Source organism: Mytilus trossulus, chromosome 3 (assembly GCF_036588685.1).
Source record: "Mytilus trossulus isolate FHL-02 chromosome 3, PNRI_Mtr1.1.1.hap1, whole genome shotgun sequence".
Classification (NCBI taxonomy): Eukaryota; Metazoa; Mollusca; class Bivalvia; order Mytilida; family Mytilidae; genus Mytilus; species Mytilus trossulus.
In genome coordinates, this window is record NC_086375.1 from 82,668,300 (window position 1) to 82,740,388 (window position 72,089).

At 31.8% G+C, this 72,089-nt stretch overlaps 3 protein-coding genes across 4 annotated transcripts; 1 reads left to right on the forward strand and 2 right to left on the reverse strand.

Annotated features, from left to right (window-relative positions):
• Window positions 1-7,420: 7,420 nt before the first annotated feature.
• Window positions 7,421-13,370, reverse strand: LOC134712633 (glycoprotein 3-alpha-L-fucosyltransferase A-like). Of its 2 annotated transcripts, none has more exons than XM_063574369.1 (2): window positions 12,187-13,370; window positions 7,421-8,474 (listed from the first exon to the last, which is right to left on the reverse strand). In XM_063574369.1, the coding sequence occupies exons 1-2, from the start codon at window positions 13,146-13,148 to the stop codon at window positions 8,150-8,152; spliced, it is 1,287 nt and encodes a 428-aa protein (XP_063430439.1). In that variant the 5' UTR covers window positions 13,149-13,370; the 3' UTR covers window positions 7,421-8,149. The 2 variants fall into 2 exon arrangements, with proteins under 2 accessions (XP_063430439.1, XP_063430440.1); XM_063574370.1 differs by lacking the exon at window positions 12,187-13,370 and adding an exon at window positions 9,965-10,971.
• Window positions 13,371-20,074: 6,704 nt separating this feature from the next.
• On the forward strand, window positions 20,075-47,612 carry LOC134712634 (transcription initiation factor TFIID subunit 9-like). The gene is made up of 6 exons (XM_063574371.1): window positions 20,075-20,216; window positions 38,433-38,569; window positions 39,680-39,820; window positions 45,560-45,644; window positions 46,202-46,327; window positions 47,156-47,612. Exons 1-6 carry the CDS (start codon window positions 20,096-20,098, stop codon window positions 47,314-47,316), a joined length of 771 nt encoding a protein of 256 aa, XP_063430441.1. The 5' UTR covers window positions 20,075-20,095; the 3' UTR covers window positions 47,317-47,612.
• Window positions 47,613-53,738: 6,126 nt separating this feature from the next.
• On the reverse strand, window positions 53,739-57,594 carry LOC134711082 (uncharacterized). Its single transcript, XM_063571514.1, has 3 exons — window positions 57,478-57,594; window positions 54,706-55,151; window positions 53,739-53,787 (listed from the first exon to the last, which is right to left on the reverse strand). Exons 1-3 carry the CDS (start codon window positions 57,592-57,594, stop codon window positions 53,739-53,741), a joined length of 612 nt encoding a protein of 203 aa, XP_063427584.1.
• Window positions 57,595-72,089: the final 14,495 nt, after the last annotated feature.

The window sequence follows — 72,089 nt, forward strand, 5'->3', positions numbered from 1 at the left end:
GTCACAGTAGCAGCAACCAGTTTGCGTGTACCAAAGTCACACAGAACATATACATGCTTATCTGCCAAATCAGCAATCGTCTATTACTACAGCAGTGGAACATGTTCCTGCCCATCTGTCACAACGACAGTGGAAGATATACGTGATCATCTATTACTACGTCATTGGAACATATACGTGATCGTCTGTCACAACAACAGTGGAACATATATGTGGTCGTCTGTTAATTCGAAAGTGGAACACATACGTGATCATCTGTCAAAACGACAGTGGAACATATACGTGGTCGTCTGTCACAACGACAGTGGAACATATATATGGTCGTCTGTAACTACGATAGTGACACACATACGTGAGCATCTGTTAGAACGACAGTGGAACATATACGTGATCATCTGTCACATCAACAGAAGAACATATACGTGATCATCTGTCACAACATCAGTGGAACATATACGTGATCATCTGTCATAAAAACAGAAGAAAATATACGTGATCATCTGTCACAACAACAGTGGAACATATACGTGATCATCTGTCACAATGTCAGTGGAACATATAAGTGATCATCTGTCATACCAACAGTGGGACATTTACGTGATCATCTGTCAAAACGTGAACAATTGCGTTATCATCCGTCACAACAAAACTGGAACATTTACGTAGTCGTCTGTCTCTACGGCAATTGAATATATACGTGATCTTATGTCACAACAACACTGGAACATATAAGTGATCATCTATCACAACAACAGTGGATAATATACGTGATCATCTGTCACAACAACACTTGAACATATACGTAATCATTTGTCACAACGACACTGGAACATATATTTAATCATTTGTCACAACAGTGGAACATTAATGTGATCATCTGTTAAAACGTGAACATATGCGTGATCATCCGTCACAACAAAACTGGAACATTTGCGTGGTCGTCTGTCCCTACGGCAATTGAGTATATACGTGATCGTATGTTACAACATCACAACAACAGTGGAACGTATACGTTATCATCTATCACAAAGACGAGGAACATATACATGGTCGTCTGTCACAACTTGATCATCTGTCAAAACGTGAACAAATGCGTGATCATCCGTCATAACAATACTAGAACATTAATGTGGTGGTCATCTGTCACAACATCAGTGGAACATGTACGTGATCATCTGTCAAAACAACAGTGGAACATATACGTGATAATCTGTCAAAACAACAGTGGAACATATACGTGGTCGTCTGTCACAACAACAGTGGAACATATACTTGATCATCTATTACAAAAACAGTGAAACAAATACGTGGTCATATGTCATAAAGATAGTGGAACATATACGTAATCATCTGTCACAACGACAGTGGAACATATACATATTTGTCTGTCCATGCGGTAGTCGAATATATACTTGATCATCTGTCACAACAACAGTAGAAAATATAAGTGATCATCTGTTACAACAACACTGGAACACAAACGTAATCATCTGTCACAAATACAGTGGAACATATACGTGATCATCTGTAACAACAACAGTGGAACACAAACGTTATCATCTGTCACAAATACAGTGGAACATATACGTGATAATCTGTAACAACAACAGTGGAACACAAACGTTATCATCTGTCACAAATACAGTGGAACATATACGTGATCATCTGTAACAACAACAGTGGAACACAAACGTAGTCATATGTCACAAAGACAGTGGAACGTATACGTGATAATCTGTCACAACGACAGTGGGGATATATACGTGATCGTCTGTCACAACAACAGTGGAACATGTACGTGATCGTCTGTCACAACAACAGTGGAACATATACGTGATCATCTGTCAAAACAACAGTGGAACATATACGTGGTCGTCTGTCACAACAACAGTGGAACATATACTTGATCATCTATTACAAAAACAGTGAAACAAATACGTGGTCATATGTCACAAAGATAGTGGAACATATACGTGATCATCTGTCACAACGACAGTGGAACATATACATATTTGTCTGTCCATGCGGTAGTAGAATATATACTTGATCATCTGTCACAACAACAGTAGAAAATATACGTGATCATCTGTTACAACAACACTGGAACACAAACGTAATCATCTGTCACAAATACAGTGGAACGTATACGTGATAATCTGTCACAACGACAGTGGGGATATATACGTGATCGTCTGTCACAACAATAGTGGAACATGTACGTGATCGTCTGTCACAACAACAGTGGAACATATACGTGACAATTTGTCTCAACAACAGTGGAACATATGCATGATTGATTGTTGCAACATAGAAAAAAGAAGCAAGAAATAAAAATTAACTCATCAGATAGACAGAAAGCAAAAAAAAAAACCACAGAGTGGACGTGGCAGGGTTCTTGTTCATCCCCAAAACAAAACTATCCTTAAGTACAGATCTGATAGTATTAGTTTTTAAAATGACCAATAACAACTTATAAGAAAAATGATTCACCGAAGACTTAAATATCTATCAATACACATCCAATACTAGATTTAGTGATTAATTCAATGAAAAGAATGACATTGTGCAATACCAAGATAAAGGTATCAGTAAATTGTAGAGACATAATGTCATTTCTCTTGTCGTTTAATTCTGAACTGAGACTCCTATAACAATATAAATGTAAGTCATGATACGAAGCAGACCTTAATGTATGTGTGTGATCTTTAATTTCATGTTAAATGGATAAGAGTCGATCAAATTAAGTCACCAAAGTAAAAATTTAACGAGAAACATCATCTTTATCCGCACACAGTCTTCTTCTTTCGTTTATAATACAAGACTTTGAAAAGATCACCATGGTTGGTTCTCATATGCAAGTATAATTTTCTGTTAAGACAATCACTTCCACAAAACATAATAAATATTCTATGAACAAAAAATACCGGTCGAGTTTCAGACATTTTTGTGTGTATCGATCTGTTGATATTTCCGTTTGTTGATGCATCCATCCCCCATTCGTAGAAATGGTATTAAGAATGTGTGAATGTTAACACTGTGTAGGAACTAATGACCCTCACAAATATTTGACCATTAAATGACATTTATCGAAAAAACAATGTAAATGTCAAATCATAAATCATTATATAACTAGGAAAAGTTACATATGACCAGGATGTTTACTCGAATGTTTTGATTTATTAAGTCGACTATTTTAATTGTCTAAATTGTATTGGAAAGGGTTTGATGTTGTATGATTGCCAATAAGACAAGTCTCTGCAAGAGACCAAATGATGTTAGTGATTATAGATCATTATAGTTGTCTGACCATCGATTCAAAATCATTATTTGGGTCATTTTTTAAAAAAATGGTCGAATTTTTAATTTTCAAAATTGATTTCAGTTTACAGTTATTAATGTCTGGTCATTTTGGTCTTTTGTGGACAGTTGTCTTATTGGCAATCATACCACATCTTCTTTTTTTTATATTCAAGTTACTAATTGAAACAACTCTCTTCATAATTAAATTAAAACAAAACATTCGTATATATAATCATTTAAAATGTGTTACCCTGACACTGTTTGCAAAAATCAGACGTCACATAGAAAGAACACATCTTTTTGCAGATCATTCGAAAAGAAGGAATAAGTTCGCCAGCATAATGTTATTTGATTTTGCCATGTGTTATGGAATTTCCTTATTGATTTTCCTCTGAGTTCAGTATTTTTGTGATTTTACTTTTTAAAAAAACATTAGATAACCAGATTCCACCATCAAATCTCGTGTATTACGATATTTCAGTATCCACTCTCGACAGTTAAACTTTAAATATTCAAAACGCTCGGGCAAGCCTCGCGTTTTAAATTTGAAAATTTAACTGTCTCGAGTGGATAAATATCGTATATGTATCCTAAACAGGTGTCATATGTGGCACAGGATCTGCTTACCCTTCCCGAGTACCTAGTAAGATCACCCCAAGCATTTTGTGGGGTCTGTGTTTCTTAGTCTTTAGTTTTTTATGTTGTGTTCTGTGTACTATTGTTTTTTCTATTGTTTTTTCTGTTTATTTCGACATACGAGTTTGAATGTCCCTCGTGTATATCTTTCGACCCTTTTTTGTACTGGTTTATCTTTCTACATGCCTATTTTCGAACTTTATTGAAAGTAGTTGTACGAAAGTGATAAATTTCGGAAAACATGTAGCGCTAAGATAAACCTGTGATTTCTGAAAATCAATGCAAGCGTAATTCCTTTGCCTTTTGTGTGTTTTTGATCTATTGTCATGGATGATATAGATATCCCATATCCTTTGTATAATAAATTGGAAAATTACAAGTTAAATATTACATTCAGATTGTGTTACTCCCCTTTGGTCATATTATTCTTAAAAAGATCTTTGTCTCTATCTTCTCACTTAATGCAGGAGAAGAGTACGTGTAAATTTATGAACCCTTGTTGTGTGTGACTTGAAAAGTGTCCCTTTCTTAAGTATGGATCTTATAATTATAGGTAAATAAGGGATTGTATTTGAGTGAATAAATTCGCTCAAAACTTCAAAGTAAAACATGACTAGTAGACTAATTGCAAATTATTTGGTATATACATATAAATATAGAAAATTGAATATTTATATTCAGTACAAACAATGTATTTGAAATTTATGAAGAAAGGAATAAGTCCTTATCACCCAAAATTTTCAGCAAGTCTTTCATTTCAAACCATTTTTTTAAAAGTGCTATCCCAAAATAGGTAGGGATAGTCTGAAGAATTTTTGTGTATAATTACAAAATTATGTTTCAAACTGTTTACATAGGTATAAAAGTATTTGAGTATAACTTTTTTGATATGATTTTATGTTGGAAATTAAAAACTATGTTATTTGTCCAGCATTTCTTGATGAAAATTCCGATGATCAAAATAGTGGAGTGCGACATGCGAGCGTGTCTGCTTGAAGGTTCTGTCCAATAACTTATAATCCATTCAACCAACAATTCTCTTTATATTTTCCTGAATGTTGTGACAAGTGTTAAAATGGAGGTAAATTTCGGTATTGACGATTTTTTCTTTTTCTGTTTAGGAGTTATTTTGTTACTTTTGGATCCCTCCGAGTAACTTTCTATTGTGTACATTTATACACGTTTTCCAATGTAATACATATAGCTGTTCATAATCACTTCGTTTTATGTCATCTTTTTATTGTTTCATAGAAACTCGCAACATAAGTTGTCTTTCTGTTTCAGTTTATAGATATTTTGTAGAACAGTTAGAGGTCGAACTAGGGAAGGCATCTATATAACTTGTTACGCCGGGTGCTTTTATCCATTACTTAAATTGAGAATGGAAATGGAGAATGTGTCAAAGAGACAACAACCTGATCATAGAAAAAAAACAACAGCAGAAGGTCATAAACAGGTCTTCCATGTAGCGAGAAATTCCCGCAACCGGAGGCGTCCTTCAGCTGGCCCCTAAACAAATATATACTAGTTCAATGATAATGAACGCCATACTAATTTCCAAATTGTACACAAGAAACTAAAATTAAAATAATACAAGACTAACAAAGACCAGAGGCTCCTGACTTGGGACAGGCACAAAAATGCGGGGGGTTTAACATGTTTGTGAAATCTCAACCCTCCCCTATACCTCTAGCCAATGTAGAAAAGTAAACGCATAACAATACGCACATTAAAATTCAGTTCAAGAGAAGTCCGAGTCTGATGTCAGAAGATGTAACCAAAGAAAATAAACAAAATGACAATAATACATAAATAACAACAGACTACTAGCAGTTAGCTGACATGCCAGCTCCAGACTTCAATTAAACTGACTGAAAGATTATGACTTCATCATATGAACATCAGGCACAATCCTTCTCGTTAGGGGTTTAGTATCACACCATCAAAACATATATGAGAAGAACATAACCCGTGTCATGCCAACAACTGTTTTTTAAATAAATATGTTTAGTTCCGATGCAAAGACCCTATAAGTGAATCAATATAAACGCCAACATATGCAATCTTTAATGACCTGACAACAGTATCTTAACTATATCCCTTCTTATTAAGTCTATTCAAAGGTCTTGTTAGTTTCTGAGGTGAATACTGACACTTTGTGCTTTACAAAGAATATTTCCATAAAAAAATGGATGTGAAATACCTGAACGTAGTATAAGAAGTCTGCATGTTGAGCCTTATTTACGAATGATGTCCTTATACCGATGTTAAAACTTAGTAAATGTTTTGACTAGTTTGTGATATCAAAAACCTTGGTGTAATGATTTTTCAGTAATACACAAATTTCTCTCTTTAAAATCTAAAACATTGTTACATACACGAGCGAATCGTACAAGTTGAGATAAATAAACACCGTAAGATGGTGACAAGGGAACGTCACCATCTAAATATGGATAATTAACGATGGGAAATGAAAAATTATCTCTTTTATCATAGATTTTAGTATTCAGCTTTCCGTTAGTGATATGTATATCAAGATCGAGGAAAGGGCAGTGGTCATTGTTAGTATTAGCTTTATTTAAAGTAAGTTCAACAGGATAAATTTCTTTAAGGTGGTATGGGTGTCTTTCGCCATCTTGGATTGTAAAAAACAGAGAATCTAAGGTCCATATTTTCTATCAAGTTAGCAAAATTTGATGCAGTAATGCAGATTTTTAATGTGAATTTTCATTTAAAAGAACCAATTTACAAGAAAATAACTTATAAATATTAATATTTTTACAAGTGTAGATTATTATTATTTTTTTTTAATATTTTCAAATTGGCAATTAAAGGGGAGGTAACTCTAAAACAGTGCATTTTCTGAAGGACTCTACATGAAATTTTCCTATTTTGTCTTTTAGCCGAAAAAAACGTACGGTGACCCTATCTTTTCTTTTGATATTCTCAAAACATTGTCTGAAAGCAATCTTTTCCTAATTTGTTTTACAATTCTATCATTTTGTTTAGTTTCTATTCACAAAATGTTGTTTTTTCCTGTATAATCCATACAAAATTTGTCATTTTGTCACAACCTATAGCTTGAGAAAATGCACGGTGACCTATCATTTTTATAATGTTTTTGAACATGTATCAATAGATACTACATTTTGACAAAGTATGAACAAATTCTATCATTTTTATTTTAGACTCCCATACCACCTTAATATACATACCGAAGTCGTCATTATTGAGAGCCAAAATATCATCCAAATATCTAAAAGTATTATTAAATTTGTTTATCAGATGTTGTTTCGATGGGTCTCTGCTTATTTTTGTCATAAATTGTAACTCATGGCAATACAAAAACAGGTCCGCAATAAGTGGTGTACAGTTAGTCCCCATTTGAATTCCGATAATTTGACGATATACGGAATCCCCAAAGTGAACAAAAATGTTATCTAGTAAAAATTCAAGGGCATATATAGTATCAAAGCATGTCCAATTAACATAGAATTTTTGTTTATTGCTACTAAAAAATGTCCTAAAGGAGTTTGAACATATATATTCACATTCTGACTTTTTAAATGCCCATTTAATTAGGTGTGTGATTTTTTCTTTATGAGAATGTGAGGCAATGTGGTATACAGGGTAGAAAAATCAAACCTTTGAACAGATTCAAAATCACCAATATAAGCATGCAATTTATCAAGTACTTCCAACGAATTCTTGACACTCCAAAAATAATTAATTCCACTATTTTCGAAGTCCTTATTTGAACATATTTTGTAGAGTAATTGGGGGTTGATTTAGAAAAGGCAACACTAATCACACGATAACTGTGATTTTTACCATTTACTATGAGATTTCGATAAATTCATGCATTCAATGTAGTTTTTAGTTTGTTCTTACTATTTCGTTTAAAATTAATTAGAAAGCCTTGTTGAACGAATGACATTCCAAGCCACGCAGGCGGAGTTGCCGTGATGGGATCTGCAAACAAACATGGGTTCAAAATCTCGATAAGAGAAGTACATTTTAAAATCCCGTGTGTGCATGTATATAGTATTGTTGGACCAAATTACATATGACATATATATGTGTGGTGTCTTCATAAGTAAATCTACGGATACATACAGCTCTTTTTTGCACAACAGCAATATTCATACCATTATGCTATTGCTGTAAGATTTTGACAGGAAGACATTAGAATTGAAATAGTTTATTATAAGAATTATGTAATCCACTTTTGATCTGCACGTATACAAGTTCGTTCTGAGCGCCACCATCTGTCCAGTTCACTTACTATTAAATTAGGTTTATTGGGGTCATTTAACATTGCACATAGTCTACACCAAAACTTTGTATCTATAAACGATCCGGTTCCCTTCCATTTGAAATACTGATTATATAATTGGTCGTTTTTGTCTAATGTATGTAAATATTCTGCTAAATGTTTTGGAGATTGGAAATCTTCCACATGTATGTATGAATGATGAGGAGCTGATCTTTTGTAATCATCTGGATGTGCTCCCATTACAACAGGCAAAACATTATTTCTAAAAAAGAAAGAATAGATTAAAGACCTCTTTACTATGAAACTGATATGGTCATTATGTAATCCAAATATTTTACATGCAGTATTATTACAAATGGAAATGAAAATTGATTTAAACTTGGTGATAAGACAGAACTTACATACATGTACATAGAAATGGTATTAATAAGTAAAGACCAAAGGACAGCTATTCTTAAATCAGGAATTGATATGAAGGCTCTGATAATTATTTTGTATTTCAGTTTAATCATTTTGCAGTAACTGTCTTTTTTTGTCAGTTTATTCCTGCAGAATTCAATATAAAAATAAGAAGGTGTGGTATCATTGTCAATTCTCAAACAGAGACCCAATGACGTAGAAATTAACAACGATAGGTCATCGAACAGCAATTGGCAAAACCCACACCGCACTTCAAGCTGCAAAAGGCCCGGAAATGACAAATGTTAACAATTAAAACGAGAAAACTAAAGGTCATGTACATGTAAACATGACTATTTTATAAAACTTTCAAATAAGTTGTGGATACCTTATTCTGACATTGTTAGAAAAAAAATCTGTAAATGATCATGTTTGTACACCACATCACTGAAATCATAGAACTCAATACTCATGAAAAAAAACCCACTGCATACACGTACGTTCTACTTAGTTTATTTCACTGCTTGTGTTTGTCTTGAAGCTTTAGTGTTCTTGCATGGAGTTTATTTTGTTTGATTTTTAGTATTGTATGTGTCATCCTAAACTTGTTTGTTTGTTTTTAAAAAATAAGGTTTATGTGTATACATATATACATGTATGTATATTTGTACAATTTACTCCTTTGTAACCGGATTTATACGGAACCTCTTTCATGTAAAATAATAAAATAATATTTATATAATGCCTTGAGTGTCGTACATCAATTGCACATAATGCATTTATACTGTAGCAAATATCAGTTACAGTGCATTTGATATACGAGTATGTGCAAATATAGGCATTAATCTTAATGTATTGTTACATCCTGCAGGGAAATATCATTTATAACTTGTTAATTTGTACAGAAATGCATATTTATTTCTCGTTATATTTAAATGCATGCTTTAGACAACTAGATGCATACATTTGTTACATTTGAAAAGTTAAAGTAGAATATATTTTTAAATGATTTTGTGATGGAGGTGTTACGTCACCGAGATAGCAACCCGGCGAAGACATTAACCAAATGACATATAGAGTGCAATATATAGTCCTCCCCCATACACAGGACTGATGTCTGAACAGTACATGAAAACTGATTGTGCATGGTTAGTGTAAACAATGATATGCATTTGAACATTTATATCACATAGGTAATCCGGTAATAATAGGACACGTTATAATCTACATGTAACTGATAAATATATTCATTAGACTAATACATGTATATGGTTATCTATTATCTTTCATAATACCTGGAGATTTCCCTTCATGTTATCTATTGTGATAAAACAAAGTTAATATAAAACTTACAAGAGGGCATTTCTGTAGAATTTTTCTGTAATATAATCCCTACAATTGGCATTCTCAAATGCTAAATAAAATTTATAGTCCTTTTTTAGTATATCAAAGCATTCTTGTTCTATTTCTCTACCACAGGTATAATTCCCACAAGCACCATAAATATCTACTACAATGTGTTTAGACAATTCATTAACGTATTGAATTCTCTGGTTGGTAGTGTCACAGTTTGATACAAATATAGCTACTTTTTTAGTTTTCCCATAAGCATAATTCCTGGATATTAACAGGGAATCATCAGTTACACTCCATTTCTCGTAAGGAGCGACAATTGTAGAATCATGTCTGTATGTAGCCGTCCAGTTAAAAACCTGACCAATCATAAAATAATCCGGGGATACAACTGGACTTTCTAAATTGTAATAAATCCAAATTTGCTCTGGGTGTCGCTGCACTTCGTCCTGCATGGTCTGAACGTCTGTGTTAAAGATCTGCTGGTACACAATACGAGCATCGTATCTGACTCCAGATTTTCTCATTGATGTCACAAAACAGTTCTTTACCTTACATTCACTTTTTTCGAATATCACTTGACCTTCGTCAATACCGAAACTTCCTATGTCGGGTATTAAAATATATTTTGTTCCAATAATTTCTCCTTTTGGTACAAAATTCATTTGTTCAACTATCCTGTCACCTTTGTCTGTATTGTAAATATCAGGTAGTTTAACTTTTGTTGACAAATGAGATTTAATAGTCGATTTGACCGGTTGTTCAAAGGTCCCTTTCACGTTGCATTGCATACCAACATCCTGTTCATTCCGAACCAAAATGTTACTTGGAGAAAAGTTGATCACAACAGTTATTGCTAAAAATATGAGAACTATCAACAAAAAGTCTCTATATAGCCTTTCCATTCCGATTCCTACACACACAGGTGCGCTGATAAAAATTAGTACACAGATAAAATGTATAGGTACTCGTTCGAGGTTGACGGAAATTTAAATTGATAAAAAGTTGTCTAAATATAGTTTTGTCAATAAATAGTTCACCTTATGCACAACGAATAAAACGATAAAACATCAGAAAACCATTTATATCAATCAATGGAAAAAGAGGAGTATTAGTTAAATCTGTTTATACTAAAAGTAGACGAGATATAGATTAAAGGAAACAATGTTTTAATAGCTGTTACCATATTCACTTGCACAATCGTTGATGGTGTGTGATTCCCAGTTTTATGGATTATATGTGATCAGCTGATTAATTCGACTATCAGGAGTTGTTTCAAATATATAGGCTGTGTACTCTGACATAACAAATTGGTAAATCGTGTTGCCTTACAGCCCTATAAGTTTCTGTTTTGTTTAAGGGTACAATTTAATAGTATCCCCAATAACTCAAAATTACGAGTCGCAATGTAGAGTACCATGCACGTGCAATTGTATGTCATAAGTTTTCCCCCAAATGCATGAAACTAATAAGCAAGATAAATGTAAGTCATCATAATTAAAACTAGTATTGTATAATTCTTGTTAAAAAATATATTAAAAGATATTTCTCAACATTCCTCGAAAAATGATTTATTTAGATTCAGGTAAATAACGAAAGTCTTACATATAGGCTACATGTACTGATGATTAAAATTATTACTAATCTCCTAAATAATGTCGAATGCAGTTAAATTTTATGGCAAAACTTCATGAAACCTGTTAGGGGTGTTGTCTCCGACCTTTTCTGATTTATTTAGCGCCAGTATTATAACAACAGATGTGGATTATTTTATCCGTAGGGTTTTAACCCTGCATTGTGCAGCTTTGCTTACACATTTATTATTTTATGGTTCGCGCGACAACGACATGCATCATTTAAGGAATGTCATAGATACTTATACCAGTAAACACTATATAGTATTAAGGCTTCTGTTAAAGTGACCAACAGTCAAACAGTCATGGCCTTCTTTAGAACAACATTTCCAGAAATCATGTACCTAATAAATTCGAACATATTCACAAAAACACAAATACAAATGCACTAAACAATATGCACTCCAATATTATTTCAAATGCTCCAGAAGGGTAAGCAGATCCTCCTGCTCTACTAAAACCCGTCATTGATTAAGATGCAACCCTGTAAATATAAGGCCATTTAGGCATTGTTTTATATCTTTTTATGTTTTTCTTAACTATTATGAATAAAAAAAAAAGTAATGTCATTGAATACCATTTACTTACCGAAGTGCATTCGTGTAAAATTTCTCAGTAATGTAGTCCCTGCAATTGCTATTTTCAAATGCCAAGTAAAATTTATAATTCTTTCTTAAAATGTGCATGCAATGTTCATTGTCTTTTTTAGAGCAACTTAGATAACCACATTCGCCATAAATATCAACGTGGATGTATTTCGCCAACTCCTCGGCATATACCAATCTGTCGTTTGAAGTATGACAATTAGAAACAAACATTGCTACTTTCTTTGTTTTGTTTTCTGCATAATTGATTCTACTGAGGTCAGAAGTGATATGGTCCTTGAAAGACGTCCACTTTGCATAAGGTGTTACTATTGTAGAATCCGTTCTGTAGGTAGCAGTCCAGTTAAACATATTATCTAAAGTTTGGAAATTATTTGCTGCCATGGGACTTTCTAATGTATGAATTATCCAGATTTCAGATGACGTCCTATTGATTGCCCTGATTGCTTGCAAATCAAGAAAACTCACACCATCAGAAAATAAGCGAGCATTAACAGCACTGTGGTGGTTTCTTGGCAGTATATTACAGTTATGTACATCACACTGACGAAATGTTTCTGTTCCTGTACTTATACCCCAGAACGAAGGACCCCATTCTAACCAAATATGTTTTGTCGGGGACAGCCCTTCCTGACGTTTTCCATGCGATAGTTGCTGCAGTACTCTGTCTCCGTTCCCTATATTCCATATACTCCGAGTATCTCTTATACCAGTCTGTTTATGTTGTTCTCCATTCCCTTCAGTGTGCACATTGGTCATATTTAGATTGACAGGAAGCTGTTCCGTTATGTTTATCTGGTTCAACTCATCATATGAACAATTAGTCCAGTCTTTTAATGTATTATATCCTAAAAAGTTATGATTTTTACAACCGTAAACAGTTGTTCCAATTAAACACAAAATCAGTATTATTATATCCATTATAAACTTTACGTACAAAAACATACTGCTATCGTATTGTCCTTTTTTTTTCTCTCTGTCGGTTTCCAATACTGTTAGGAGAAGAAATGTTGCACAGTTTATAATGCATAACTGATAGTAAATCCACAGTGACTATATGCACATTTGGACATATTTCTTACGTTGTATTTTCATTTATCTAAGAATAGTTAACCTTATATCACAAAGCTTCCTCAGATGTTGGTTGTATTCCGATATTTTATGAGATATCCTAATGGTTAGTATAGTGAAATAACAAAACAAGCTTTAGAGTATTCTATATGTAAATAAATGCTAATTTGACATCATAAAGAGTTTTTTTCGTTAAATGATTTATTCATGGTTTGATTTTGACAAATTTAATTTAAATTTACAAGCAACATACTTGTGCATTCATGCATGACTTATTTTTTAAGACGCTTTCATCTCCATGAGTTTTCAATACATATTAAAATATTTTGTGTAAGCTTTCCATGGAGTTAATGTATTTAAAGTATAAGCCTACATGATTCATGAACGATATATATGCAGACTGCAAAGGTCAAACTATATAATCCCTATCATTATTATCTGATTTACTGGGTCAATTCCTGACTTAAATTGCATCTTTGTTATAAAATTTGTATATACATGCTTTCCATTTTTTGGGTTTTTTTTTTTAATATTTAAACAAACAATTCAGTTTAAAACAGACATTAATTAAGGGCTGTAGATTATATTTATTCGTAAGGATTGTATCCTACTTTGTGGACAAAGTGTTATCTGGCTTATATACTACTTTACGAACGATGTCATCACGAACAAATGTTCAAACAGGCACTTGTGAACTTTTTTCTGTGAAAAGTACCTGTGAGTGTTTACCATCACTTTCATCAATATTTTGCTTGAAAGTCTGAAGGGCACAACATTGTATTGTGCCTGAATTGTACGAGAAAGGGGCGAATTTTCAAGATTGGTGCAATCGTAGACCCTGATTGAAACTGATAATTATAGCGTAAAAATAAATAAGTAATTGTCAAATTTAAATAGAATGATATTCATCTTAACATAAGAAACCATGTTCAGTTATACATGGTTTGTATGAAGTGCTTTTAATTATATTCCTAGTATGCAAAAGAAAAATGAATTCCATGAAACAATTAGTTTGGTTTTAATTTATTGATAACATTACAAAAGGTCTACAAAATCAATACATGTACCAATAAAAACAATATTTAAAGTGTTGAATTGTGAACCGTTACCGTTAGAATAAGTTTATTTATCAGTAAGTTTAGAATGATCGTATCTAAATTTCCGGCGTCGTAAAACAACATCTCCGTAAAAATTACGATGTGCTATTAGGTGGTACCTAACACTACAGGGAGATAACTCTGTAAAATCAGCTAAACGTTTTAATTACGTTGTGTTGTTAAGGGAATATTAAGCTTCTCAATGATCAAAATTAGCGTTTGTCAAACTGCTATATAAGCAGTGTAATTTTTGTGATAAAATGCTTGGTTCAAATTTTTTTAAAAGTTTTATATGTTTGTCAAAGGGTCAAAGTAAATACTTTGTCAAAATTTTATGAAAATTAAACGAGCCAAATTCATTTTAGTGAAAGTGTTGGGTACCACCTTAAATGAAAGAAATTGCATTTTTTTGTGATTTAGGAGTAATAGAGGATGAATTTCATTCCATCCTTCAATGAAGTAGATAATTCACAACAGATTAGGGCATAGTGAATTATAAACACCGTTAGATGGTGCAAAAAAAAAAAACGTCATCTAAAAAGGAAAATTAACAATTGGGAAAGAAAAATTCGTCATTTTCGACGTAAAATGTAGTGTAGAGTTTCTTGTGTAAAATTATTATATTTAAATCTAAGAATGGACAGTTATTACCGTTTATTTTTTTATTTATTTAGAGTAAGTTCCTTTTGTTCAATTTCGGCAGTGTTAATAGAATTTCTACTAATCTTAATTATTCAACAACAAAATTTCATCAAGATAATGATAAGTGTTTTGAATTTATGAATTAAATGGAAATGCCCATTGGAATACCTACAAAATGTCGATACATTTTCTTGCCGTGTAGTTTATGTAACTAATACATAGTAGATTCCCTCAAACGTTCAGTAGACTGGGTCTCAAAAGAGGGGCGAAAGATATATACCAGAAAGACATTCAAACTCACAAATTGAAAATAAACTGAGCTGTGATGTGGTTATAATATAACTGTTAACTTTATAACTCTTTGTGGGGCGCATTGACCTGAATGCAGAAGAATTTATCATTTTATTCTTTAAAACTTGTGTGTAGTATTGACGTTAAACCACCACCACATTGTTTGTTGCTTTATCAGACACACAACCCGCTTTGCAAGTATTTGAAGTGTGTTTCTTTTTCTAGGAATATGCGTATCCATACGCTTAAAAAATTATTCATTTCTAAAATGTAAAATCACAATAATACTGAACTCCGAGGTTTAATAGTTTAAGACTACCATTTTTTTTAGAATACAGATAGGACATCGAAGACGGTATACTATTCATTCGTTGTTTAATTCATTTGATTGGTACGTATGCCATGAGAGCTACATGACTGTGTTGATAACGTTGTGCTCTTCAACAATATTCGTGATATCAGTAGAAGAAGTTTAAGATAATGTTCCTTTGTCCCAAGTTATATTGTAAAATATACCAAGGATATATGCTGTCTGTAGAAGTTTGATTCAAGACAGTTCAACATTCGTTTGTGAAATAAAACTTCATGGATTTGGGCAGTAGTTTATTACATTTATGCTTATTTTAAAATAAACCGTATACATGTACATATGTGTGATGAGAAGTAAGTTTCAGATGTGCCTGACATTTTATTTAATTTTATTTTATTCAGTGTGTGCCGGTGTGTCAACCAGTACACGACAAGTTAAAAATACTGTGCACAAAAACTATAGTGTATATATAAGAACGAAAATAAATAACGTTTTGTGATGTTTGCAGCAACTGCACAGGGTTAAAAGTTATTATCCAAAGTTACGTTAGGACTTGAACCAATCATGGCAGCTTCAGGTAGTTGGTTCCAATCAGCAATATTTTTATAAACTATACGATATATCTTATAAAGCTTATACGATATACAATATAAGATACCGTATATATGTAGGGCTCAAATCTATGGTGGGTTCCAAATCTATGGCAGATTCCTAATTTATGGCAAATGTGACGTCATGCCATTCCAAATCTATGGCAGATTTTTTACAATCCTAATCTATGGCAAGTTTTGTAATTTCCTAATCTTGGCGGATTTTTAGTGTGTCCAAGTCTATGCCGGGAAAATGAATTGCAAATGGAAAATAATGCAGTAAACATGCGACTATCAACTTGCATTATTTAAACAAGAGAACATGTACGACAAAGGAAGCATGTCTATAAACATTTGTGAAATAAACAGTAAAAAAAACGTAAATGATGAATTCATAACATAAATACAGACTTCAAGATTTAAATGATCATGATGTGCCTCGTACAAATGAACATTTTCTAATCTGTGCATTCATTTAACCAACTAGTAATTAACGTTAAGTCCATTAACAAATAAGTACGGGGCGCCGAATGGGACTCTTGTGATTTTGTACTCAAAATTCAATTTTGTACGGACAAAAGTGACTTTTGTTCAACAAAAATGAGTTCAGTTTAACAAAATTTGTATCATACTACAAATTTGAAATTTTGTCATACAAAATTATCTATCAGCGGACAAAAGTCACTTTTGTCATGACAAAATTCATTTTTGTTACACAGACTTGACTTTTGTTACCTAATTTGAAAATTGAGCGACAAAAGTCAATTTTGTATTTAAATTAGTTTAGTTCGGTTTCTGTGAACTAATTTGCATACAAAATCGACTTTTGTTACACAAAATTGACTTTTGTTACACAAAAATTACTTTTGTTACACAAAATTGACTTTTGTTACACAAAATTGACTTTTGTCTAACAAAATTGACAAAATTGACTTTTGTCTCAACAAAATTGACAAAATTGACTTTTGTCTCAACAAAATTGACAAAATTGAATTTTGTCTCAACAAAATTGACAAAATTGAATTTTGTCTCAACAAAATTAACAAAATTGAATTTTGTCTCAACAAAATTAACAAAATTGAATTTTCTCTCAACAAAATTGATTTTTGTCTCACGAAAGTCAATTTTGTCTCACGAAAGTCAATTTTGTCTCATAAAAGTCAATTTTGTTGTTACAAAATTGAATTTTGTCATCACAAAAATGAATTTTGTCGTCACAAATTGACTTTTGTCTCAACAAAATTGACAAAATTGACTTTTGTCTCAACAAAATTGACAAAATTGACTTTGTCTCAACAAAATTAACAAAATTGACTTTTGTCTCAACAAAATTGACAAAATTGACTTTTGTCTCAACAAAATTAACAAAATTGACTTTTGTCTCAACAAAAATGACAAAATTGAATTTTGTCTCAACAAAAATGACAAAATTGAATTTTGTCTCACAAAAGTCAATTTTGTCTCACAAAAGTCAATTTTGTCTCACAAAAATCAATTTTGTCTCACAAAAGTTAATTTTGTTTCACAAAAGTCAATTTTGTCTCACAAAATTGAATCTTACCGTACACAATTGACTTTTGTGATTTAATTTCCATATCAGGTAACAAAAGTCAATTTTGTATGCAAATATGTTTGCATACCTTTAAGACAAAATTGACTTTTGTCATGACAAATATGAATTTTGTCTACAAAAATGAATTTTGTCATGACAAAAATGAATTTTGTCATGACAAAAATTAATTTTGTCTACACAAATGAATTTTGTCATCACAAAATTGAAGTTCTCACAAAACAAGTCTGTAGCACATAGTTTTGTAAGACAAAAATGATTTTGTTATGACAGAATTGAATTTTGTACAAAACCACAAGAGTCCCATTCGGCGCCCCGTAGCGTAAATGATGAATTCATAACATAAATACAGACTTCAAGATTTAAATGATCATGATGTGCCTCGTACAAATGAACATTTTCTAATCTGTGGATTCATTTAACCAACTAGTAATTAACGTTAAGTCCATTAACAAATAAGAAGGTGGATTTTTTTTTAAATTAAAAAAAGGGGGATAAATAAAAATGAACAGTTTGAATATTCAAATAATATGTTATTCGTCGTTACGGCATCTTTTTTTATTTTATGACGATCTAAATAAAATTGGTATCCGTTAAGTTCATGTTTCATTTTATAAGCTTTGCCAACCGTAAACAGTAAAATGTTTACTATAATAACTCCTTTTCTGAAATATCCGTTACTGAAAAAAGCAGTGTCCTTGTTCATCGCGGACTTCGACCGTCCGGTACAGCACATTGTGTCCCTTTTCTGGATAATGGGTCATATTTTTATGTCAACAATCGTCAAATTGTTGTCATCTAGAATGATGTTCAAATCTATGGGTTCCGCCATCGTTTGCAGCGGCGACGATGTAATATGGCGTTATTGAATTGGGACGTTATATATGTTAGATCTGCCATAGATTTGGAGAAAACAAAATCTGCCATAGATTTGAGTTGTTTGGTGTTTGTAACGTCACATTTGCCATAGATTAGGAATCTGCCATAGATTTGGAACCCGCCATATATTTGAGTCCTACATATATATACTATACAAGATATGACTATAAAAAATACTATAAGATGGGCTAATAAATTATTTAAGATATTTCATAAAATCAGTATAATTAAAATATCTTATATATTATATGAGATGTCTTGACATTCTTAGCTGAATTGGAAATGTACCCTATTGGTGTACAGGCCCTTAAGTCTTCTATAGGATTTTGGTTACATATTTTAAAGTCAAGTGAAAATGAGTCTTTATTATATAATGTTTATAAAGCTAACAAGCAGTTAAATGATGGATTTGCTTCAAAAGTTAAAATGCTACTTTCAAAATTAAATTTCGTTCATGTTTGGGAAAATCAATGTACCTTCTCTAAAAAACGATTACCATTAGCCGTCGTGAAGAAGCTCAATGAAAATTACATTATATTTTGGAGAAATTGTCTCTTTAATGATGATAATTCAATAAATGGAAATAAACTAAGAACCTACAGAAAATTTAAAGTTAAGTATGAACTAGAAAAGTACCTTTTATTGAATTTAGATAAAAATGTTACAAAAAATTATGCTAGAATAAGAATAAGTAATAGTATGTTGGCTGTTGAACGTGGTAGATACAACAAAACAGCTCTAGAAAATAGAATATGTCCTTTATGCCATAAAGAGTTGGAAGATGAATTTCATTTCATCATTACATGTTCAGAAATTAATAAAACTAGGATCAAAATGTTTAATGAAATTTCTAATATTGTCCCCTGTTTTAATTCCATGAGTGAAGAAAACAAATTTGATTTTATATTTTCCTGCGAAGAATGTGATATTTTACTTATCATTGTTAACTACATAAGTGAAATGTATAATGAGAGAAACAATTATAATGTCATTATATGAACTGTGTAATGCATATTATAACATATTTTTGATACATAAGCATAATATTTTAATTCATAACTTTAAAGAGGAGGCATGCTGTCAAAAATAGTATTATAATTAATACTATTAATCTATGTTTTTGTTTTTCTTTCAATGCTACATGTTTGTAGTGTAACTGTTTATTGACTATCGTTTTGTAATTTTAATATGCCTGTTTGTTTGTTTTTGTTGTGTATTTTAGTAACAATCCTATTGTTTGGATTTCAAACTAATAACATTCTTATTCTTATTCTTATTCTGACATTCTTATATATAGTAAACAGTTTGCCATATTAGAGTCTTGTAAGTAAAAGCCAAGTTAGTAGGCCTAGCAATAAAAAAAAATTGAAAACGGGAAATTAGGATGTAATGCGGAAATAAATCCGCAACCGATTTTTTTATTTCGTATACACTCTATCAAAATGGCCGCTCCAGCGAAAAGTTTGCCGAGAGATGCTCAAATTATGACTGCAATTTTGAAAGATCTAGGTGTTACTGAACATGAGCCACGAGTCATAAATCAAATGCTTGAATTTGTTTACAGTAATTATTGACCCAACTTTACTTTGCTTGATTATTGTCACTAATTTAAATAATAACACCTTACAAAATTATGTTTGTTGTTGTTCTACACTTTCAATTTCAACTTTTTACCACAGAACACCACAGAATACCACAGAACACTAAAAATATACCACAGAACACTTATAATATGCCACAGAACTCCTAAATAGTAACAATTCAGACATTGTAGTTGTTGTTATTGCTAATTAAGTCTATAATGTGACTTTATTATTCAAATTAATTAAAAATTTCAATCTAGTGTCGACTCATTGTCATTACGACCCCAATCGACTTGGCCTTTAATTGGGATCTTCTTCTTCTTCTTCTTCTTGGGAAGTCCACCCTATTTGCAGGGTCACCGCATTAAAAATATCCTCGTTTTAGGTTAATTTTTTTAAAATGCGTAGTTATTTATAAAATAAATAAAATTGTTAGGATTTAATATGTACTTAGTTTTAGTAAAACAAAATAATAAGGATAAAAGGTAAAAACTTGTATTTACACTGTACATAGCATACTGTCACAAGATTAAAACACTTTTTAGATTTAAAATTTAAAAAATGGATAAAACCTAAAGTTAATAAGATTATAGGAGTCCACTTATTAAAAGATAAATATATGTTTACGGTTCATCTATGGCAGTGATGATAAAGAGTTTATCAAACGAGGTTCCTCATTATATGTTTATATAAAATCTAAAAAAAACATTAATTCATGTTGTAAATTTATTTCAACATGTATTATAATTTTGATATTTTGAGTGTTCTGTGGTATATTTTAAGTGTTCTGTGGTATTATGTGGTGTTCTGTACATGTGGTATTCTGTGGTAAAAAGACACTCCGGGCTTCAAACGGTCATTTTCCACTACCATAATAGGAGTAAGGATCAAATGGATTAAAATTTTACTGTGATTTGTCACAGGTCTTAAAAAGTTATTGCTACCATTATTTTGGAAAAAAATTACGTGATTTGCCAAATAAACGTATTTACACTTTTGGTATTTAGCTGTATTTTGCCTCCGAATGACCTTATATCACCTCCGAATAACCTTTTGACGTCAAGCAACAATCACTTTTTAGTTGTGACGTCATATGTTTTGAATTATGAAGTCAAAGTTTACGGGAACCTGTGTGATGCTCTGTAATGGCGGACAAATTTGCATACAAGTGTAAATACGTCTATTCATTTGATTTTTTTTTTTTTTGAAACGAAAGTGCACATTTCATTGTCATGCACCAAAAATTACTGTTAAGCGTTCAATATTACAAAATTTTTATAAACATTTTTATAAACAGCAAAATGATTATTGTTGATACATTGTACCATGGCTGAGGCTTTTCAAATTTATCTCCCTTGCTGAACTATGTTGGAAAATCAAGTTATCTCTTTAGTCTTTAGTAAGTGTCCCAAATGACACTGTAAACACTTGTGTACATGTACGTTTCCTCTTTTGTAGTTTCTTCACATATGTAATGTTCACTCATGTACTTAATTGAAATGGTGGCTGCTGCTTAAAAATTTTGACTTAATTTTGATTTAGAATTATAGTGTTTTTTGCTATATCAGTCAAGGGTCTAACTTAAATAAGTTATTAGAAAAAAATAACATGCATGTTGTTATTGTGAGCTGAAATATAAAGAAAAATGTAATAACATATGTATGTTACATGTTTCAAAGGGAAAATATACAACCTTTATTTTGCAAATATATAACAGCTTATGGGTGGAATCAGAAAAAATGAAGCAAAAGTGTGACATGGGGGTTCCAATTTCAAACTTAATATTTTGTATTTCTTTTTGTCTTGCCCTATTACCAATACTTTAAATTTTATAATTCCAAAGTTTCAGGCCGAACGAAACAGACACATTGAATAATCTTATATCTTAATAGCATACATCTCAAAAATATTTAACAGAAACCATACTACTTAAAAACAAGTTTGGTAATAAAACAGTCAAGAAAACATTGCTCAGACAAAATGTCAGACCTTTTCCAAATGAAAGTCAATATAAAAAGGAAAATTTTAAAACCAAAATTTCCATCTTTTCTGCTAAATCATATAATAACAATCAAATTGAATAGCTTAATTTGAAAAAAATAATAGTAACTAGAGATTGAAGTTTTTGCCAATAAAAAGAATCTTAATATATTTCAGTTACAATAGTAAACTTTGAAAGCCCTGAAATTTTGTGATCATTTGCAAAAAACAAAATGTCATTTCATTGTACCGTTTTAATGTAATTGTATGTAGAAAAAGCCTTCTATTTTCAGTATTTTGTCACACTCCTGACATATTTTATAAAGATTGAAAAATGCTTTAAACTTTCACAAAAAATCACTAAACACATTGCTATATCATTGATTTCAATTTCTGATATCTTTACCCATAGAACAGGACTTTCTTTTTAGGACCATTTAAAAAAAACACAAAGAGAGGCACCCCAAAATGTCAGGAGTGTGACAACTGTCTTTAAACATCTACCAAAGAATACAAAGGACTTAAATGTTTTATTTTTTTTATTTTTCAGAAGTGGCTATTTCAAAGAGAAGAAAAAAAATCATTACCACTGTGATATGTTTATATCATAGATGTGGGAGTGCATTATATATGTCAGGAGTGTGACGCTTTTTTAAGGCATTTTCTGTCAATTCATAATTTCACAAGAACAAGTTCCACAAGTTTCTTTGTGTAAGAAATGTTAAAACCAAGTAATATTCCTATCATTTATCTCTTAAATGTGTTATGTATCATGATTGTTTTGGCACAATAAGTTTTAATTAGTCATTTTTCTATTTTTTGTGCACTGAGTCATTGAGTTATGCAAATTTATCAAAGGAAATAAGTGTGTACAACTATAATATCATATAGGAATGTGAGGAAATGAATTTTGTACAAAATTGAACAATTATTTTGATTTAAAATGGTATATTTAAAGATGTTTCAAGGATTAACCATTCAGATGTAATTCGTCACACTCCTGACATGAATTTAACAATTTAAGAAAAATATGAAAATTAGCTTTATTTTTAGGACAGATAATTGAAAGACAGCTAGTAAAATGAAGAAACTTTTGGTAAACCTTCCACTCCTTAAAACATCTACCAGATTTGCTGAAATAAGCAGGGCAAAATTTTCTAGAAGAAATGATTCAAAGAAAGAGACTTCGAATGAGAGAACTCGCAAATACTGGCTGAATCTGAAATTAAAAATTGATCAGCGGAAGTTGGACCATCATAAAATAAAAACCTATAAAACCAAGCTAACAAAAAAAAGCTTAAAGAAAGAAGAACTTCAAATTCCAAATTTTATAAACAATACAAAGAAAAACAAAGGCAGTGGCAGAGAAACAGTAGAAAAAAAGGAAGAAAGATAAAAAAGAAGTTGGGTTGAATAAGGACTTAGAATCGAACAAAACCAGCTCAAAAATTAAAATGAGAACAGATCTGTGACTGTGTCAGATTCCAGATCTACAGTGAGAAAACCTGCACAATAAACAAGAAAACAATTGCCACAAAACAAAAATGCTTATAAATGATCCCTTCTAGAAGGCCCTTCTGGGTGTAGCATTTTTTATGATGTGTTTCAAAGAACTCGTCCAAGCATTTGGGTTTTGTGGCAGTTGTTTTCTTGTGTGTTGTGCAGGTTTTCTCACTGTAGATCTGGAATCTGACACAGTTACAGATCTGTTCTCATTTGAATTTTTGAGCTGTTTTTGTTCGATTCTAAGTCCTTATTCAACCCAACTTCTTTTTTATCTTTCTTCCTTTTTTTCTACTGTTTTTCTGCTACTGCCTTTGTTTTTCTTTATATTGTTTATCAAATTTGGAATTCAAAGTTCTTCTTTCTTTAAGCCTTTTTTTGTTAGCATGGTTTTGTAGTTTTTTATTTTGTTTTAGATTGTCCAACCTCTGATAATTTTTTAATTTTATATTCAGCCAATATTTGCGGGTTTTCTCTTGCCAAGTCTCTTTCTTTGAATCATTTCTTCCAGATAATTTTTCCTGGCTTATGTCAGCAAGTCTAGTGGATGTTTTAAGGAATGGAAGATTTACCAAAAGTTTCTAAATTACTAGCTGTCTTTCAACTATCTGTCCTAAAAATAAAGCTAATTTTCATATTTTTCTTAAATTGTTAAATTCATGTCAGGAGTGTGACAAATTACATCTGAATGGTTAATCCTTGAAACATCTTTAAATATACCATTTAAATTCAAAATGATTGTTCTATTTTGTACAAAATTCATTTCCTCACTTTCCTATATGATTTTATAGTTGTACACACTTATTTCCTTTGATAAATTTGCATTACTGTGCACAAAAAATAGAAAAATGACTAATTAAAACTTATTGTGTCAAAACAATCATGATAAATAACACATTTAAGAGGTAAATGATAGGAATATAACTTTGTTTTAACATTTCTAACACAAAGAAACCTGTTGAATTTGTCCTTGTGAAATTATGAATTGAAAGAAAATGCCTTAAAAAAAGCGTCACACTCCTGACATATATAATGCACTCCCACATCTATAATATAAACATATCACAGTTGTGATAAATTTTTTTCTTCTCTTTGGAATAGCCACTACTGACAAATAAAGAAGAAGAACATATTTAAGTCCTATGTATTCTTTGGTACATGTTTAAAGACAGTTGTCACACTCCTGACATTTTTGGGTGCTTGTATAGAAGTTAATCCAATATGTGAATTATGCACCTCAGGATGTCTGTATAGCCTTTTATGGATAGCTTATACATGTATACAATAAATACTTACCAGTTTTACACACAAATACTCCTTCAAAATACAACCATAACACTTTAATTTAGAAATTATCAAATTTTGCCAATATTAATTTTTGGTACATACCTTTTCATAATGTATATTTATTTACATAATATTTGTGCAATGATAACACCAATCTATAATCTACAAAACCTAGTATTGAAGAATGATTATAAACCATCTTCATATACATGCATTCATCATAATAATTTTTACTCAGCATGTAAATTATTAAAAAAAAAATCCTGTCACACAAAAAGCGTCACACTCCTGACAAATTTGACATGTTTTTAAAGGCAGTGCTTTAAGGCCTGACTTTTAAGTCATGAGGTTCATCTTTTCATACGCAATCCATGCTGGGGGTCTTTTGGCCAGAAATAGATCCGGAAATGTTCGAATTTCTCCTCTTCTTTTTATGGTATGATATGGTTTTTGTTTCTTTCATTTACATTGGGGACTAAAGAAACGATCAGTGTGTATTGTTCGTTTTATAGAACTTGTTATAAGTGTGTATTTTGCATTATAAGCAGTCAACCTGACTACAAACTATCATTATTTGTATATTCCGTGTGGAAAGAGGTCGGGTCAATTTCAAGTGTTATCTGACATCTAAAGATTCTTTAATTAGTTCAGACGTTGACATAACAATGAAAAGTCGACTGAACATGATTAATATTGCATCTTCTATAATTCAAAGCGGAATTCGGTTTATGAACGAGAAACCGTAAAGCGTTTTCAATTTCGGTATTAGTTATGTATGTTATCTACGTATTATCCTGGTTCCCGGTACTACGTTCCGGGTATTAGCTATTTGATATATTTGATGTGTAACATTACAATCGGGTACCAGCCAATCTACGTGTGTATGTGTACATGATTTACCGTCAAAATGACCGACTTAAAAAATAGTCCATAAACGTTCCGTATAATGATATGCAAATTCATAATTAATCGTAACTTTTTTTTTATCTTTGTATAATTAATATAACAAAATGGATTCCACAAAATTGAAAATAGCATTATTTTACGAGGATTTCTCATATTTTTTCTTCCGGGCGCAGTAATACGTATGTTTTGAAGAAGCTCGAAGAATTTGACAAAGTGAATTGAGAAGGAAACGGATAGATATACGTTCTTGCTATCAGGTAAAACAATTTAAATGTACAGAACAAACACATTTACTTCACACAAATAGTACAGGCTTAAGCTTTTTATTGTCTAGCTTATACACGACTGTAGTCAAGTGTTTAAACGACGGCGGTGACCTACAAGGTACGGGTCATACTGGGTCAAGTCTAAATATGTAAACATATCCACGTGCTATTAGGTAGAACGCATCGTAATGCAATATCTACAATTTTTCCTCCTTTATACATCGTTTAACCAGATATATTTCTCCTTTTTACATCGTTTAACCAGATGTATTTCTCTTTCAAATACACTTAAACACGGGTTGTATGTACGTATCTTTTCTAGTGTTTTCTTGTTATTAAAGTTCATTTGTTGATGTTTAGAAATTTTTGAACGACTGAACACAGGAGTGAATGAATGCAACAATTATATATACTGAAGACTTGGGCTGTACAATGATAGTGTACGTATATCATACTGATAATCATTCTAGCAGTAATTATGTTAATTTAGGATGTAATTTCTAATGACAGGAATTCATGAGCTATGCCTCAGGCTTTCTGAAAAAATATCAATGACAATGTAAACAGGAACAAAACATTGACACGAATGATGCTCTCTTCTATGTTATATAGTTATTTAGGTATATATGTTGCACAAGTTTCAATTAAACTTAAGTTATAAAACTTTTTTTCAGGGCACAAACCCACTTTAAAGAGACTTGTCTACTGCCATACCCATCCTATTTTCATGCACCATTTGCAAGCAAGAGACTGAATGGTTTGCAAAATTAAAAATCAGGACGGTGTCCAATTAAAACAAAAGAACTAAACTGGATGAATATTGTAGGAGAAATCTAGACATGCTAGAGGAAAGTTTTGATTTGTGAAATTGGTTTTCCTGAAAAGTCATTCATCCTAGCCTGCAGAGAGGAACTATAACTGTCCACCACCAACTGATGAGCCAATGTTGAGCTTCACATATGGAATTACTCAAATACCATCAATGTCTATGTTTTCAGCACAAATTTCACAATTTATGACACAGCTGTGCTTTTTTTTATACCGTTAAAGAGTTGTATACTAAATTTTATTTTTTTATCAATAAATATATATTATATTAATTGTGTCATCTAAGAACAAAGTCTTGTATTTTGCCAAAAGATGCATACTAGTGAATGAAAGTGGTGCAGTTCATTTTGCTTTGGTATATAGAATTTAATTACAATTGTTCATGTTATTGGAATGCATATAAAAATAAGGAGATGTGGTACAATGTATATGATATTTAGTGAGTTTATCAAGCAAAAGTGAATAAGAAATGTCAAGGAGAAAAACTCATACCGTAAAGAGAATTTCATATTTACAAGTAAGTTTTGTTTTTGCGTTGAATAATTTTCTTCTATTGTTTTAATTGCAAATATGGGAAGTGGTTTAAATGCTAATGAGACAGCTGTTATGGCCACAGAGCCTTAATTGAAAACTTCTTTTTCATTCATACCGGTAGATTTTGCCTGGAGTAAGAAACATATCTACCAACTTTTCAAAATGCACATGGGGGTTTTACGTGAAAGATGGTTCATATAGTCATACAAAACCTTCAAGGGGGCCTTCAAATGGAAGCAGGACAAGTCGCCCCACTGGCTAATCGGCCCACTTTTTAAAAAAACACCACAAACTGATTTATCAAATCACCCACATGTGAAATTGGTTAAATCATGTTTAATATTACTCCTGCCAACTCGCCCCACATGTGAAATTGGTTAAATCATTTTAAATCAGGGTTCTCACTAAGGATTTTTGAAGGCGAGTCCAGGGACTCGTCATTTTTGGCCACGGTGAGTCATGGTAACTGTGTTCAGTTTATACAAAATATTTCAATATTGATGTATTTGTGGACTCACCAGTTTTGAAAATGGTGAGTCCAGACAGATTTTGTTGAGTCCAGGACTCATGGACTCGCCTTAGCGAGAACCCTGTTTAATATTACTCCTGCCAACTCGCCCTACTTATAAAAAAACGGTAATTTTTAGATTAATAATAATTAAAAATAAAAACTCGCACCACTTTAATGAAAACTAATCTACACAGAATACAAACAAACTGAAAATTAATTTAATTACTATTATTGATATATACTGAAGAATAAATGTAAGTTTTGAAGCTTAGTTATTTGCATAACAATTGAAAAGAAACCTGTTAATTGTATCATAATGCAATATAAGGAATTGAACTTATATTCAATGGGATAACATCTTTTTCCATACGTGGGGCGAGTTGGCATTACTAAATTCATCCTGGTTTAATAATATATTTATCTAGATTTCACCGATTTCCATTAGATGGGACCAGTTGGCAAGAGTTATATTAACAGAATTTAACTTATATACAATGGGATAACATCTTTTTACATAAGTGGGGCGAGTTGGCATTACTAAATTCTTCCTGGTTAATAATATATTTATCTAGATATTATCGTTTTCTATTAGGTGGGGCGAGTTGGCAGGAGTAATATTAACGGGATTTAACACAGTTCACAAGTGGGGCGATTTGGTAATCCAGGTTGGGGCAGGTTTTTTTTTAAAGTGGGGCGAGTTAGTGAAAAAGTTGGGCTACATTTGTATTTGCTAATGGGGCGATTGTCATGGATTCCCTTCAAATATATTCTAATGTGGTTTTTGGCTTCTTCTTGCATTAACAAGCTTATAGCCATTGTTGAATTAATTGTTTTCTTTAAATAGTCGACAAAATTGCTCTTACAAAATTTCCATTTGGGAGCCTCGAGCTCGATGAGGGAAATACTCTGCAAATACTGACAGTTGGCAGGTATGGTCATCAAAAAAGTTGACATGTTACTATGTACATTTGCCATTATGTTACTTGATGTTCTTGCTATACACACAGTACAGAGACTAGTCAATCTTTGTGAACTATTTTTTTATGGGAGTCATAGAATATGCGTATACAATCAATAATTAAAAATAGTCTATTTATATTGAAAAGGAAAAGTTCTAATATATGTCTAAAGAAGAGGGACGAAAGACACCAAAGGGACAGTCAAACTCATGAATTTAAAGCAAACTGACAAGGCCATGGCTAAAAATGCATTTCATGGCGAGGCACAGAAAATATACTGTAAACAGTAGACTATAGATACATGTATAGGTGAACTAAGGTAAAAAAGAACTCTAAATCTTAAATTCTACAAACCACCTCTGTTCTATGGAAGATAATGATATAACTGGACTAGAAATACACACAACCTGTAATTAACTGCCTTTACAGCGCTTTCGCGCTTTGATTTTAATAAAACTTTTGGCTGGTACAAGATATCTAAATGAAATTTGGCTGCAAGTTAGCTGGTATTGAACTTGTTGGTTTGACATTTAATTTACTTTCCTAAATATAATGGGGGAAACAATATGCCCCAATATGTTAAAATCTTCATTTTTTCTGATTCCACCCTTATAGCTTACCAATCATGCATAGTACACCTATGTTATTACAGAAAATACATTCCTGCAATAACCAATGGGTGTTATTGCAGCTTCTCTATATTTCTTTAAAGGCTTTGCTCTGACTTGCATATAAATGTATTTCAATTCATTGTAAGAAATGATGATCAGAGCTTGTAATGAGGCACTGTGCAAGATTCCAAGTGTCTCATTTACTCTGATATAGTAAATTACATGCTTGTAATAACATAAGCCTTGTTATTACAGCTTAGTTTGCCCTTAAAAGCCTTGTCTCATTAATTTACCATGGTTAATCAGAATTGTATTAATGGAATTAGAAAATTAGTTATCAAGGTAATTTATTAAACTACTGCGCAAAAGTTTTTAAGAATTCCCAAGTGCCCATTAAAGATAAAACATTTTTGATATATTTCACTGATAACCAACATATGTTATTACAGATTAAGGAAAAAAGAGAAGACAACTCATGAAAGTGTCTGTAATAACAACATGCATGTTATTTTTCCCTGATAACTTATTTTAGTTAGACCCTTGACTGTATATAGTGTTTTTGAATCTACCAGACTCTGTTAAATAATTTTCCAGATGGCACAATATCTCATTTCAATTGTCTCTATTAATGTCTTCTTCATCGATTCCTAGTAAGGTGTCTAAATCCATACGTATATTTCCTGTTATAAAGTAAAAAGATGTTCTCATCCTCTCTCTAGCCTCCTCATAGTTAGAACAATGTAAAAGGTAGTGTTCTACAGTTTCTGGCTCTCCACAGGAACAATTTTTGTCTGTTGATGGTATGATTTTGGATTTATAATCATTTCGATCACAATAACCTGTTCTCAAACTAGTAATAATTGAAAACGACCATTTGGATGGTAAATCTTTTGGTATTTTTTGACAAACTTTTTGATGATAGTTATAATAATTTCTGCCACGTTGACTTGATCCCATTGATTTTGCCATTTTCTTAAAACACTTTCTCTTGCTGCACGTTTTATATCCTGCCTGGTTACTTCTGATGGTTCTTCTATTTTTTCAGCTTCTTTAGCTCCTTTTTTGGCCAGTGAATCAGCAATGTCATTTCCTTGGATATCAGCATGACCAGGTGTCCTTTCAAAATTTAATGGAATTCCATTCATTTTTAATATTTTCATGTTTTTCTTAATTTCTCTTATGACTTTGATGTAATTTTTTGATTTCCAGTTTAAAGTTAAAATTCCAATTGAGGTCTGACTATCTGAAAAAAGTGTAATTGAGTCTGTGTTTTGTCTGTTTTCTGATATTAAAAAGTGGTCAACAACAAGTTTAATGGCAATCAGTTCTCCCAGTAGTATTGATCCTTTCTTGGATACAGCTTTACTAATTTCAATTTGTGGTTGATTATTTGATGGAAAAATGACAGCACCTGCTCCTACAGGGCCAGGACTACCAAGACAGGACCCATCAGTAAATGCTATACATGAATTTGCTGGAAGATGACTTAGTTTTTCCATTATTATGTGTTTTCCAACATTTTTTTGGTCTGTTGATCTTGATTTGGAATTTCCAAGGTTTTTCCAATAATCTGGAGGAGATTTATATCTTTGTAACCCATTAAACTGAAATTCTGCTTCTATACCATTTACATCAACACCTGTACATACCTTCATGTCTTCTGCCTGAAGAATCATTTTTCCCACTGGAGATACATATTTTTCAGGGATGTCAATTGTTTTCCAATCATCCAGGATTTGTTTTATTGGAATGGAGATATCATACGAGTTAATTTTTGCAAGTGTACCAGTTGCAATTTCTTCTCTACGCAGATGTATTGGTAGGATTCCAGAAACTACTTCCAAAGTCTCTACACTTGATGTTGGGGTAACATTAAGGCATATAGCTAATCCCTTTCTTTGAATTTTGTTCAGTTTGTCTGTTATATTGGTTTCACAGGTCTGCCAAACACTACTTGCATATTCTAAGGTGGAAAGGACAATACTTTGGTAAATTTGAAGTAGAGTTTTTGTAGAAACTTACTACATACATTGCATCAATGAAAATTTAAATTAAGAAGACAATACAGTTAATAGAAAGTAAATGAATAATGTTATGAAATATATATCTTTTAAAGACTAATTTACATTCATACATTTACATGTACATCTTGTTAATACCAAAAATACCTATTTTATATATAATAATGCCATTTTGAAAGGTTTTAAATTTGTTATAACCAGAATGAAGTGCCTGTTCCTAAATTTTCAAAATTTTTGAGATTGTTCATCAGATAAATCTCAAAGAGACAGTCAGCAAACTTAATTAGACGTAATAATGCTAAATAAGATTTAATTTTGTCATAAAAAATCAACATATCATAATAATATTTAGAAGCAAATTATCATTGGAACAAACCAACATCATAACTCTAAAAAGTTATTTGTAAAAAGTATGATCATGTACGTGTAGTATGTACATGTACATGTAAATAGAAAAATATTTTATTCATAAAAATATTTTAAGTAGAGCAGAGAACTGCTGGAACCCCTTGACTCCTTTATTGTCATCAGAAAAAAACAACAGAAACCATTGTTGTATAAATTAAAAATATGTATCGTTATTTATGACATGTATGGAAGCAACCTTTGTCGTGCAATCAATTCTGCAATGTATCAAACTATTTTAGCAGTATAACTTACATTTTGTACTATGATAATCATGTGCAAATGAAAAAAGAAATTCCTTTAAAAAGTGATGTACATGTACCCGACTCATTACTGATATAAGTGGTAATTAAATCACTTGTTCTAGCAATAACCCTGACTGTTTACTGTTAATGAGTTATAACACTTAGGTTTGTACCTAATGAGTTATAACACTTACGTTTGTACCTAATGAGTTATAACACTTAGGTTTGTACCTAATGAGTTATAACACTTAGGTTTGTACCTAATGAGTTATAACACTTACGTTTGTACCTAATGAGTTATAACACTTACGTTTGTACCTAATGAGTTATAACACTTAGGTTTGTACCTAATGAGTTATAACACTTACGTGTGTACCTAATGAGTTATAACACTTACGTGTGTACCTAATGAGTTATAACACTTACGTGTGTACCTAATGAGTTATAACACTTACGTTTGTACCTAATGAGTTATAACACTTAGGTTTGTACCTAATGAGTTATAACACTTAGGTGTGTACCTAATGAGTTATAACACTTAGGTGTGTACCTAATGAGTTATAACACTTACGTGTGTACCTAATGAGTTATAACACTTACGTGTGTACCTAATGAGTTATAACACTTACGTTTGTACCTAATGAGTTATAACACTTACGTTTGTACCTAATGAGTTATAACACTTACGTTTGTACCTAATGAGTTATAACACTTACGTGTGTACCTAATGAGTTATAACACTTACCTTTGTACCTAATGAGTTATAACACTTACGTGTGTACCTAATGAGTTATAACACTTACGTTTGTACCTAATGAGTTATAACACTTACGTTTGTACCTAATGAGTTATAACACTTACGTTTGTACCTAATGAGTTATAACACTTACGTTTGTACCTAATGAGTTATAACACTTACGTTTGTACCTAATGAGTTATAACACTTACGTGTGTACCTAATGAGTTATAACACTTACGTTTGTACCTAATGAGTTATAACACTTACGTTTGTACCTAATGAGTTATAACACTTACGTTTGTACCTAATGAGTTATAACACTTACGTGTGTACCTAATGAGTTATAACACTTAGGTGTGTACCTAATGAGTTATAACACTTAGGTGTGTACCCAATGAGTTATAACACTTACGTGTGTACCCAATGAGTTATAACACTTACGTGTGTACCTAATGAGTTATAACACTTACGTGTGTACCTAATGAGTTATAACACTTACGTGTGTACCTAATGAGTTATAACACTTAGGTGTGTACCTAATGAGTTATAACACTTACGTGTGTACCTAATGAGTTATAACACTTACGTGTGTACCTAATGAGTTATAACACTTACGTTTGTACCTAATGAGTTATAACACTTACGTGTGTACCTAATGAGTTATAACACTTAGGTTTGTACCTAATGAGTTATAACACTTAGGTTTGTACCTAATGAGTTATAACACTTAGGTTTGTACCTAATGAGTTATAACACTTACGTGTGTACCTAATGAGTTATAACACTTACGTGTGTACCTAATGAGTTATAACACTTAGGTTTGTACCTAATGAGTTATAACACTTAGGTTTGTACCTAATGAGTTATAACACTTAGGTGTGTACCTAATGAGTTATAACACTTAGGTGTGTACCTAATGAGTTATAACACTTAGGTTTGTACCTAATGAGTTATAACACTTACGTGTGTACCTAATGAGTTATAACACTTACGTTTGTACCTAATGAGTTATAACACTTAGGTTTGTACCTAATGAGTTATAACACTTAGGTTTGTACCTAATGAGTTATAACACTTACGTTTGTACCTAATGAGTTATAACACTTACGTTTGTACCTAATGAGTTATAACACTTACGTTTGTACCTAATGAGTTATAACACTTAGGTTTGTACCTAATGAGTTATAACACTTAGGTTTGTACCTAATGAGTTATAACACTTAGGTTTGTACCTAATGAGTTATAACACTTAGGTTTGTACCTAATGAGTTATAACACTTAGGTGTGTACCTAATGAGTTATAACACTTAGGTGTGTACCTAATGAGTTATAACACTTACGTTTGTACCCAATGAGTTATAACACTTAGGTGTGTACCTAATGAGTTATAACACTTAGGTGTGTACCTAATGAGTTATAACACTTAGGTGTGTACCTAATGAGTTATAACACTTTGTACCTAATGAGTTATAACACTTACGTTTGTACCTAATGAGTTATAACACTTACGTTTGTACCTAATGAGTTATAACACTTACGTTTGTACCTAATGAGTTATAACACTTACGTTTGTACCTAATGAGTTATAACACTTACGTTTGTACCTAATGAGTTATAACACTTACGTTTGTACCTAATGAGTTATAACACTTACGTTTGTACCTAATGAGTTATAACACTTACGTTTGTACCTAATGAGTTATAACACTTAGGTGTGTACCTAATGAGTTATAACACTTAGGTGTGTACCTAATGAGTTATAACACTTAGGTGTGTACCTAATGAGTTATAACACTTACGTGTGTACCTAATGAGTTATAACACTTACGTTTGTACCTAATGAGTTATAACACTTAGGTGTGTACCTAATGAGTTATAACACTTAGGTTTGTACCTAATGAGTTATAACACTTACGTTTGTACCTAATGAGTTATAACACTTACGTTTGTACCTAATGAGTTATAACACTTACGTTTGTACCTAATGAGTTATAACACTTAGGTTTGTACCTAATGAGTTATAACACTTAGGTTTGTACCTAATAATATAACACTCATTAGGTACCTAATGAGTTATAACACTCATTAGGTACCTAATGAGTTATAACACTTACGTGTGTACCTAATGAGTTATAACACTTAGGTGTGTACCTAATGAGTTATAACACTTAGGTGTGTACCTAATGAGTTATAACACTTAGGTTTGTACCTAATGAGTTATAACACTTAGGTTTGTACCTAATGAGTTATAACACTTAGGTTTGTACCTAATGAGTTATAACACTTAGGTTTGTACCTAATGAGTTATAACACTTAGGTTTGTACCTAATGAGTTATAACTAATGAGTTATAACACTTAGGTTTGTACCTAATGAGTTATAACACTTAGGTTTGTACCTAATGAGTTATACCTAATGAGTTATAACACTTAGGTTTGTACCTAATGAGTTATAACACTTACGTTTGTACCTAATGAGTTATAACACTTACGTTTGTACCTAATGAGTTATAACACTTAGGTTTGTACCTAATGAGTTATAACACTTAGGTTTGTACCTAATGAGTTATAACACTCATTAGGTACCTAATGAGTTATAACACTCATTAGGTACCTAATGAGTTATAACACCCTAATGAGTTATAACACTTAGGTGTGTACCTAATGAGTTATAACACTTAGGTGTGTACCTAATGAGTTATAACACTTAGGTTTGTACCTAATGAGTTATAACACTTAGGTTTGTACCTAATGAGTTATAACACTTAGGTTTGTACCTAATGAGTTATAACACTTAGGTTTGTACCTAATGAGTTATAACACTTAGGTTTGTACCTAATGAGTTATAACACTTACGTTTGTACCTAATGAGTTATAACACTTACGTTTGTACCTAATGAGTTATAACACTTACGTGTGTACCTAATGAGTTATAACACTTACGTGTGTACCTAATGAGTTATAACACTTACGTGTGTACCTAATGAGTTATAACACTAAAGTTTGTACCTAATGAGTTATAACACTTACGTTTGTACCTAATGAGTTATAACACTTACGTTTGTACCTAATGAGTTATAACACTTACGTTTGTACCCAATGAGTTATAACACTTACGTTTGTACCCAATGAGTTATAACACTTACGTTTGTACCTAATGAGTTATAACACTTAGGTTTGTACCCAATGAGTTATAACACTTAGGTTTGTACCCAATGAGTTATAACACTTACGTTAGTACCCAATGAGTTATAACACTTACGTTTGTACCCAATGAGTTATAACACTTACGTGTGTACCTAATGAGTTATAACACTTACGTGTGTACCTAATGAGTTATAACACTTACGTTTGTACCTAATGAGTTATAACACTTACGTTTGTACCTAATGAGTTATAACACTTACGTTTGTACCTAATGAGTTATAACACTTACGTTTGTACCTAATGAGTTATAACACTTAGGTTTGTACCTACGAGTTATAACACTTAGGTTTGTACCTAATGAGTTATAACACTTACGTGTGTACCTAATGAGTTATAACACTTACGTGTGTACCTAATGAGTTATAACACTTACGTTTGTACCTAATGAGTTATAACACTTACGTTTGTACCTAATGAGTTATAACACTTACGTTTGTACCTAATGAGTTATAACACTTAGGTTTGTACCTACGAGTTATAACACTTAGGTTTGTACCTAATGAGTTATAACACTTACGTGTGTACCTAATGAGTTATAACACTTACGTGTGTACCTAATGAGTTATAACACTTACGTTTGTACCTAATGAGTTATAACACTTACGTGTGTACCTAATGAGTTATAACACTTACGTGTGTACCTAATGAGTTATAACACTTACGTGTGTACCTAATGAGTTATAACACTTACGTGTGTACCTAATGAGTTATAACACTTACGTGTGTACCTAATGAGTTATAACACTTACGTTTGTACCTAATGAGTTATAACACTTACGTTTGTACCTAATGAGTTATAACACTTACGTTTGTACCTAATGAGTTATAACACTTAGGTTTGTACCTACGAGTTATAACACTTAGGTTTGTACCTAATGAGTTATAACACTTACGTGTGTACCTAATGAGTTATAACACTTACGTGTGTACCTAATGAGTTATAACACTTACGTTTGTACCTAATGAGTTATAACACTTACGTGTGTACCTAATGAGTTATAACACTTACGTTTGTACCTAATGAGTTATAACACTTACGTTTGTACCTAATGAGTTATAACACTTACGTTTGTACCTAATGAGTTATAACACTTAGGTTTGTACCTAATGAGTTATAACACTTACGTTTGTACCTAATGAGTTATAACACTTAGGTTTGTACCTAATGAGTTATAACACTTAGGTTTGTACCTAATGAGTTATAACACTTAGGTTTGTACCTAATGAGTTATAACACTTAGGTTTGTACCTAATGAGTTATAACACTTAGGTTTTGAGTTATAACACTTACGTTTGTACCTAATGAGTTATAACACTTACGTTTGTACCTAATGAGTTATAACACTTAGGTTTGTACCTTCAAATTTTGATAGGTGATAATGAAATAACATGAATAAATACTTGGGAAATCTCATTAGATTTTAAAACAATATTCATGATATTATGAAACATAAAATGCAGATCACTTTCAGTTTGAATTTTGGTTAAATGCATTTCTAATTAAAAGTTTTCTGCAAATGTGAGTTGCACTATGAATGATAATGTATAAATGGTCACTGTCTCTCCTTTAGTCCCATTTTCAAAATATACCAGCACTCATTGACTGTTACAGTTTGAAAGAAAGCTTGCATGCAATGTATATGATGGTAAATTCCGATAACTTTCCCTCACATTCCCTTGACCCTTCTATACATTATATTAGTTTGACAATTTTCACGGGAGTTGTGGGAATTTGACCAATTTCTAAATGTATTGTAATTATATGTTGTCTTGTGTACTCTATGTAACTCATGGAGAATGCTGAACAGAAAGCTCACATACAGTTGTACTTGACAGGATTGTAGATTTTGTAGTTGGCCATATTATATCATCATTTGATTCTGCTATGTGTACAGGAGTTATGGGCTCCTCTAGATCTCATAATGTTTTACAGAAATCTCAAATTGTAAGAAAAAGAAAATGCGGTGTGATTGCCAAATAATCCATTATCTAATTGACACACAAAGACATTTTAGTGTTTGATATAAACTTTTTATAAATTGTCAGAAAGTTGATGTAAAAATTGGTGGAGGTACATGTAATGCATATTATATTGATTGTTTGAGGTACAAAATGTATGTGCAGTTACAAATGTAGGTGCTGTTTTTATATACATTGTATAAGTTAATATTTCTTATGCATGTTGTTTATTAACAGGATATGTATCTGATATATTAGACGATGCCAGAGTATACTCCAGTCATGCTAACAAGAAAACAGTTGATGTTGATGATGTCAAGCTGGCCATACAATGTAGAATGGACCATTCCTTCACATCACCTCCGCCAAGAGATGTAAATATATTTAAATTTTAAAGGTTTTTTTTTTTTCGATAGGTACTTGGGTTATGTTGGCATATCTTTGATACTCTATGTTAGATTGAATCATAACTATTCTCATAGCTCATTATACCTTAACTCATGTTGTAGACTCTTGTACTTTGTATGGTTGGATTGTATTTCTCATAGCTCATTATACCTTAACTCATGTTGTAGACTCTTGTACTTTGTATGGTTGGATTGTATTTCTCATAGCTCATTATACCTTAACTCATGTTGTAGACTCTTGTACTTTGTATGGTTGGATTGTATTTTTCATAGATCAATATCCCAGTCTTCTGTTGATCTGTGTTACTTAATATAATTAATAAGTTTTTTAATTAAATACAAGTCATAAACATTTCAATATAATTTTTTTGTGAAAAGTCTTTAAAAAGAGTTGCTGGACGAACAATGAGTACAACCCTACCATACACATACATATAAAAGGTCCTAGATATACAAAATGGGAAAAAAACCTACTGTAAACTTTGGAATTTCAAGCTGGGAGCCCAGACCAAATATTTCAAAGTTAGTGTCTATATATATATGACTATGTTTAACTGAAATTTACCTGAAACTTATGGGACCCAGCTCAAAATCTAGGAGCCATTGGCTCCCTTTAAGTTTTGTTACTGCATCATGACCATACACATAGAGTAAGTTATAAAAGGTTCTGGATGAATAAAATGGAAAACTCCCACCATACATATGGAGTAAGTTATAAAAGGTTTAGATGAATAAAATGGAAAACTCCCACCATACATATGGAGTAAGTTATAAAAGGTTTAGATGAATAAAATGGAAAACTCCCACCATACATATGGAGTAAGTTATAAAAGGTTTAGATGAATAAAATGGAAAACTCACACTATACTCAAGATTCTACGTTGTAGATTAGCACAAATGAAATAATTCAAAATAGTCTTTACAAAATCATGAGGTTTGGGACATTGAATTACTATAAGTTTATTGTTTTGAGAAAGTTTCTTAATATCAAAAATATAACACAGAAGGAAAAAAATAACAAATTTAAATAGATTTTGATAAATATCTAAATAACAGATTGTACATTTATATTTCCAGCTTCTGATGGATATAGCTAAACATAAGAACAGTCAAGCTTTGCCTTTAATTAAACCTTACAGTGGACTGAGGCTTCCACCAGATAGATACTGTTTATCTGCACCCAACTACAAGATGGCCAGTCATAAAATGGTCAAAAAGGTACAGTACAACAACCAAACATTCTTGTGAAAATCATTAAATGAACAAAAAAAGAAGATATGAACTATGACATCCTTTTAAAAATGAATTATCAAAAGCATTTGCATCAATATTGAGAAATTCTCCATATTTGACAATAGAATATAATTTTATAGTAAGAATATGGAAAAGAAAATAACCCAAACATAAAAGAATTATCTTGAAAAGCTACAAAATTGGCTGATATAAAAAAAGATGTGGTATGATTGCCAATGAGACAACTCTCCACAAGAGACCAAATGGCACAGAAATTAACAACTATAGGTCACCGTTCGACCTTCAACAATGAGTCAATCCCATACTGCATAATTAACGAGGCCTTGAAATGATAAATGTTCAACAATTGAAATGAGAAAACTAAAGGCCTAATTTATGAGTAAAAAATGAAGGGAAAAAAATAGGTTACAAATAAACAAAAGAAAACCACTGATTTACAGGCTCCTGACTTTGGACAGGCACATACATACAGAATGTTGCAGGATTAAACATGTTAGCGGGATTCCAAACCTCCCTTAACCTGGGACAGTGGTGTAACAGTACAACATAAGAACAAATTATATACATCAGTTGAAAAAGGCTTAACTCATCAGATGGATACAAATATAAGTACATCTAACAAAAACAGAGTGGACGTGGCCTTGTTCAAGTCTTTTCAAATTGGTTTTTTTTTTCATTTTCTACCAGCCATAATGTAAAGCTTGTTCAACCTTTAATTTTTTTAAAGAAATTATCAAATTGACATTTTAAAGTGTTAAACAACATTTCATTTTTATTAAATTAGATTTAGTAAAAAATATTTTGAAAGTTCATGGTTGTAAGAGATCTGCTTAAACTTATAAACTGTTTTATTATTTTGTACTTTTTAATTAACAGATAATAAACTGTCGCTAATGAATTCCTCTGTAATCAACTTTGAATTTTCTGTACAGAAATTCCTTCACAATGTTACTTATAAAACTAGATCCTGTTTATTCCGAATTCTTATTTCACTATGCAGCCCCAATACATTTAAGTATTTTACAGAACAAATGAAAGGAAAGTAGAATTTTGGAAATCCCTAAGAAAACGCAGAAAGACAAGACCTAAAAAAGATTTTTTTTTAAAGTTATGAGCACAGGCTATTAAAACAGGATACCAGTTGATTCAGGGTTTGGTTTACCCAGGTTTGACTGTACCACAAATTCAAATTAAATGCATGCAAAATTCATCATTTTGTGAAAAGGAAAAAATCAAAATAATAATAGCAGTATGTATATAAGTTTTAACATATTTCTTACACAACCCTGACCTTTTCAAAAATAGGTCATTTAAAACATAAATGTCAAGTAGATAGTTTTCTCCAAAAAATTTGAAGGTTGTACAAGCAGAGCCTAATTAAAAATAAGAAAAATTCTTGTTCTGCTAAACTTCATTATTATTTCTGTTAAATTACTTTAAAAAAAATCTTTTTTAACCAGACATCAGTTTTTTATGTTTTAATTTTTATTCTTACTGCAAAATCATTACAGGGGACTACAACATCATCAACGATTAAAGGTTATGGACTTTCTTAAAAAAAGACCAAAATATTGTCCTTTATTGAAAATAAATTTGTAGGAAAGAGCATCCCCAGTTCATTAAAGATCTCTTTCATCCTATTGTAAAAATGTATATAAATAGGAGAAATGTGAAGGAAATTATGTTATTCTTATTTTTAAAAAGAATAACTTCTAGTTCTCAATAACATTTTAAGATCACACTGGAGAACAATGGTGTCAGCAATCAGTGTTCTCCCCAGAAATTTTCCTTGGCCAGTAAACAGGGAAATTTGAAATACCATCTTGTTTTTTTTAAATTATAGTATCACATTCATAACATAATCTAAAAAACAATCAATTCAGATAGCATCACATTCAAGAAATATATCAACACATTTCCACGATGGTAACAGGCCCTGGGGATCCAATGTGGTAATGTATGATGTAAATACTACATGGAAGTTCTTGAGAATAAGATGATGAATTCATCTACAGTCAAGGCCAAGTGCTCCAAAGAGAGTAAAATAGTACACAATGTTATCATTACCACATCTCAACTAAAGGTCTCCTTTGAATATTTAAAGGTCATTAACCTGTTTTGGTTATCCAAACTGACTAAAAACTGTCCAATATCTTTTAATGGTCTTCAAGTAAGTTTTCTACAACTAATCTTTAACTAGTTTCCTGCCTGACATAAAATAATTTAAGGTTTTAGTAATGATATTTATCCAAGGTAAATGATTTTAGATGAATCTAATATCAGCAGCAGAAATGGTCCTTTTTATCCAACCTGCAAAATTATGTCCCAAAAGCAAGGCATAGCTATTTTAGAATCCATCACAGTCAGCAAAAAAATTTCAGCAAAATCAGGCTTCTAAATAATGCAACAGAGTGTATCATATGTCAACTACCCCTGATAGCAGTGATTTCCTTGAAAGACAACTCTTCTCATTATTTGCAGAAATTATAATGCAAAATGAAAAGTTGTCAATCAACATAAGATACTAAGATACAGTATACAAATAAGTCAACATGTAACTACCCAACAAAGATGATTATTACCCATTTGTTTTATAAAAATGTATAGATAGAGTGCCAATGAGACAACTCTCCATCCAAGTCACAATTTGTAAAAGTAAACCATTATAGGTCAAAGTACAGCCTTCAACACAGAGCTTAATGGCTCATACCGAATGGCAAGGTATACTGTATAAGGGCACACAATTTGTAAAAATGAAACCATTAAAGATCAAAGTATGCCGTCAACTCACAGCCTCAGCTCACACCAAACATCAAGCTATAAAGGGCCCCAAAAATTACAAGTGTATTCAAACAGGAAAAACAACAATCTAACCTAAATCTTCATAAAAAAGGAGAAATTTATGAACCACATCTACGAGAAAACACTTATGAACAACATTACAAACAACAACCACTGAACAACAGATAGAGAGAATTATAAATATCAATGATGTTCATTTCTATCAGATTTAACCTTGTGCAGTTGTTAAAATCACATTATGTTTTCTGTCATGTAAATACAAGATAATTTATGTTTATTTTTAACCTGGTGTGTACTTGAATACACACGCACACACCACATTGGTAACTGGCTCCTTATAGGACATATTCCACCTGAATAACCATTTACACATATTTTATTTATAATATTAAGAGCAACAATGGTTAGCAAAAATATTCAACAAAATAAGATCTATAAATAAATCACATTGTATCCATTCTTTAACAAAAGCAACAATAAATGTACATAATAATTTCTTAATATACAGTAATTAAATGTTTCTCTTGAAAATTCATGAAAGAGTTGCCACTGCAGCATTTAGCAATTAATTAAGAGATCATATAATTTTAACACTAGTAAGATCTTTGAACATGTTGTATGTAGTGTTAATTTGGTACTGACATTTTGTTTAAATACCCCTCAGTGGGGCATTAGCTTTTTCAGTCTGTCTGCCCGTTGGTTGGTCCTTTGGTTTGTCCGTCTGTTTCTCTTCAGGTTAAAGTTTTTGGTCAAGGTAGTTTTGGATGAAGTTATATTCCAATCAGCTTGAAACTTAGTACAAATGATCCCTATATGGTATAATATTTCTAATTTTAATGCCATATTAGAAATTTTACCCCAATTTTACGGTTCACTGAACTTAGAAAATTAAAATGCCAGTCGAGCATCCATGTATTATGGACAAATTCTTGTCAATGAATTAGAACATAACTGAATATGAATTGCTCCACTTTACAGAACTCTTATTTTACTAACTCGTGTAGATACTAATATTTTTGCCTTGTACAGTGTCATACTTTTGACATTGTTAACTTTCTATTTTTGTTCCACTTGTTATTACCACAATCATGTTTTCCTTGATGGTAACATGAAAGAATGTAACTTGTCACTTCATAAAAAGACCATAAAAATTTTAAATATATGGTTGTATTTTGATATCACATCCTCATTGTCTGTCGTCGTTGTCATCATTGTCAGCGTCATCCAAAGACAGATGGTTACTGGATAATAACTTTAGTATAAGTAAATAGAAATCAATAAAATTTATTACAAGGTTTATAACCACTAAAGAATGGTTGGGATTGATTTTGGGGGTTATGATCCCAACTGTTTAGGAATTAGGAGCCATCAAAAGGGGCCCAAATAAGCATTTTTGAATGACTTTGTGTTAAAGTGTATTAATCTTTCGGAAGGTATACCACAAGTTTCCATGCTTTAAATTGATTGTTTGGATTGACTTTGGGGCGTTATTGCTAAAACCTGTATCAAGCGTGAATATTGTGCTCATTTTTGTCTCAAAAGTTCAGGGTTAGACCTCTGCAGTTGTATCCAGCTGCGCTTGGCGAAGCAATTTATTTTTACTTGAAATTAATGAGGAGATGTGTATTCAGTAGGGTTTGTGTTGTTCATTCTTTTATTTCTTGTATTGTTGCTAGTGTAAGCTTTCTTTTGCATAGTTGTTGTCTGAGGATTTTTATTTGCCGCCATCACTTGTCTCCTTTTTTAGCTTCAATCTGTTACCATGGTGGACATGCTCTTATAAACTTGTTAGCCCAGCCTTAAAAACTTATCCTGTTTATCATCAAATTGACATTTAACTGTTCAACAGCTTTCTTATTTATGTAAATATTTTTATTGGAAAAAATATTACGGAAAGGTTAAGATTGTGTTGTATACAAGAAAGGTGTTATTTTCATACGTCAAATATTAGCCTGTTTTCAATTTTTATCTTCAATGATTCTCACAATGAACTAGTTACTAAGTATTTAGAATGAAAAAAAATTGTGCATTTTATTCAACACTTCTGTACATTTCAATTAACATGATAAAACTTATATATATGAAAATAAATTTCTCTTACGTAAACATGATTAAAAAATGGGTCAGATATCAAAATGGCTGAGAATTAAAACTCATCATCGATATCAGGATTAAAATTTTATATGTATGCAAAAAGTGTGTTTCGTCTTCAAATTCTCATCACTGCCGCTTGAATAGAAAAATGTTTAAAAGGCAAAATAAATTACGAAGTTGAAGAGCATTGAGGACCAACAGTTCCTAAAAGTTTTGCCAAATACAGCTAAGGTAACCTATTTCAGAGAATGATCATTCAAATTAATTCGTCATTTACATAAAAAACATTAAGGAAAAATCCCTGATAAAACTTGATAATGGAAGTTGAATTAACATTTTGCTAACAAAATGATACATTTATTATTATTGAGAGTTATATATCATAATCTAATGAATCATTCTCAAGCATTTACTCAATACTTACATATCATATTAATACATACAGGCCATTTATGAAATTTTTGTCACATTTTTTTTTTTACGGAACTACTAATAAGACCTCCTAAAATTTGTTATGAGTCTTCATGTGAATATTCTTTACTCTTACTGATTTTGGGAACAATTTCTCTACAATTTCCTGTTTAAGAAATATTTGGAGTGGGGTTTTATTTATGGATCCCTTGATAGCTTGCTGTTTGGGTGTGAGCCAAGGTTAAATGTCGAGGGTCCTACTTTGACCTATAAAGGTTCACTGTTTTTACTTGGATAGAGAGTTTTCTCATTTTCACTTAAACCACATCTTCTACTATCTAATAGCTCACAGTTTTATTGTTTAAGAAAAGTAATTTACCTTATTTCTGTTAATAGCAACAAGCAAGGATACAGTTTGGTCTGCCAATGGGTCAACAGTTTTCAGGTTCACAGAGAATAAGCATTACACCGCATGGAATTGGTAAGGTTTTATTGGTAATGGTCACACTTTGTCCACATTATTTAATGTTTTTGTTTGTAATAACCTGTAACATTGTGTTAAACAATAATAAATAATAAACAACATATAAACAACAAAAATGATCAGCCAGACAAGATCTACAAATGAGTCATATGGCCAGAAATGTCAGTCAACTCCTTATGGGAAGAAAAGGCATTTATTATTTAAAAATGTTTTACCAACTCTGACTCAAGATCTTTCTATAATCTTGAAAACCATTTTAGAGTTAATAACAACAAAGTATTCTGTATATATCAACATACTTTCAAGTTAAAAAAATTATGTCAGTTTTTATGCAAGCGGCAGTGGCGGATCCAGGATTTTTCATAAGTGGGGGTCCATTGACTGACCTAAGAGAGGGCCCGCTCCAGTCACGCTTCAGTGATTCCCTATATAAGCAACCAAATTTTTTCCAAAAAAGGGGAGGGCCTGGGCCCCCCCTAAATCCGCCCCTGAGCGGTGTGTTTCTGAATACTCCATCTTATTGATTTAATCATTAAAAATATGTTTTCTTTCAGGCAAATCAAGTGGTAATCCAAACCTAAGTGTTGTAACCAAAAACATGTCAGTTCCTACTGTTACAATAGTAACTAAACCACAAGCATCAACAATGGTGCAAAGACCAGCATTCAGAATATCAGCAGGTATATTAAATATTTGTATTTATAAGCTAATGCCATGAATGCCATAAAATGTGAGCAGGCGTCAGATAGAAATCGACCGTATGCAAATGATTATCAAAACACGTGCTATTTTGGGTTAAAAAATTCTGACATGAATCATCAATACCTTGACTTCATTTTCATGGTACATTTTCAACTTATGTTTAGTTAAACTGCAAGTATGAGTTCAAATTGGTGTAACCAAAGTCTTCCAGTTTAAAATTTAAAACCAGTAAAGCAGGAAAGCTGTTTTAGTTTTGTACTCATATTAACATGATTAAAACATTCAAGTCATAAGATTTGAACGTGAGTTTGAACCTAGCACATGGTAGATATGTTCTAATCCATTCTTCATTGGCTAGAAATTTTCCTGCCAAGGGTTGTGGTTCCCTCAGGGCACTCAGTCTCTGTTATAAAAACTGACCATCTCAATATAGCTTATTGTGTAGAAAGTGGTCAATCATAAAACTTAACTGTTTAATAAAATGAAGATTATAGAAGAACAAAGATAAAACTGAAAAATAACAACAATTTGAATATTATGATTACAATATTTTTTTCACTCCTATTGTAACAATTTACAGTAATGTAAACAAAACAACATTGTAAGGATCCTTATTTACAAATGTATTTTTCTTTGGATATGGATACCAACTTATTAGGAAATAATAAAGTTTTTTCCTCTTCTTGCTCTTGTCTTATTAGTCTCAACCACCCACTGTGCATTCAAAAACAGTACAATACATACTGTATTAATTAATGCTGCAAACATATTGTTTTATTTGGCACTTATCATTCTTTATTTTCCAGGTACAAATTTACAACCCATTCATGCCAGCCAGCCAATGTCATCTGCACTACATCCTTCAGCTTTATTGTCTAAGACATTACAGATCTCCCAGTCTACAGCCTCACTCATATCTAACAATACTCTTAAGAGGAAGCATGATGATGATGATTATGATACATAACATCTAATGTAACTTGATACATATTGTGTTACATATTTTGATACCAGAAACATAATCATACATTCATTGACATTACATAACAAATATTTGAATTTTTTAATCAAGTAAAATAGACTAGATGTGTACTGCATTCATTTTGTATATACTGTAAACGTAATACATTCTCTATAAAATATTGATTTTTACATTTGGTAGTCAGCCAAAGCTTTTTCTCAAAGAAACAGTTTGTTCTATTCATCAAGAAACAAATGAGTCTTCAATGTATGTGATCTTAAGGAATAAAACATTTGTACATATTGAGTTTTATTATCTTGAGCACCCCCAGTTTTTGGTGGGGGTTTGAGTTGCTTAGTCTTTACATTATGTTGTGTTTTGTGTACTTTTATTTGTCTGTTTGTCTTTGCTGCATGAAGTCAGCCTCATAATATTAAAGAAACAAGTCGGCAAGTAGAGGGGCACAGTTTGTTCCCATTGGAATGTGGAGAGTCTGTTGAAAAACACGTCCTCCGAAAGTAACAAATATGTTGTCAATCAAGAAATCAAGAATTTTGATAATGTCAGTTTCAGAAAATATTTGTTTGAATCAGAGTGATCCTTTACAAAGAAGGATGTATCCCTCCCTAAGACAAGATATTTGTATCTTCGTTGGCCATTCTTTTTTATGAAACAAAGCAATACCAACTTTTTCAATTCATCTTTTAGTTTGGAATGTGGAATACTTGTGAAAAGTGTAGAAAAGGCATATATTTTAATACTATTACAAGATGATTGAGAGTTAGATTGAATGTACTCTAAAAGATCTTTGGTAATTTTAAGTATCCACATCTGATTTATACCACCTATAGAATGGGCAGTTTCACAATAACTTTGAAGTCCGTCTTTGATTGCTGATAAAATAGATGTTAATAATTTCGAAAGAGGTTTCGTGGAGCACTTGGAAGACCCAGCAATATACCATTGTTTGTAAGGACACTTATGTAGTTTAGGTATCCAATACAGTGATGGAAGATCCCGTTCTTTATCTTTGGTTGATTTTTCAAAGGAACATAGAACAGACCTATGATTATACAGATTTCCTCTTTGGTAAGTGTTGTGAGGGTATATGTTGAGTTGCAAGATAATTGTCAATACCTAATTCGTTTATCAAGCATATTAGCCCATTGCCTGGGATAATCCTCGACTGAATCCATCAAAATTGTAAAGTAACTTGTATTTCCAATTGATGGATTTAGACTCACGATATTTCGGACCTTTTGATTACACATTTCGTAGGGAAGTGTTATTAACAATGTTGAGATCACCGTTAATAACGTGGCCAGCCGGATTATATATGAATTTGGAACTAGCACAAGTGCAAGCAGGAGGTTTAGACTTGAGGTTGTCAATATTGAGATCCTGCGAAACCTTTTTGTCATTGAAAATTTTAGTTGCAACAGGGATGGTATAAGAAATGATTGGTACAGACTGATCTTTGAAATAAGGAGATATTTTCGATTCAACTACATTGTTTTTTATTGTCTTATCGGGGCCTTTTATAGCTGACTATATGCGGTATGGGCTTTGCTCATTGTTGAAGGCCGTACGGTGACCTATAATTGTTAATGTTTGTGTCATTTTGGTCTTTTGTGGATAGTTGTCTCATTGGCAATCATAGCACATCTTCTTTTTTATAATTGATGATGAAGGATATTGCCTAAGTTGGGGTTCGTGTTGTTTATTCTTTAGTTTTCTATGTTGTGTCATGTGCACTATTGTTTTTCTGTTTGTCTTTTTCTTTTTTAGCCATGGCGTTGTCAGTTTATTTGCTATCTGTGAGTTTGACTGTCCCTCTATCGACCATCTTTTTGTATTAAGGATGTCTGTTTGTCATGTTTTGGAATTTTGTCAGATTTTCAGAATCCTCTAGTTTTATCCATTTGAATGCCTAAAAGTTTTTATGGAACCACCAACAAATATGTTGCCTGCTATGACAATGTTCATCTGACATTGACCCCAATTTCAAGGTTCATTGGTTGATGATAGGTTTATGTGTTTTGGTAAAATTGTATGTCCCATTTATGGGCATTATTTTTTTTTTACCTGTGCGTCCGATTGTTTGTCCCGTTTCAACTTAAAGTTTTTGGTCGAATGTTTGGTCGAGTTAGTGTTTGGTGAAGTTGAAGTCCAATCAATTTGAAACTTAATACACCTGTTCCCTATGATATGATCTTTCTAACTCGAATGCCAAATTAGGGTTTTGACCTCATTTCACTTCCTCTAAACGTAGAAAATGTTAGTGCGGATGTTCCATCCGTGTCTTATGAACACATTCTTGTTTATTTACTGTTGTAAATTACTTTATTTTACATTTTTGTATAATTGGTAACGTCGCTTACCGCGGTAATGTGACAATATGATAGGCAAAAAATATATATATAAATATATATAAAATATATTTATATTGATGATTATATATTCTTAAAATGTTTATTAAATTGAAAATAAATACAGGGGAATATCTATTAAGTAAATCATGACCTTGTAAAAGGTTGTTCAATTGACCGCTGGGTTGCATATAACATGTTTACATGCAGACCAGGTGGTGACATATAGCAATAACAATTAGTTATAACACTGGACATACGTGTATTCTTCGAACATCAATTTCCAGGTTGGTCAAAACATGTCAATTAGAGTCAACTTAATAGATATTCATCCCTGTATCTTTAGAATTAAAACTATAATGGTCAAGTTAATAGAAACCTTGACGCTGTTTATATTCTGTATATATATTTGTGTATTTTATTATATTGGACACATCGGCCTAGGCAACGTTAATAAACTTATAGCAAAATACCATCTTGTTATAAGACTCTTTTTGGTGTACCGTGACAGGACGAATTCTGAAAATACTAAGGTACGTGTGATATTTTATTTGATAATCTTAATTATTATATTCTCAAAAATGGCTGAACAAGAATTTAATGTAGGGTTAGTTTTTCAAAATTTTTCAACACAAGTTCAAAGTCTTACTCAAAATTTAACTGCAAACGGTGTCAATTCGATAGTTGATGGCTTTGATGGTTCAAATTCAGAAATATATTCTCAATGGATTCGATCAATAGAAAAATATGCAATGATTACAAATTTAAGTCCGAATGATTGTAAAATGATATGTTATCTAACATCTGTAGGGCCAGTAAGTGATTTCATTGCTAGGTGGTTCAGAGAAACCGATCAGTTGAATAATAATTGGGAAAATCTAAAAACTCAATTGAATTTTCGTTATGGGCATATTCCTGATGCATCATATGCATTTGAACTTCTGAATAAGGTTAATCAAAAAATTGGCGAAAATGTTCCAATATTTGGAGAACGAATTTTAACTTTGGCAACAGATGCTTTTAGGGGACAAGATATCAATCAACCAATAGTTCAACTTCAATTAGTTAACCTTTTCATAAATGGGTTGTATCAGGATTATTTGAGAATGAAAATAATGCGTGAAAATCCACAAACTTTGGCTCAAGCAGTAAACTCGGCAATGGCTGAAACACAATTACGAAGAAAATTTGATTTGAAAAAAAATAACGATAATGAGCGTAATATAACACCAATGGACATATCGCATTACCGAGAAATAGGTGTGAAATGTAACAATTGTAACAGATTCGGCCATAAGGCAAAATATTGCAGGGATAAAACGAAATTTCATGTAGATGCAGTAAGTTCGCGTGCCGAATTACATGTACCCCGAGGCAATTTTAATGACAATACGATAAGTAATAATGCAAATACATATCCTAGAAGGTTTAATTCTGTACAAAACAATTTTAATGACAACACGATAAGTCATAATGCAAATACATATCCTAGAAGGTTTAATTCTGTACAAAACAAGTCTGACTTGACAGGACAACAAAGAAGAACATTCTTCTGTTGGAACTGTGGTAAACCAGGTCATTATGAAAGAAATGTAGAGCAAGATCGAATGAACAATTTAGGAAACCAAGGGAAAATTTAAACTAAGACGGTCTCTTTATGCTGAAGCCAATAGGGAGACTTTTAAGGGAATTAAGGGAAATAAGATGTTTGAGAGAAAAATTAATTATGGATATACAAAACCTGTATATAATATATATGAATCATGGTTAAAAAAAAAAAATAACAAATCAACAGACTTTAACAATGCATGTTCGGTCCGTGTAACACTTATCAATTCAAAGTTTTAAAAAGTTTTGAAATTTTAGATTTTTGGAATTTTGATCAAAGTTTTAAAATATCAAAATTTCAAATTGTGTTAAAGTTTTGAAATTTTGAAATTTTAACCAAATTATTAAAATATCAAAACTCTAAATATCGTTTATAAATTTGATATTTTAGAAACTTGACCAAACTTTTAAAATACTAAACCTAACGTGCAATTTTGAATATTTCACTTTTTGAAAGTTTAATTTTTTAAATGTTTGCTTAAAATATCAAAAATATAAAGGGGCGACAAAAGGGGTACCTGTAATCACGGATGTAAACACGGCTCTGATAAGAACTATTCTTAGTTATAAATAAATAGCATGAAATATATCAAATCATTTTTAATAACAAAATAAATAATGAAAAGAAGAAGTCGGTTTTTTTTTATGAAACATATTAGACATCACATGGGATAACAGTATCCTGAAATTTTAAGGTTGTGTATCTATCAAAAATAATTATATAAATTAAACCTTTTTAAACCGGAATCAACTACGTTGATTTAAATCTCTCATATAAGGTTTAGCGTTTGAGATAAAGAATTTTTTTTTAAAGCTATTTTGTGTTCCCAGTGCCCAACATTTAGAAGTATCAGTGAAAATTGACCAACTCGAAGTAAACCATATAGTATTATTCGCCATTTTGACGTTCCTGATGAAGGTAGATCCAGAAAAAGCGCTTCGGTCGCATACAACTTAAAACGTTTTCCTTTCTTGTTTATCGATTGCAAAAGCCATGATGATAATATATTGCCTTTTATGATTTATTTCAGTTCCAAGAAATGATACGGAAGGAATACTTAATATATAGCGTTGCAATGAAAGTTGTGCTAGGTGTGTTTCAGCTGGCCCCTAGACAAAAAATGTACTGGTTCAGTGATTATACACGTAATACTAAACTCCGAAATATAACAATGAACTAAAATCAAAACCATACAAGACTTAGAAGGACAGAGGCTCCTGGATTGGGACAGGTGCACAAATGCGGCGGGGTTTAACATGCTTCGTGAGATCACTACCCTCTCCCTATACCTCTAGCCAATAAAGAGTGAAAAACACACAGTAATATGAACAGTAAAACGCAATACTTAAGCAGTTAAGTGACTTCAATATTTTTAATTGTACAGAGTTAGTACAATCATTGACAATTCAATAAAGAAACTAACAGATGAATTAAATAATAATTTAATATCACAGATAAATTCATAATTCAAATATCACAGATACAATTTGTTTATACATAATATATTTCAAAGCATATTGAACATGTAGAAAGGCCCAAGTTCTTTCGTGTCATAATAATATACATCATGTACATAGGTAGCAAATATATACATGGCAGTACACCGTAGGTAATATTTATCAATCCTAAATATTTCTTTTTAACCTAAATACAACACAAAATGACAGGTACAACAGATTTAAAATGTTTTGGTCTTTCTAAAATAAAAAAAAAGGTCAATAAGAAATTTTTCATTATAACTTTCTTTGTATGTTTGTAAATATATTTACATCAGTTAAAAGTATGGTACTGAAAGTTGTATATGAATATAATTGATGTTTTGCTTTGTAGGAAATATAGGTTTATGGCATATAGGAGATTTGTTCAGTGGATATGGCATCGCCTTGGACGTCACAACAGAAAGATCTTGCCTGCATGTGTTGTGAAAAAGATTAGAGACAGTTTCCCGTCTGAAGAATACTGTGGCTTCAAATATGCAGTTGTATGAATTAAGTTTGGACTGATGACTTTTTGTAACTATTTATTTTAAATGAAACACTTGTATTAATAAAAACATTGACTTTTTGTCCTTGCACAGTAGATCAACAGAATAATTTAAATAATAAAAGTGTACCTTATACCATTTTTTTTATTGCTAAATAAAAAATCAAGATTGATATTTCTTCACAATAAATAACATGAACAAAGCCTGCATTGTTCAAAACTCATGAATATTATTCACATGTAAAAGATTACAATGATCATCCACTGCATATTGTACATGATCATCCACTGCATATTGTACAAACATTAAACTGTTCTCAATAATTTTCCTCTATCTCTGAAAGCGTGACCTGTGTCTTGCAATGAGGTCTGCCTTTTGGAATGGCTCGAATGTCTGTGTCAAACTGACCGGAAAATGGTTTTGAAGTATCTTTACATCCCCTGCAGCATTTGAATAGGACGAGCAGTCATGTTCCCTTCTGGAAACAACAGCTTGCTTGATCAGCAGAACATAATCTACAAAAAAATAGTCAATATTATTTTCAAAGTGCAAGTATTACAATGTTATTCTTAATTTTTACTACTGTGGATTCATTATTATTCGTTGGATACTAGTTTTTGTGGATTTCGTGGGCACAGTCAAACCACGAAATTAAATATTCAACAAATGATAATTTTTCTATAGGTTTATATGCAGACTTCAGCAAAACCATGAAATTAAATATCCATGAATATGCAAGTTTTTCCTAATCCACGAAAATTGGTACCCACGAAAACAAATAAATCCACAGTAAATAAAAATGAATTGATGCATCAAGTGTTTAACTGACATCCTATAGCAAGGCTCGATGTTGAAGTCCGTACATTGACCTATAATGGTTTACTTTTATAAATTGTTATTTGGATGGAGAGTTGTCTCATTGGCACTCACACAACTTCTTCTTTTATCTATGTTCATTTTACATGTTAAATTTCAACCTACATACAAAATGAATCAAAATTTACCATTTCTTGTCCTCAGTATAGCATCTTTCTTTCAGCGATTTTTATTTATATTTTGTTTTAAGGATTTAGTTTTTAAAAACATGTGTAAGTTTTCTTATTTGAATTGTCATTTCTAGGCCTTTTGTAGCTGACTGTGCATTAGAGGCTTTGCTTATTGTTGAAGGCCATATGTGATCTATAGATAGTTGTTAATTTTGATTTCATTTTGGTCTATTGTGGGGAGTTGTCTCATGGGCAATCATACCTAATCTTCTTTTATATATAAATATTGAATTAATATAAGTATATAAAGTTTTAAAAATTGAGAATGGAATTGATGAATGTTTCAAAGAAACTGGAAGCGGATTACAGAGTCTGTTTTTTAAACAGGTTGATCAATTTATATATATTCTATTTCCAAAAAATAATTATACATATAGTACTACATACCTCTGATCATCATCTGAGGGTTGGTAGTCCTCATCACTATCTGCATGGCTGGAAACCTCATCGTCATCAGAGTTTTGGGCTGAAGTGGTGTGAGCTGTTGTAGGTAGAGTACTGGCACATGTACATTTTGTAATGTCATCATCAGTCTGTGTAGCAATTGTACTGTATGTTGCTGAAGGTTGTGTAATCTTAAGATCTGTTTGATGTTTCCTGGTACGTTGCTGTGGACGGAGGTAGGATTGGCTTTTCTTGTGTTTTACTACTTTTGGTGATGGTGGTGGAGTAGTCTGTGTAACCATGGTAACTTTGGATGTACATGTATTGTTCTCTGTAACATTGGAGGTTGGCAGCTCTGGTTCTGGTTCTGGTGTTGTGGTACTGTCTGGTACTTGGAGTTGTACACATTCTGTCTCTCGTTCATAGTTGTCATATGCAAGCTGTAGAATCTGCAAAGAATAAATATTTGTTGTTTATTTAGTTTTACACAACTTTACTATGAAAGAGATATAAAAAACAAGTGGTCCTACAATGGTCAATCATGGTCAGTGGCGGATCCAGAAATTTTCCGAAGGGGTCCCACTGACACCTACAAAGGGGGGGGGAGGAGGATTGCACTTGCTCCAGTCCAGTCACAAATGCTTCAGTGATTCCCTATATAATTAACCAATTTTTTCCACAAAAGGCCCCCCCCACTGGATCAGCCTATGATGGTCAATTGCATTTCTGAATAATTAAATGGTCTAAAATTACAATTATAATGAAATCAAAAACATAGAGAAATATACATATTACTTCTTAAATCCCTTTAATTTGAGCTTTCATGGATAGTTGTCGGAGTAGCAATCAAAATTTCAGTGGCGGATCCAGGGGGAGGGTTTAGACCCCCCCCCCCTTTTATGGGGACGATCAATATATTTGAATGGGGACGATCAATATATTTGAATGGGGACATAAAGTTGCCCCCCCCCCCACCTTTTTTTCGAAAATGGCTGGATATCTCCCTGCAAGTTTACCACCAATTATTTGGTTCTTATATATTAATTTAATAATTTGAATTTTTAGTGTACAGTTCAAGTTTAAAGTTTATTATAGCCACACTGCATACATACATGAGGGTTTGGATGGTGTTAAATGATTATAGAATAATGCCTCTAAAAAATGAAGATTAGAGAATAAAGGGCAAAAAAAGTGAAAATTTAGAGAAAAAAGGTGTTATTTTTTTTTAAGATTTGAGAAAAAAGGGGTGAAAATGTTTACAGAATAACAGACCCCCCCCCCCCCCCCCTCATACATGTACTGTATAAACACAATATGAAATTAAATGCACATTTTAAAATTTAGAATGTATATATAATGATCTGTGTAGAAATTTCATTACTTTTATATCAATTACTTCACCATATATATATATATCTCTATTATCAAAATATATTTCTTAAAAATGTTGGAGTTGAATAGGTAATTAAATTGCATTAAATAAGAGAAAAAGACAGGTAATATTAAATTACCTATCACCTAATCAGAGACATGTCTCTGACCTAACCAAGTATGTTGGTGTGAAATTTGAATTACTGAAGCAGCTCACAATAAATGTGTAATAAGTATGACATATAACAGGGGAAATTTAAAAGTAATATTTAAAGAAATTTTAATACAATAAAATAAATTCATGTCTTTGTCCCCTCTTTAATCATCCTGATGAACATTTTCAATAAGTACTGATTTTTGTTTTTTGCTGAATTGTTATAATGTGTATATCTTCAGTCTATACTTATACTTTATCTACTACTCCCAGGTCTGTATCAATTGGATTTATTTGCATTATTAAAACTATATTATTCAGCTTCATGTCTTGTGCAATATAAAGACTTGAATACATACACTAGCCAAAATATTTGTTTCTCATTTAAGTCACCTTTTGCATATTTCACCTCAATAACCTTGCATCAACTTTCTATCATAGCATCTCTTCACATTTTTTTTTATTAAGAAATAAAATGACTTTCCATATGATAAATAAATCAAATAATTAGGGTAAATAATAGAAAATGAATTACAATACACTTTTTACACCTGCCTAATATTTATTAGAATCTATGTACTGCAGGTTATGTTTTAGTTATAGGGACTGACAGGCTTTGACATTTTTAATTTTGTACTTTAAAAATTAATTCTTTATTGTCTAATTAGTTTGCTTATTATACTCCATTCATTACAACGTAAAATTCAGCAACCCATTATTTCCTATTCCCCCCCCCCCTTTTTTTAAGCCGCACTTTCAGTCCTTTTTTCTCTATTCTGTAAAACCCCGTTGATTAACCGACAGTCAGGAAATGATTATTCCTACAGGTAAAACAGATATGCATTGCGTAATATGTGTCTGTAACATTTTCTCGAGTCTATTTTCCAACCTCACCTGTGCATCCCGCCGGTGATCATTGATGTACACAGATTCGCCGCATGTTACGCAATATTGCGTATTACCTATGTCTTACCTATCACCACCCTGGGGCATGACACCTGTAGCTTTCAACTTCAAAAGGTAACCAAGTATTGGGGATAAAGTGTGCCGCATACCTGTAACTTCTGATCGATGTAACTTTATGGTCTGCACACGTGAACAGGTAGTGAGGTACACTAAGGAGGTACACGATACTAAATTTTCAACACTTAGCTATATTTATTTGGATATTGAAATTATTAAAAAAATATATATTATTAAAAGGGGATGCAATAAAATATTTGCGAAGATAAAAAAATATATATATTTACCTCAGCTTTTCTCCGCTTCTCAAAAGCTCCACGCTTAGGTAAAGGTGGCTTTGGCTCAGCTGTTGTTGGTTGCGTCAATGGAATGTCAGGTACTGCATTTGGACGGAGGTAGGACATCCCTCGAGGTTCTTCATTACTTCTGGGTCACGATCGTAACATGAATTTGTAAAATGGGCGGAACAAAGTCTATGACTAGCGCCTGGTAGGAAGTCCCATCTCTTACAATAATGTGTCCACGCCTTCCTGGTTTGCGGGTTAATTGGAAAACGAAAAAAACTAATTAAGTTGTCCTTCTTATGTCTATTGTTGCACCCACTGGCAGCACACAGAACCATTTTTAATCACTGTCATGTATTTTTCTTTAAGATATTCGGAAATGAAATAGCGCTAATTATGTATATACACCCGTCAGTCAAATATGATTGATGTAACCACTGACGTCACAGCCTCGTTCTGAGTGACTTCCGGGATTGAAATATGCATAATTAGTAGGTCGACAGATCGATATATTTGAATTCATAATTTATCCATTTAAACGATAATTATATATCTTTCGATGTTTTTTATGGGGTAATTATGTATAAATAAATATTTATTTACAAAAAAAAAAAAAAAAAAAAATCATGTCACATCTCCTTTAACGGGGCTTCTTTAAATGTTTTAGGAAGTATAAATTTAGACTTTAACATGAAAGGAAACAAAATGAATCATACCTTTTATGTAGTATCTGACATGAACAGAAATGCAATTTTGGGTCGTGATTGGTTAGTAAAATTTGGTGTTAGAGTTTATTTTGATTTGGGATGTTTAAGGATAAATAAAACTTATGTACCACTAGTGGAAGATATTCATATAGCTTCAATTGTTAGGCTTGCTCAAACCACTGTAATTAAACCTCAGACAAGTCATATCTGTTATGTAAAAGGTAATAAAAATTATACAACTTCAAGTTCTAAATCTTTTGAAATTTCACCAATTACTAAGGGGCATTTGAGTTATCAACCAGGGTTAATGGTTGCTAATTCAGTTGCAAACTTTAATGAAAAACGTCATATGCCAGTTCTTATAGTAAATACTACGAATAAAACTTATAAGTTTAGAAGGGGCATAGCAATAGGAAGGGCTTCACCAGTTTTAGAAGAAAATGTTGTCTCACTTGAATCTACTCAAGAGCACTCTGAAATTGAAAATGTTTTTGAAACTGATCTTAATGTGCCTGATGTTCATAGGGGTAGGGTGTTACAAATGTTGAATAACAATAGAGATGTTTTTGCTTTCAAGGATACTGAATTAGGTCAAACTGACACTGTGAAAATGAGAATAGATACAGGGGATAATCCTCCGGTTCAATTGAAACCTTATCGAACTCCATTACACAAAAGAGAGATAGTCAATAAAGCAATAACTGACATGTTAGAAGCAAACATTATAAGAAGATCTAACAGTAACTATTCCTCACCAGTTGTTTTAGTTGATAAGAAAGATAAAACTACACGTTTCTGCATAGATTTCAGATCCCTGAATTCTTCTACTTTAGCAATCCGATATCCACTTCCGGTTATCGATGATATATTGACACTTTTAGGGGCTGCCAAGTTTTACACATTAATTGACCTCAGGGCAGGATTTTGGCAAATTAAGATGGCGGAAGAAGATAAATCAAAAACAGCATTTGTTTGTCATAAGGGACTTTTTGAATTTAATGGTATGCCATTTGGATTGCAAAATAGTCCTGCTGTATTTAGTCAATTGATGGAAATAGTTTTACAAGATCTAAGTTTTGCTATCTCTTATATTGACGATATTTTGATATTTTCTGAAACTTTAGAAGAACATTTTGATCACATTCAACAAGTATTTGACAGATTGAGACAACATAATTTGAAATTGAAATTAAAGAAATGTCAATTTTTGCAGGAAGAAACTAATTATCTAGGTTTTAAAATCAATATCGACGGTGTAAAACCGGACGATGCCAAAGTTGAGGCAATAAAAACATTACCAAACCCTGTTACTGTTAAGGAGGTAAGAAGTTTTATAGGGGCGTGTTCATACTATAGACGATTTATCCCTAATTTTTCAAAGATTTCTATACCTTTAATTGCTTTAACTAAAAAATATGCTAAATTTCAATGGGATGATGAATGTCAAAGAGCTTTTGATTTTTTGAAAGATAGTTTAACTGTAACTCCTTTATTAGCATACCCAGATTTGAAGAAACCTTATGTTTTATATACTGACGCTTCTAATGATACCATAGGTGCATGTCTTACGCAACCTTGAGAAGAAGAAGAGACTCATTTATCATGTTTAAGAAAAGAAAAACCTATTTACTTTTTATCTCATAAATTATCAGATACACAGTCTAGGTGGTCTACTATTGAAAAGAAGCATTTAGCATTCATTATGCATTACAAAAATTAGATCACTATCTTCACGGAGCTGAATTTATCATCAGAACTGACCACAAGCCTTTAAAGTACTTATTACTTGCGCCACAATGTAACAAAAAATTACAGCTTTGGGCTTTGGGTATTGCAAGTTACAATTGTAAGATTGAATGGCTAGCGGGGACTGATAATACTATTGCTGACTATCTTTCAAGAAGACTTCCGGGTCAAGAAGGCAATCAAAATCAAAGTGAAACAATTGAAGTAGATATAAGTGACAAGGCTTTTCAAATCAATACTTTGAATTCAAATGAGTTCAATCCAAAAGATTTTGCAAGTTGTGACTATAAAGAAGATGATCAACTTAGCGTTAAGGAATGCACGATTCCTGGTTATGACATGAAAATTGAACAATCTTTAGACATAGAACTTTCGGAAATTATTAATTAAATAAACACAGGTAAGGCTTCAAAAAGTGTTGATAATAAACATTATTATCAATGATATACTTTATTACATTTCTCACCCTGATGATGATTTAAAGTTAAGGCTTTATATTCCATTACAATTACGAAATGAGGTCATCAAAAGTTATCATGATAATCTAAGTCATTTAGGAATTGACAAATGTCACGATTCAATTAGGCAAAAATATTTTTGGCCGAAGTTATATAAAGAACTTAATTCCTATATTAATTCCTGTGTTATTTGTCAATCTCAAAGTGCAGGTAAAACCAAACCTTTATTACAAATATCTGATATACCACCATTTCCATTTGCTAAGATAGGGGTAGATTTATCTGGACCTTATCCTACATCATTGTCAGGAAATAAGTATATTGTTAGCTTTGTTTGTCATTACAGTGGGTGGCCTTTGGCTTTTCCTGTTCCAAATAAAACTTCGGAAAATGTTGTTCATTTATTAATTGAGGAAATAATCCCAAACTTTTCTGTACCTTTAGTTATAGTGTCAGACAATGGCGGTGAATTCACCTCTAAAATATTTGAAGAAACTTTGAAAGAATTAAATATAAGTCACATAACAACTTAAGCTTCTTTTTATCATCTACAGGGAAACGCGAAAGTAGAAAGATTTCACAGGACGCTTCATGACGTCATGGCAAAGAAATTGCAAAGTGATGCGTCTACTTGGGACGTATGCTTAAATCAAACAATAGCAACTATTAGATTTCAAAAAAATGAATCAACTAAATTTTCTCCATTTTTTCTTTTATACAATAGAGACCCAGTTCTTCCAATTGATAACCTGTTGAAACCTAGAAGAAAATATGTAGGTGAAGATCCGCACAAGATTTTGTTAGAACAACAACACAAATCATTCATTTTAGTTCACAGAAATTTGAAAAAGTCTAAAGAAAAACAAAAACAAAACGCAGATAAAAATAGACAAGAAATTAATTTAGAAATTGGGGATCCGGTATATTTCAAAAATCATTTAAGAAAAAGTAAATTAGATACTAAGTGGAAACCTTATTACAGAATCATTGAAAAAACTTCTCCGGTAACATTTGTCCTTAAAAACCAATTAGATGGGTCTGTCGCTAAGAAAGTCCATTTAGAACACCTTAAAAAAGCTAAGATTGATGAATGGGTTATTCCCACAAATCTAGAAGGTAGGCAATTAAGGAAAACAAATTATGTTGTACCTCCCGATGATAGTGATAGTGAACTTCCGGTTGCTAATCCACGAGAAAGACTCATAAATCGTTATCGACAAGAACGAGAAACATCTTCCGACGAGGATGATATTCCACTCGCTGAACTTAAACAAAAAATAGCAAATAGAAACCGACGTGAAAACGAGGAAGACAAATCTTCTGTCACTTCCGGTTCAAGCGAAATGTCGGATAATAATAGTTCCGATGGGTACAATTCAGAACGCAGTCAAAAAATGTCTGTTGATGAAGTAAGAATACCAAAGAAAACTAAACGAACTGTTAAAAAGTCTGAAAAGAAAGACGAATTAATTTTAAGTTTTCTCTCAAACATTTCTAGTTATCTTAATAAAATGAACGACTAACATGTCGTAGACGCAGGCTTCGTGATGATTGTTTTTAAATAAATATATGTGTATATAAAATAATTTTTTTTTGATTAATCATTCTAATTCCCCGCTTCAGATTGCTCGCTGAAAAATTGTTGATTGTTAAGAAATCCTATAAATATCAGTAATCTCTGAATCACAGCTTTGTTTATGAAAAAGGAAGGAAAGTGTTGGTTGAATGTCAAACCTTTATAAAACAATTTTTCAGTACTAATACTAGAGAAAAGTTTATCTTATTAGTTTATTGTTTTTGTATTTGAGTTTTTTTTATTCTTATTTTTTTAATAGATAACATATCGATACTTTATTTTTTCAAAATTGAAGCAGTTTAAACTTGAGGACAACTTTGAACTATAAAATTTAGTAAATGCATTGATTTATTTTAATGCTATATTTATAGATATTTTGTTATTAATATATTCTTAAGTTTAATAATAAGTGTTTAGCCAAGAGAATTTAGTAATAGAGAGATTCAAATAGTCACACGATACCTTGGTGGCGGTCAAATGGTGTCAACTGATGTTGAGGGCGATGGTACTGCCTACAGAGATGTTAAAATAGCTTCTGCACCATAACTAAGAACCAGCTACTAAGAACCATTATCCAGTATTGGATATTGGCTTTGATCATATGACACAACGCAGACGTTTAGATGTACATAAAACTATACGATCACATAACTTTTTATTGGTAAAGGGAATCGTTCTACAGCATCACAGGTAGATTTTCCTGTAATGTTTCAGCCGGTGATAACTGAGCAACATAGTCAGGGACTCTGAATTAACAGAGTAGGTAAGCTAGGTCAGTTATGAGTAAATCAACAACGGATGGTGGATCACATGAAGGACGGATGGTGGATCACATGAAGGACGGATGGTGGATCACATGAAGTTGGAATAATTGCAGAACTTCTAAATGACGGGAATTGGCGTTGCAGATAAACAGATGGATTGTTGGAGTTGACAACGACGATCAGAGGAGCAGTTCACTGGAGTCGGGGTTATGAAGACGGTCTGTAGTTGATGGTTGCGCCTTTTTCTGGAAATAAGAAGTTCCGATATTTGATGTTACGAACTTAGTTATTCACACAAGAATTGTATGAACTATACATTGCTGAACATTTAGATGTTGTTGAACTTTTGAAATGATTTTATTTATGAATATTTTTGTTGTTTTAGGGAAATTTGCAAGCATTCATATTGTTACTGATTTTAACTAAAATATAAATTATATTTCTTGAGAAAGGGAGGAATGTGACAATATGATAGGCAAAAAATATATATATAAATATATATAAAATATATTTATATTTATATTGATGATTATATATTCTTAAAATGTTTATTAAATTGAATAAAATAAATACAGGGGAATATCTATTAAGTAAATCATGACCTTGTAAAAGGTTGTTCAATTGACCGCTGGGTTGCATATAACATGTTTACATGCAGACCAGGTGGTGACATATAGCAATAACAATTAGTTATAACACTGGACATACGTGTATTCTTCGAACATCAATTTCCAGGTTGGTCAAAACATGTCAATTAGAGTCAACTTAATAGATATTCATCCCTGTATCTTTAGAATTAAAACTATAATGGTCAAGTTAATAGAAACCTTGACGCTGTTTATATTCTGTATATATATTTGTGTATTTTATTATATTGGACACATCGGCCTAGGCAACGTTAATAAACTTATAGCAAAATACCATCTTGTTATAGTAATAACGTAACTGTATATACATATTCGACGTCGCTACTTAGCGACGATATTGTGATCCCACGTAGTTTAGATGAAGATTTCGTTCTATAAAGCCGTTCTTGATTATTTCTTTAGAATATATGTAAAATTTACTTTAAATAATATTCATCTGAATTTGTTGAACAGGATAATATCTATCAGACAGGATTTTTCTGACCATGACCCTAATGTTATGGATCATTAAAAAAGTTTGAGATACTTGTAGTAAAACCTTTTGCTTTACGACTTTCAACATAAAATCAATGGTCAGTGAAGACAGCAGTCATTTTAGCCAGTGCACCATTCTAGTAATATTTAGCGAGGGCATATTGCTATACCCCAGTCACCAATGGAATGCCTAAAATTCTTTGGCAATGATTATGATGCATTTGTAAAGTTTAAACTAGCAGTGTTCTGTAAAGGCAAAAACAATCACACTTGAATAATTAATTCACTTTCAAATTTACTTCACTAAGTGTTTACATTAGAAAAGTCGCGTTATTGTCTTTTATAAGTCATTGAAAGTAATCCACAGATTTAAACAACTGTAGAACTTTTACAGGAAAATGGTATAGCAGAAACGAATAGTTATCATAAATTGCATATGTTAAGACAATACTAAGCTTAAAATTTAAACAAGTTACTATTTATATAGGTCGACCCAATTCACTTACCTGGCCCACACTTGTCCGTTAGTGTATTCAGTCGCATAAATAAAGGCATTAGAAGTATCTATAATCTAGTGTATTGGCATAAATAAAGGCAACAATAGTATACCGCTGTTCGAAAGTCATAAATCGATTGAAAGAAAACAAATCCGTTTTACAAACTTTAACCGATATTAACACATAAACTAAAAGAGGAAAATAAAGGAACAATAGGACCACAGAAGTGCAACAAAAAGAACCTCCAACAATAAAAGAAAAAAAGTAATCAAATCTGGCTTTACAGCTGGGTAAGCCTCTCACCAGCATGGCAGTCGTATCAAACTCCATCACATTGACAACGAATTGTGAACAAAACAAAGAAACATAATTGGTAAAAATGTCAAAATAGGGGTACAGCAAACAAATATGCAACAACAAAAACACAAAAAGGCATATACAGACAAAGCACATTAGCAAATGAACTACATGTATTTGATAACAACTGCCGTATTCTTGATAATAAAAGCATCATATATACCAGTATTGAACTTTGTTTAAAGTTTAACAAATTAGGAAAAGAGTTAGAGATAAAATTATGTTTTAAATAATTTTATAATGATTTTTTCTTGCTTCATTAAATACCTTTACTTTCCATTTGATATATTTAACTTGTGTATGGCAATTAAGACAAGTTTTATGCAGTACGCTATTTGGGATGAGACCCAGAAGCTTGACAATACATTGAAATATCACACTGGGTGTTAAAAAAGTTACCGTACTTCTTTTAATTTATCTAAAATGCATTAATATTAAAGAGTGCTCAATAAAATTTGAATGTGTATGGAGAAACGATCCTGGTCTGTATTTACAACATTGATGTTGCTGTCTCTGGTCCCACGGAGTAGATAACTACAACATTAATATGAATTGTTCTAGTACAAATTAAACATAGTTTGTGAAAGATTAATCCATGACTTTTGAGGGACTGCTTCAATCCATATGTGTGACATATAAAGTAAAATGAACTGAATGTTGCAGTCAACTACAATGTAGAATGTTGAATTTGTTTTGCAAAGTTCATACCTGGTCTCTGTAAATGCACCAGGTGCTAAAACATATCTCTCATATATCTGTAATGATTTACATTTCTAAATTATCTTCATTGATTTTTATTTTTCATACAATAGGCAACCAGAAGATCTGTTAAATATCACACGTTTAGTTTTTACACAGTTTTTTATTCACTTGCCACTTTGGCCAATATATTGAAGCTTCTTAAATAACTTTTTTTATGAAAGGATTCTATGAACTTTCTTGAAAGTGAAAACAAACAACACTAATAAACTTTTGATTAGATTGTTGTCCGTCTTATAGGACTTATTGTTCCCAAATATTGCTACAAGGGGCAAATTAATGCTTTAATAGAAAGGTATATTTATTAATCAAAAGATACATGAAGATTGAAATAAATACTTCGCGGTTATTACTAACAATGGTACATTTTGTCTAGTGCATTTTCGTAACAAATCAACATACGATCATGTGTTTAAACAGGGGCTAGTATTATATGGCTTAATTGTGCGTATTGTTTATCTATATAAAAAAACACGTTTGCATAGGAAAACTAGTCTGAGGTGATCTGTACAGGTATGAATAATAAAAGTCTATGGTATAAGCTACCCTTAATGTTTATAGATAAGTATACAACCAGATATTCTGTAGCAGTATGGACAATGTAATTATCACTGAGTATCTTGGAAAGGTAGTGACTATGAATAAGCATTAGTAGTCTAGGTTTGTTTTATATTAAATATATTTTACTCAATAAGATTTTAACAAAAAGATTGATCGGCATGGAGGACAGTTGTATAATCAAGAATTATTGTTATATTTGAGTTTAATTACTTAGGAATATCATAAAACATTTTTTTGTAAATGTTGGACTATTGAAACAAATGTTGACCTTTTCAAATATTGCATTTGGTATTTAGATTTTTTTGGTAACAAGGCACGAATAATAGAAAATATTACAATTGTGTTTATTTTACTTTGTACTGCCAATGTGAAAAATATCATTTCAAAATTTAGTTTTGCGACTAGGCATTCAATTAACACTTAATATAAACAAATGCAATAACAGACATGGATTGTATTTATTTAGGCAAAAGTCTATCATAATTATATGCCATATGAGTATACCGCTGTTCAATAATCATATTAAATCGAGCTACAAATGAAAACTGGGATAATTTTATCAACTATAAAACAACAGAAACGCTGAACTACAACAACAAATAAACCGCCGTCATACGTATACATAGAAACGGACTATTTGAGATCATACAATAATACCGACTTTGTGCAGGATATTTAAAAAATAAATGGTTGGTTGAACCTGGTTTTATACCACAAAAGCATAATATAACTCTATTGGTAGCATGATTTTGTTTGAAACTATAGAATTAAAGCAATAAAAAAAAATCCTTCTGTGTCTGCAGTATTAAATTTTAACCACAGAGTGAGTATTTGTGGGCAACGACGACGACGACGGAATGTATGATCGCTATGTCTCGCTTTTTCTACAAAAGTCGAAGGCTCGACACAAATGTGATTTGAAAATTCAACGCACTGTTCCTAATATGTCTTTTAATATCCGAGTATATCATTTCAACACATGTGATTACGTTTTGAACCTTAACATATGCTGTACCCATATTTTTTACATTTGTACCTATTATATCTATGGTTTTTTTCATACAATGTTGCCAACATTATGAAATTGTGTACGACTATAATACAAATGAGAGGCTTTTCTAGCTTCTGATTTTGCCATTTGATTAAGGACTTTCCGATCTGAATTTTCCTCGGAGTTTGATAATTTGTTATTTCACTTTTTAAAGGAGTCTATTGGTTTAACGAGTTTTTCATTTTAAAACTACGATGATTCTGTTTTCACAATTGTTACTGTGGCAAACAACATATGTATCTATATTGGCCAACTACTTGCACCTGTGGCTTTTAATATGTTCCTTAGTGAAGTTGACCCTGTCATTTTAAGTAAACAATACTGGTGCTTTTGGTAAAATGTTTTCAAATAATGTTCACGTTAGTCTTAGAGATATAACTTAAGAATGCCAACAATACTCCTTATTCAGTTGATCTTGTTACATCGCGAGCGGAAACAATAAATGTCGTATGTAAACCATAGTTCACCTTCTTAGTTGCTGCCCGATTTAATTCCTTATATAAACCTGTTACTTAATAGCAAATCAGAGACAATTCTTGGGAATCGTCATAGTTCATTGTTCAATTAGCACCATATTTGTATCTGTGGTATATAAAGCAGTGCGTGTTCTTTGAGTAGAGTAAGTAAACATGGACAGCCATTCGAACGCCTCAGTTGTTATCGTAACACCTCACACATTTACATCAGTTTCTATAACCATAATTATATTACAGGGTATCGGCATCATATTCAATGCAGCATTTATCCTCATCACACGTAAAGGTGATGCTAAAATCACGGACCGTACACTGCTACTGGCTAGTGGTACACAGATAGGCCAAGGATTTGTGACTCTTGCAAAGTTTACGTTTGTTTTGGCTTGTAAAAATAATGAAACAGCACTGCAATGGTATTTCATTTTTGGTGAGTATATTTTTTTAATCAGTTTGCCTACAAGTTGTTCCATATTAAACAGCATGTGGTTTTGTTCTTGTTTATGTCTTCCCGAACCTAGATAAACTCATCATAGAAACCAGGACTACAATTGTGTACGCCAAACTCGCGTTATGTATTAGCGAAGAAACAATACAGCTCAATAGAAATACAACTTAGCGAGGTATTGTGAAAGGACCTTTTAAAACCAGAAGTAATAAATACCTTCCGTATATTCAAAAGAGAAAAATTAAACATGTAAAAATTCAGATGACATAAGGTTTGAGTAATTATAATGACATCAAGAACTCTGAGTGGACGACTAATAATGTCGCTAGTCTGTAGCAAGTTTAGTAAGACTTTTGAATCTGGGTTGAGTGAGAATTTGAAATTTTAATGCAATATAGTAACGAAAGAAACATTATAATAAATAGAAAAACTTAAGAGCAATTTATCAAATTGATACAGGAATACATTTATTATTCTAGTAATGAATTACCATTTATTCATTCATATTGTTTTTCAGAACCATTGGATTTCCTATGCTGTGGACTCTACATATGGCTGTCTCTATCATTGACTACAGCCCGATATTTCGTTATTAAGAAAATAGAAATTCCAAATACTAACCCTAGACTTAATAGGACAAAGATCCGACAATGGTTGCCATTTCCAATCGTTTTAGTGGCTTCCAGTATTCTTCTCATCATGATTACAATGGACGTTCCAGATATTTCACGATATTTTACAGTTTACTTTTTACAATTAGCAGTTATTGGAATACCAATGTTATGCTTTGTAGTTTTTACAATTTTTCTTATTTTGTATACTTTAATAGTCGTTTTTAAAAGACGTAATGGGATAGGTCATTATTCGGAACGATCAACATGTAGCATACAGAGATCACAACAAAATGTGACAGGTAGACTTCTTCAACAAGCTATCTACTCCATTCTTTACCACATAGTGTTTATGGCACTTCCATACAGCTATGTGGTCGCAACGACTGTTTGCGTTGACAACTGGTTTTCTAAATGTGACATCTTGAGTAATCAAAATTTGTTTTTTCACTATACTTTAGCTATTCTACCCATTTTTAATCCGATCTCATTAGGTATGTTTTTGAAGCAACATAGGAAATCGTTAAAATCATTTTGGAAAGCGATGCAAATATTACTTGTGCAACAGGGGAAACAATCTCTGCAACCAATACCCGAGTCAAAAGAACTTCAACTTGTCCAACAGAAAAGAAACTTGTCAATTGAAGGTCAAAAAAGAGTTTCGTTAATTGAAGGTCAAAAAAGAGTTTCGTCAATTGAAGGTCAAAAAAGAGTTTCAAAAGACATTCCCAGTAGACTGTTGACAAAAACTTCAGCGTGCAGCGACTGTTCGATTGGTCGACAAAGCAGCTTGACTACTAAAGATCCGTTGTATTTTCTACCCGATTCCCCGATCTTTCAATCAGATCTTCTGGAAAATGACACTTTGTCCGTCTACAATGGATATCCATGTGACGACAGACGTGATAGTTTTCTGACCAATTTTACAGGTCCGTCTATGTTTGTTAAAAGACACAAATTGTCCAAGCAATCAACCTTTTCGATACTATCAAACCGCAGTAAAGACAAACTCAGTATTGCGTCCATCAATTCAATCAACAGTTCCTCTGGACAAAGGATCAGTTTGGGTGTAGACAATTTAAATCAGTATAAGCATAGTATTGCTTCGATTCTGTCAATTCAATCAGCAGAAGATCTTGTTAAGGACACTTTCATATACTTTTGAAAATAAAACAATAATGTAAATTGATTCAAATGAATAAATGAACTACTTTGTACTATTTTGTTTCGTATAACTATAAGTTGACTAATTTACCTGGTCACACCAACAAGTTTAAGGAAAAAGTGTTTCGGACGAATAAAATTAATAAAGTGATGTTTTACTTTTTGTACTAGAGATAGTAAGTCGACCTTCCTTTTATAGCGTGCATAAAGTTTTCTTCATAGAACTATATGTATATTACATTTATTTGATTTTAATTTTGACAATTTGTAAGTTATATTAATTTTTTTGTCGAAAGCGTGCTTTTTAGTTTAACAAGTATGACATTAAAAAAAGAAGCCAATATATTCAGCACGCTTTCGATAAAAAATTAAAAAAAACCTTACAAATTGTCAAAATTAAAATTAAATAAATGTAAAAAAATATGCAGTATACTTGCCAATGCGAAAACTCCGCCAGAGACAACAAATACGTAGATGTTAGCAACTATAAGTCACCGTATGGCCTTCAACAATGAGAAAAACCGATACCGCATTGAACGATAGAGATTGTCCCTACTTGACATTCAAATGTAACACAGTTCATAAATAATTTATTTCGTAATAACGACATTGCTATGTCGTAATAAAGACATCCTTAGCGATGTTACTTTTCAAGACGACCGGAAATTCAAAATGGCCGCCATGGAAAACAACATTTTTATCTTCGATTTCACTGGCGGCAATTTTTGATTCTGGTCAGCTCAATACGTAACAAAACTTGTTAAGGACATTGATAAGAATATAGAGATCATCACCAGTTTTATGTGGGGTTCGTGTTGCTCAGTCTTTAGGTTTCTATAATTATATGTTTTTTGTACTGTTGTTTGTCTTTTGGTCATTTACTTACTTTTATAATGACATTGTCCATTTATTTGCGAATTATGAGTTTGTATCCTTCGCCTCATTTTTTGAAATAGATCAAAAAAGAAAATTGCTAGAATCAGCTTTTAATTAACCACATCAATAGTTTCTTTATATATCTAAAATTATAATCTCCGAATAGACCACTTTCGAGTTCATCCGTCACCGGAAAAAAACTCGTCAATTAGGCGCGCCTTTTTGACGTCATTTACCAGATAATAGTGGTCGCCTGTATCCCTGCACTATCAACGTTTATCAAGCGTCTAAGTGATCGTCATTGTGCAGGATAAACTAGAAATAGTTTTTGTTTCGTATGTACTTAAACACAATTCCCTAACGACAGCAGTGCTGATTGTCAATTATGAGAAATCGTGCAATATAGTATTATAATTTTCAAACCACTCGCTCAACATTGGAACGGAAGTGACGATGCCCCTAAACGCACGAATGATATTCACTAAAACCAGAGTTTTTGACAAAATGCATCGAACCCGAAAGTTGTCTATTTGATCAATTTTATTAGTGGTACGTAATTTCTACTCATTGTGCCTTATACTGTTTTATGTGATTTTGCAAATTTCGTTATGCAAAATAAATTTAAAAAAATCCAAGAACAAAACTCAGAATGGTTCTTGACTACAATTCTAATAGAAAAAGACCATCAAGAAGACATAAAAACTGAGGGTAACAAGTAATCACTATAGGTTCTAATTTAAAAAGAGTCTCTTTCCATTACCTAAGCCTATGTGCATCTCTAACAATGGAAATGAAAAAATATGTTCAAAATCTTTGTTCTTGTACATATAGTCTTGCTGATAATATTCGCTTTAAAGTTTTTATCTTTTTGTTGTTGTTTTCAAAATAACAAGCAAACGCCAATATTGATAAAAATCTTCATTGAAGAACAAAAAATCAATAAGAAACTGTCTGACAATTTTGGCCATTTTCGATTATTTCTAAATTGATTATCTTTATTTCCTCCATAAATATGAAGATTTTACAATTTATACTATACTAACAGCATATTTCAAAATCAAAATAATTTTTGGTTGCTGCATGATTATAGACAGGAACAATGTGGTTTGTTCACAATTTATATATAAAAAGATAATGCATCATACAGAATATCGAAATGTTTATTGTGGATTTTGCTTGTGATCAATATGCACACAACCTATACTACCATGAAAGTTTAAACACAAATATTTTAGTTAAGCATCAAACCAAACCTACTGGATGTTTTTATAAGACACTAAATTACAGTTTGTATATTTTTAGCCAAGAATAAACAATCATGCAGTGTTAAAATAACACCCTTTTCAACTACATTATAACAAAAATATTTATATGTTTTACAAAAAGTGTGAAAGTGAAAAATAATTAAATGAGAAAAAAACCACTTTATTAATTTCGTGCGTCATC

What these genes read in the sequence shown, in the direction of transcription:
- LOC134712633 (XM_063574369.1), bottom strand. Translation starts at nt 13,148, where the DNA reads ATGTTTTTGTACGTAAAGTTTATAATGGATATAATAATACTGATTTTG. An exon ending in TTTTACACGAATGCACTTCG is followed by an intron (nt 8,475 to 12,186) that starts GTAAGTAAATGG and finishes TTTCTTTTTTAG; the next exon opens with AAATAATGTTTTGCCTGTTG.
- LOC134712634 (XM_063574371.1), top strand. Translation starts at nt 20,096, where the DNA reads ATGGCCGCTCCAGCGAAAAGTTTGCCGAGAGATGCTCAAATTATGACT. An exon ending in CATCACCTCCGCCAAGAGAT is followed by an intron (nt 38,570 to 39,679) that starts GTAAATATATTT and finishes TTATATTTCCAG; the next exon opens with CTTCTGATGGATATAGCTAA. An exon ending in CATTACACCGCATGGAATTG is followed by an intron (nt 45,645 to 46,201) that starts GTAAGGTTTTAT and finishes GTTTTCTTTCAG; the next exon opens with GCAAATCAAGTGGTAATCCA.
- LOC134711082 (XM_063571514.1), bottom strand. Translation starts at nt 57,594, where the DNA reads ATGTCCTACCTCCGTCCAAATGCAGTACCTGACATTCCATTGACGCAA. An exon ending in AGAAGCGGAGAAAAGCTGAG is followed by an intron (nt 55,152 to 57,477) that starts GTAAATATATAT and finishes TATTCTTTGCAG; the next exon opens with ATTCTACAGCTTGCATATGA. An exon ending in CCCTCAGATGATGATCAGAG is followed by an intron (nt 53,788 to 54,705) that starts GTATGTAGTACT and finishes ATTTTTTTGTAG; the next exon opens with ATTATGTTCTGCTGATCAAG.